This window comes from Gorilla gorilla, chromosome 19, assembly GCF_029281585.2.
Source record: "Gorilla gorilla gorilla isolate KB3781 chromosome 19, NHGRI_mGorGor1-v2.1_pri, whole genome shotgun sequence".
NCBI lineage: Eukaryota > Metazoa > Chordata > Mammalia > Primates > Hominidae > Gorilla > Gorilla gorilla.
The window spans coordinates 37,052,819-37,122,346 of NC_073243.2; the positions used below are offsets into that span (position 1 = coordinate 37,052,819).

Here is a 69,528-nt window from a genome sequence, read left to right on the forward strand (position 1 = left end):
TAGTGTTTTAATATTCACTGAATTATCCAGGAGTGGGATTACTGTGTAAATTGAGGGACAGCTACTTTTTTTAAACTTTAGCAAGAATTGATCATTTTGTAAAAATTACTTTAAAAAATTATTGATGTAATGTGAGTCATGGTACTTGAAGGGCCAATAGAGTACCCAGTTTCAGTCTGCATTTGTAGAAGCGTATTCACAATGACTCTGCATGTGTGTGTAACCACCTGACTCTTTTTATAATGCCTCCTACTGCAGTCAAGCTAGAGCATTCACATATTTGAGTGCATATAATTTTATTATACTTTTCTATTGGGTCCTCCTTTACATTACAGTTAAGAAATGTTAAAGTTTTTTGAAGTTATATTCAATAGAGTCTATTATCTATAAATTCCATTTCAGTAAAGCAAAGAGGGCATTAAAAATGACTGGTATATAAAGGGATATGCGTCACTAGTATAGATGTGTGTAGTCGCCCAAGAGGGAGGCTTTTCCCCCTTGCTCCTTATGGGATGGGCCTGGGACTGCAGTGAGACAAGACTGAGTAGCCACCTTATTGGAGCTCAGAGAGGGTGATGATTATCTCCGAGCTGGTGCTGTGGGCAGATATGGGAGGACCAGATGAGCCTCTATCCCTGACTTTTGGCTCCTCAAGAACACTTTGGAACTTGGACACAATCCTGGGGGTAGTGGGGGCAAGGGAGGGAATCCCTTACATGACTCAAATGAAGTTTCCACCAAACTAGCAGATTAGTGTCTTATGGTAAAAAGTTCTGTTCTAGAAAAATTAAGTTACATTTTCTTATGGTCTGTTTGTCCTAACTATACCCAACTATGAGGACTCTTTTGAATGTAAAAAATTTTGCAAAACATCCCAACACATGGGAGTGGCTGCAATTTTCATACCATTGATTAAGAAAATATATGAAGGCAAAAGGCTACTGTGTATTCAGGAGTTGCTTGCTTGCTGGACACGTGGGCCAGGAGGCCCACACACTAGGAGAGCACAGTTCTGAAAAAGAAAGCGAGGGGTCTGGATTCTGCCATTTAATAACTGGATTCTTGGACAAGTTCAAATGCATCATTGCCCCTGTTTCCTCATGAGCAAAATGGAGATAATGATAGTATCTACCTCCTGGGATTGTTGAGAGGTAAACCACTGTGACTCTAAATGGACATTAATTATTATTTATGGATGATCCATGCATATGTATTACCTACTCACATAAAAGAGTTCATCATTTTAATTTCCACGTAGACATCTCATGCCAGAGTTGAGTATTAGACCAAGCAAAAGAATGCAGTGTCTGACTTTTTAGACACGTCCTAGTTTGTCTGGCATAAGAGTAGTTTTACATAGAGCTGGCAAATAGAATTACCTACCTGACCACAGGCCAGGAGGATTTGTGCTGGCATGTTCAAATTAATAACCCATTACTTATTGTGAACCTGGAGATATGCTCTGGCTTTCCATTACCTAAGTCTTATCATTTCTAGCACCAAGGCATACAGACCAATTAATCATCCAGGAGCAGAAATGAATTACCTCGGCCTTTGGGTGACTTGCTGTTTGGGTGATTTAACACTTCTTATCATGAGAGGAAAAGCACAGAGATGTTGGTTAGTTTATCCATAGAAAGGTTCATGCTTCAAAAGAGACCTCGGTTATTTGTACAGGTTTATTCATCATATGTCAATGATTGTCCTTGCTTGGAGATTTGGGGGAATCCTACTTTAAGTGATGTCCCTGAATGTGGTCCTATTTCTTGAGGCATCCAATGAAACTGATTAAGCAAAATATTCTGGAAATGAAGCTTTCTAGATAGCATAAGGCAAATCATTTGGGGTTAGTCCAAGGTGAAAATTTATTTGAAATGTTTTGTTAGACTTTCTTGCCTTAGCAAGTATAGAGCAAAGGGTATAATTTTGATATTTCTTTGTGAAGTACTAGGAAGAGCCATTCATTCATTTGTTAAACGTATCAAATTTATTCATGCTATAAATAGTTACGTTACTACTGTGTGCTGCGCTAAGGGTTAGACACACGGTGGTGAAAAGACAGAGGTAGTCTAATGGAGGCCAAGAGAACCCATGTTTAGGCTGAAATGCCACCACTTAGCAAATATGTGATCCTGGGCAAAGTATTTATTCTCTCAGACTCACTTTCTCATCAGTAAAATGGGGCCCAATAATTATAATACCCACCTTGCAGGGATACCTGAGCATCACAAAGCATAAAAGCATTCTGAAACTGAAGATCTCTATGAATGGTCATATTACTGAATGGCTGAGAAACTTGCTTTATGAAAATTATCCCAAATCATCCAAACATTACATCATTGTAAGAGATGAAGCCATTTCTTCTAACTATTGTATTAAAAAACATTTATTTTTGCAGTTGCCTTTTTTTTTTTTGAGACAGAGTCTCACACTGTTGCCCAGGCTGGAGTGCAGTGGCGTGATCTCAGCTCACTGCAAGCTCTGCCTCCCAGGTTCACGCTATTCTCTCCCTCAGCCTCCCGAGTAGCTGGGACTACAGGTGCCCACCACCACGCCCGGCTAATTATTTTTTTTTGTATTTTTAGTAGAGACGGGACTTCACCGTGTTAGCCCAGATGGTCTCGATCTCCTGACCCCGTGATCCACCCGCCTTGGCCTCCCAAAGTGCTGGGATGACAGGCGTGAGCCACCGCACCTGGCCTGCAGTTGACTTTTAAAACTTCCTCATATTCGGCAAAGTAGTAACTACACATGGAGGCACACTCAGTACCGAGGGACAAGAGGAAAGGCAGCAGCCCCCTGACACCTCCAACCCCCTTCTCCAGCCCAATCTGCGGAGGGGGCCATGAAACAGTTGCTATTTTCTGTTCTTCAGCTTTACCCCATAATAATATTGCCCTTATACTGTTAGCTCCTGTTTATCAAATAAATCTTACCAATTTGTTGCTTAGGTAAACATCATTTGCTTTTAAAAGAATGCTCCAACAGGGATATGTTTCTGTGTGTTTAGCATCTGTCCTCTAAAAGTTCAGTGTAGGAAAAATGTTTTATTAATCATTCTAGTGGGTTGGCTTCTAGACGATTGAGGTTTTACTGTGTTTGGCTTCTTCAAGAAGTGAAAGGCACTGTAACATGCTCGAGGAAGTTCCGTGCCCACTCACTGACAGCATGCTTTGCATCTGTAAACCATTGTCCTATATAAAGACTTCAAACTTCAGCTGAATCTGTGCATCGTGGGTTTTTAAACATAATGTCACAGTTGCTGCCTACAGCCAAGAAGTTAAACACTTCCTTCATTTTCCATTGCATTTTTGCTCCAGATCCTTCCAGGAGGATACCCAGAGCTTGCCTGGACATTTGGATTACAGATTTCAAAGTGGGAAAAAGATGCTTCTCTCAATATTTGGGATTTGATCATAGTTGGGGATACAGTGCTTCATTCCATAGTTAAGGAACAATGTCTGATCTAAATTTAAAAGAGCAATTTGATTAGGACATTGCTTTGCTTGTGAACTGATGTAACAATCTCTTATGGGTACTGTGTGCCAGAATGAAAGAATGATCTGGTAAGACATTCAATCAACTATGGTAAAAGAGTAAAAGTGGATTAAAAAAACACAACTATACAATTTTAGTCAATTGATTCCAGCTTCTCATTTGTCACACCTTTATCAGGCCTGTCACCATGGAGCAAAGTAAACCAAGAAAATCATTTCTTAGAAATCCACTGGATAGTGCCAGGTGTTCAAGGCTGGCATTCCAGAGAACAGAAAAGAATGGGCCTTAGATAATCAGGAAAATAGAGGAGGCAATGTAGTTCAGTGGTTAAGCACTCAGCTCTTGGCTTCACCGAAGTGAGACATTATTCTTTCAGGGTTGCTGTGGGGATTAAAGGAAATAAGCATAGAAAGTGCCTAGCACACAAGACCATATAAATGTTAGGGATTCTAGTCATTGTTACTAGCTCCAAGACCATCCCGTTGGACAAATGAGTCCCTGTCCACGGGCCCTCAGGACAACTTATATTATTATTGTGCACAGAGGGGGCAGTGGCACTGGGTTGGCTAGTTGGAAATTGCTCAGTCTCTGCTGAGAAAATAGATGACCCAGCTGTGCTCTCTGCTAGCCAGTCTAAGGAACACAGGAGCTCACGGCATTGTTGCAGGCTGGCCGGACCCCAGATTACATTTGGCATTGCTCATTTGAATGCAGAAACTTTAGGGCTATGACGGCAAGAGTGGCTGCTCAAACGGATCCACAAGGGTCTACACACAATGTTCATTGTTTTCTTTTTCGGTAGGGTTGGTTTTGAATATCGTCAGACCCTTCTGTAATTGGTTTTTCATTGTAGCCAGAAGAGGGCACTATTGCTTTACCCAAATTCTGTGCTGTGGTCTGTGGAAACCCGCATTTGTGTTCTGTGCTACAGTGTTCCATTCCTGGTTTTGTTGAGGGTGGCAGTTTCATTCTTAGGTGACTAGCACAAGAAACACACAAACAAGCAAAAAAAGCAAAACAAACTTTTGTCCATAATAACACACATGCAAAAAACTGGGATGTGGAAAGTTGTTTATATTTTATTAAACCATAGAAAATTATGTATGGAATTTAAAAAATGAACATGTATGCCGATGAAATTGATCAAGGTTCTGCCTGGAAAACCACTGTTTGAAAAATTAGAATGTACCTAGGTGTTCCTGTTCACTTTCAACAAGTGTCCCAGAAGAGGTGTAGAAGAAATTGGTGCAGTTTTGGAAAACCCCGGGATGTTTCCTCCCACTATTAAGACAGTATAAGGGCAATATAACTGTGGGGTAAAGCTGAAGAACAGAAAATAGGAATGGTTGCATGGTTCTTTCTGCAGATTGGGCTGGAGAAGGGGATTGGAGGTGTCAGGGGACTGCACCTTTCCTCTTGTCCTTCGGTACTATTTGAGTGTGCCTCCATGTGTGTTTACTACTTTGACTAATATTAAGAATTTTAAAAAGCCAACTACAAAAGTAAATATGTTTTTTAATACAATAGTCAGAAGAAATGGTTTCATCTCTTACAATAATCTAATGCTTGGACCATTTGGGATAATTTTCTTAAGGCAATGCAAGTTTCTCAGGCATTAAATAAAAGACCATTCACAGAGATCTTCAGTTTCAGAGTGCTTTTATGCTCTATAATCCTCAAGTATCCCTGAAAACTGGATATTATAATTATTAGGCCCCATTTTACTGATGAGAAACTGAGTCTGAGAGAATAAATACTTTGCCCAGGATCACATATTTGCTAAATGGTGGCATTTCAGCCCAAACATGGGTTCTCTTGGCCTCCATTAGACTACCTCTGTCTTTCAGAGTTGAAAGGAGATACCTTCCAAATGCAAATGCAAGTACACTGATGGCAGGCCAAGCCTAGACACTGTAAGATAACAATGAAAGGCCGGGAGAGAAGCCTAGTGAAACTGGGATATTCCTTAGCACGATGCCTGTAAATAAATATTTGTTGAATGAATGACTGATTGGCTAAATGAATGAAACCACAATTTCTCAGATAACTGTGGGTATGAAAACTGACATAACTATTTGAATATACATACTTTAAAAAAGTTACCATTTCCTCCTGATATGTCAATATTTCCAAATATCCTCAGATAAAGAAATTGCAAGTCTTCCAACTTTATTTGGGATCTTATAGTGAATGTTTTCTAAAATTACTTATGAGGCTAAGAGAAATTTGCGGATGCTTGTATATATCCTTGTTCATGTCGTCTTTTCAAAATCATGAGGAGAAACACTTATGGGAACTTTCTTTCTGACAACACGTGCATCAGTGTCTCTATCTCTTTCTTCATTCTTTGTTCATTCTGCTAATGTTAACTTGCAGCTTCCTGATTTCAGACTCCTGCCCAAGCTGAGCTGTAAGCAGTGAGTAGCATCTGTGCTTGCAGAGTACCATAAAATCCTTTTAATATTCATTCAAAGGTGCAAGCCCTTGGACCACAAAGGTCCCTTCTTCTAGTCCCTTCTTCATGCCCAGACATGCTTAGAGACTTGGCATCGTGCCCTAGAAGCAGAGCATATAGGCCAAACAAAACCTTCATTTTCATTGCTTCAAACAACGGTCAATTGTTGAATGTAATTACTTAGAACAAATTAAGAGTTTGGATCCAGGAGCCTTGGGGTACTCAAAAGAAAAACAGGGAGAAAAATGGTTCAGGATTCCCCTGGGTTGTGCAAAGCCACACCCCACAGAGGCCTTGTGTGATTCTGATAGACCTGAGTGAGCTTTTACCAAGCACACTCTCCAAGCTCTTCAGGGCAGGAAAAAGTAGGCATCTATATTCCATGTATGATGTGTTTTGGCAGGGCTACCTTCTTCTAAATATAGCTAGCTATTTCTTTTTAAAACATGTGATTTCTTAAATTCTTTTCCCTTTGCAGCAGCTTAGTTTTTTAAAGTAATGGAGAATGAAGAATGAATTGTTGCCGGGCGTGGTGGCTCACGCCTGTAATCCCAGCACTTTGGGAGGCTGAGGTGGGTGTATCACGAAGTCAGGAGTTCAAGACCAGCCTGGCCAAGATGGTGAAACCTCATCTCTACTAAAAACACAAAAAATTAGCTGGGCGCGGTGGCAGACGCCTATAATCCCAGCTACTCGGGAGGCTGAGGCAGGAGAATCGCTTGAACTCGGAGGGCAGAGGTTGCAGTGAGCCGAGATCATGCCACTGCACTCCAGCCTGGGTGACAGAGTGAGACTCTGTCTCAAAAAAAAAAAAAAAAAAAAAAAAAGAATGAATTGTTTGTTCATTGTCAACTTAAGACCAGTGGTCCCAGTACAAAACAGGAAGACAGTATCAATAAGAGATGGGAAAAGGCAAAGGCAGACTCCATGAATCTGAGCTTTTGTTGCAAAAGCTGTCTGCTTCTTGGGTGTGCAAGAAGAGCAGAGCCTCAAGTAAACACTCTAAGAGATCTGTGAACTCATTCAAGACACCAGTGTGTCCCTTAACCCAGTGCTACTGAGCAGATGTGGAAATAAGAATTTGATAAAGATCCAAGTCACTTTTATTTAGGAGAGTTACTCGGAAGGAAATATCTACAGGTTTCAGGAATATCATTCTCCTTAAGCAGTTTACTAAGGAATCATTATAAAAGCCAGCATTATATAGCCCTTCCCACATGCCAAGCACTGTTCTATGTACTTTACACATACTAATTTATTTAATTCCACAAAACAACTTTCCAGCCAGGTACTGTTACTATACCATACTACAGATTAGGAAATGAAGGCACCGAGATATTACCATACTTGCCCCTCAAACACCCAGCTACTAAATATAAAAGCAGGGATCCAAGTTTGGTTCTAGAATCTCTACTCTTAATCACATAACTGTTAAAAATAAAATAGTATGTGGACATAGGAAGACTGGAACTTAAATGGAGATTAATGAGTGTCATTATCTCCAAGTGATAGGTTTGCGGCTCTTCTTTTGCTTTTCTGTGTTTTCTATATTTCTACCATACATTGTTCTGAGAAAATAATAAGTGCTGTTTTAAATCCTGACCCTAAAATCTATAACCTACAATAGGCTGTGAAGATAATTGTCTTGAAAGGCCCTGGAGTAGAAACAACATAAGCAGTCTAGATCACTTGATTTCCTAATGACCAAACTTTATAGAGTAATACAAGGAAAGTGACTCAAATATGTCTCTCTCCAGTCCTGTAAGCAGCCAATAAACTGTCTACTCCTTGAAATGTCACTTGGGGCTGTATAAGGTGAAGGAGTCTCAAAGGAAGAATGAATTTCCCATCTATAACAAGCCCCTAATAGAGGAGCTCAACACGAACAGTGGCGCTTAGTACTTACTGGACAAAGACAGACTTTCACACAACATTTTCCATTAAACATCATAATACAAAAGTCAATTGTATTTATATGTAGCAGTAGTGAACAATCGGAATTTGAAGTTAAAAATCATACTATATGGAGCCAGGTACCATGGCACCCGCTGGCAGTCCCAGCTACTCAGGAGGAAGAGGCAGGAGGATGGCTTGAGCCTAGGAGTTACAGGCTGCAGCGAACCATGTTGGCCTGTGAATAGCCACTGCACTCCAGCCTGGCAACTTAGCACAGGCCCACCTCTAAAAACAATCATACTATATAACCCAGCTTAATTCACAAAATACACATAAGGTGACACACATAACGGATGTAGGAAGCAACTGAAATGTTAAAATATGAGCAAACCAATTTGGATGCAATCTTAAGAATACTCCTAAGGAGGCTAGGAGTGGTGGCTCACACCTGTATCCCAGCACTTTGGGAGGCTGGCATGGGTGGATCACCTGAGGTCAGGAGTTCGAGACCAGCTTGGTCAACATGATGGAACCCTGTCTGTACTAAAAATACAAAAATTAGCCAGATGTGGTGGCAGGCGCCTGTAATCCCATTTACTTGAGAGGCTGAGGCAGGAGAATTGCTTGAATCTGAGAGGGGGAGGTTGTAGTGAGCCGAGATTGCGCCACTGCACTCCAGCCTGGGCAACAGAGTGAGACTCTGTCTCAAAAAAAAAAAAAAGGAAAAAAAAGAGGAAGAATACTCTCAAGGTTTATCATGACAGATATTTAACATAAACATAAGTTTTTTTAACGCACAAAGATAGAAGATGGCAAAACAAAATTTAGAAAACTATCGATTTAGACCCTTTGTCCTCCCCAGACAAAAAAGTGATAACTGATTTATAAAATGCTGATAATTTCTTGTATCGATTACCTGTGTTTTTCCTTATTCTCATCTCTTTAATAAACAGCCAGACTTTCCTCTCTCTCTCTTTTTAAAAATAAGAGGATTGCTGATGGAAGCTGAGGTCTCATTTTCCTAGGTTTATATATCTGTATTCTCACTGTTCTGAGGTCTTCAGATCCTCCTTTGGGAATGGAGGGCTTATTCCTCCAGCCTCTGTGTGTGCTGGCAGCTCCCTCAGCAAAAGAGCACCACCTTGCCCAAAGCCATGGTCCCTTCCCTGGGCAAGCTGCATTCAGCAACTGGGTGATGTAGCCCTATAAAAGCCTTCTTGCCTTAAATGCGGACAAGCTGTGAGGCCATTTCAGCTCCAGAGGTCCCCATGGTGTCAGCCAAGGCTTGGCTGGACCACATCCCAGATCAGCATCTCCATCTGTCCACCCTGCTTCCCTCCCTTCCCCTTGAGGGATGTTGATCGCAACATATGTGCTACTGGGAGGTGTGGTCCCTGGCTGGGCGTCCACTTCCCAACACGAACTTGACACTATGGAACGGGAGCACAAATCTTTGGTGGGCAGTTGGCCCCTCTGCCACACTGTGTCTCCAGGACACAGCCTTGAAGTCCATCTAGCAAATAACTCGGGGAAGGAAAGCTGTGCTATCTTCCTTGCACAGATTCAGAAAGTGTCCTCATAAAACAAAGAGGGCGCTTTTGGAATACCAGCAGGGAACATGTCTGAATTTGGGTGGGGCTTCAGGAGACCACCGGAGGCAGGATGGCAGCTGCTTAGCCTACTGTTTGGTCTAATTCCCTGAGCTGTCCTGTCCCTGGTACCATGATCGCACTGTGTTAATTAAATCATTCTCATTAATTCAGCCCAAGTGTAAATTAGGAAGGAATGAAGATAAATTAGGTTTGAAGGCAGCTAATACATTTAACCCCATGCTGCTTATTTTGCGGCCTAACAAAATAACATTGTTAGGGGAGATAACAAGCCCAAAGCCTTGGGCACAGCTTCTTAATAGCATTAAAAAATGAGACTTTGGTTTGATGTCACAAGACAGAGGCAAAGACCTGCTCCCAAGGGCCTACAGGACTGGCCTAATGTCTTGTGTGAAGTGTTGGCTATTGTGTAATGCGGATACAGTGTAAGCAGCATTTCCTGACTTGTTTGTGACTCAGATATCTGCTATGTCTATGGTCATCCAGTTTTGATGACAGCCCTGTTTAGAAGTTTCTTCTTGTACAAAATGAAGACTTGCTCAGCTTTTCTTTGTGTGAGTGGGGTGATAAGAGTTACCTTTAGGATTGGCTGAGAGATGCTGTGGGATTACACAGTTTGAATTGCTATGATCATAAATTTGCTAACTTGCAAATCATTTTCAGCTGAGATAAACATTAAAAGCTGCCCAACTGCCCGAAAACTAGTCATAGATTGGCTCAAGCAAACCAGAGTACAGTTTTTAGGAGGTCATCAGTAGCACACATGATTTCTAAACTTGCAGGTTTAGTTCTTGTGACTTTCAGCAGGAAAATGTTTTCCAGTTTTTAGGACTTACATAAGCTAATTTCTTTTCTCTTGTATTGCTTATCTCCCCGAGGCAGATGAAGCGAATGTATACGGTCACTGAATGCATTTCAAGATTTTCCAGTCTACAGCTTTTTTTCCCTTTCTTCTATTGAAGCATAGAAAGTGGCAACATTAGGTAGAAAAGATACAGGAAAGTGGCACCAGTGGATGGTGACACAATGGCCAGAGGATTTCTTTCCTTTCTCAGCCCTGCCTGCTTAGCAAAGTTCTTTGCAAAGAGATCTGAACTTTGCTGTTCCCTTGGTTAAGGACATCCCGCAGTTTCTAGGTGGTAAAGATACATACCTGTCCCTAGTTCTGTCGCTTCCTGTGGCAAAATCCCCAACCAACCAGCTGAGCTATGTACATAGTCCATTTCTAGGCAAGGTCATCTAGGTGCCGTCTTAGGTAGATTTGACTCACAAAGGAAGCAGACAGAGTGGGTCTAGGAGGTGTCTAAAAGGTGCGTTGGCGGCTGCCTTGATGAGCTCCCCCACACCTTGCCACAGGCTACAGAAACATGTTTTAAAAAGACATATGTGCAATAGTTACACATTTCCGCCTCCCATCTTTTCAGCACCTATCTCTGGAGTCTACAGAGTTTCCATCTGTCTGGTCTTTGCTTCAGAACCTGGGTGCTGCTTGCCAGCCCTCTCCTAACCTCGCAGCCCCCCTGGCTCTCCATACGTGGTTCTTGACATGAATTGATCCGGGCTATCTCTGTGAATCAGCCTCAAGCCGAGACTCTGCATTAAAAAATACATATATTGAAAGGTTCGTGGTGAGGCTGCCGAGTTAATGCTAACAAAGGACTTCAGAGGGCACTGTCTTTCTTTGTTTGCAAGGAGCGAAATTTCTCGGCGCAAATACTAGGAAGGAACAAGGATAAAGGAAAATGAAATTAGAATGAAGAACTGACAGTCTTGGTTTCAGCAGTCTGGACTCTGGAAGCGCCATGTGGGGCCTCCTTAGCCAGTTTAAACCGCTCCTGCGCCTAGTGTTTTAAAGCAAGCTGGGAGGCGAAGCGCGGGCGCTTGGGGACGCGGGGACCCGGGGACGGAATAAACTCTGTCGTGGGGCCCTCACTCTCGAGCTGCAGAGCTGGGACATTGTTGCTAAGTGACTACGAGCCAGGCAATTCACATCTCCCTGGGCCTCGGTTCCCCACCTGTAAAACAAGGGGACTGGACCGGTCATCTATCCCTTTCATTTATAGACTTAGCTCCAAATACCGAATAAAAGATATTTTAACTCCCAGTGGAAAGACAAGCCTCTAGTTGCAAAGATAAATGGGATTCGTAAAAGTGATCACCACGCGAGATTATTTTTCGAATCGCCTTCCTTTCTCCTGACACGCGGGACTATTAAACGTGTGTGTGTGCTGGGCCATTTCTTCACTGAACTCCAAACTAACACCACCGAGCGATAAAAAACAGGAGAGGGTGATGGAGGCTTAATCGCTAGGAGAGGAGGCGGCGTGGCTGCTGCTTTGAGGAGTTCACTTTGAATCAAGCGGCCGCGGCGATTGGCTGAAAAGCACGTGGTGCGCGCCCCGCAGGACTGCGCCCCGGCTGCCCCTGCAGTCGCCTGGCTTAGGGCAGAGTCCAGCCGGGGGTGCCGCACCCACTGGGGAGTGGGGAGGGAGGACACACAGGAAATGCCTGGGGCTGGAGTCTCTTTGGCTCTCTGCCAGCAAGAAACTTAAACGTCTTGGCTTGCTCAACCCGAGTGTCCCTAAACTGTCCAGACTTTTGCCCGTCCATTGCCACTACCTCTCCCCACTCTGGGTGTCCTACCCAAGGCGCTGTCTATGCGTGCCCAGGGCCTGTCCTGCGGATACCCAGCTCGCCCCTTGCAGCCCTTTTTAGAGCATCTCGCGGGCTCTGGCATCACCAAGCGCACAGCCCCGGGCTGCGCTCCCCAAAGGTGGGTCCCTCAGATCCGGGGCTGTCCATTAACCAGGCTGGCCCAAAGAAGCGCAGACACTCGAACCCGGGAAAACTTATTTTATTCTCGGTTCCCGGGGTTGCAGCTGCCAGCGGCTGAGACAGCGCGTCCGCTTTGTCTCTCTGCACTCCCCGCAGCCCCCCTCTCCCGCTTCCTCTCCCGATTAACTCCCCCGACACGCTCTTCTCTAGCTCCTCTCCTCCTCCCACTCCTTCTCCTCCTCTTCCTCCTCCTACACCACGGGCCGCGCTAATGCGCTTCCTCCCTCCCCCGGTGTCGGTCTCTTTGCATACGCGCCCCCTCCCCTCCCCGCCGCGCCACTTATAGCGGGGCGCACGGCGGCGGGGCGCAGACTGCTCTGGCAGCCGGAGAGGAGGCGGTGCGGCGGTGGCGCTGCGGAGACCCGGTCCAGACGCCTGGCGGCCGCCGGCGCACAAGGCGCTTTCTAGCTCCCTCCCCCGAGCGCACAGCCCGCCTCCTTCCGCGGCGCCTGCAGTGGCAGGCTTGCTCTCCCCTACCGTGACGCGCTCCGGGAGACGCTCTGCGGGTCCTGGACACCGGGTCCGCGGCGTGGGGACGAGAGACGGAGGCGAACGCCAGCGGTAGCCGGTCCGTGAGCCATCGTTCGGGGCGCAGTCCTCTCCCCGGCTGGCCCTCCTTTCTCCGGGGCATTCGCCACCGCTTCCCTGGGCTGAGACGACCGGTTCGTCGCCTCCTTGCCCGTGACCGTCGCTAGAACTCAGTTGTGCGTTGCGGCCAGTCGCCACTGCTGTAAGTTTCCCCCACTGCCCCGGACCTGTTGCAGGCGCTGCGGGCTTCAGGGGCTACTTCGGCTGCAGGGGTGTGTTCGCGAGGGGTGAGCGTGCTCCGGGCACTCGGGAGCTTCGACTAGAGGGCAAGGGGAGCTCTTCTCGGTGCGGAGATCACGGTGCCCGCCGTTGCCCTCCCACAGCAGGCAGAAGCCGGGCATCGCCGGAGAGGTCGACCGGCCTCCCTTCCGCGGTGCAATGTCCGGGGCGAGCCGCTGGGGAAGCGAGGAGCCGAGCTAAGGATACAGTCAGCCTCTCTCCTCTGCGGAAAGCAGCGCTTTCCTGGGGGTGAATGTCGCGCTGCGTCGCTCCCCGCAGCCTCCAGGGCCGAGCGCGCGGGATCGTTGGCCCACGTTGCATCCTCCCCGGCTTGGAGGAAAGTTGGGGCAATGCACAGACACCCTGAGTGCGGGCATGTGCACTGCGGCGGAAATGTCTATAGAGAATGAATGAAAACTGCTCTCTGAAAAACTAGTTTCTTGATCTGTTGTGTTAACATTATTAGTTACAAAGGATAGGAATTGGTGGGCGGGGAGATGAAACACTGAATTTATCCACATGTGGTTTGGTGTCACACAAGCATGGCCAGCTTGTTAAATAGCGTTGCAAGTGTTAATAAAAAGACTCTGGCAAGAAGCTCCTTTTGTTAACAAGATCTTTATAATGTTCTATTGTTACCGGTAATGTAAATGCCCAGAAAAAAATCTGCCTAGTTTCTCTTTTGATTGGATTGAGATCAGGTTCAAAACCTGGAGAAGGGTGCGGGACGCTAAGCATTGGAGGCAGAGAGCCTGAATTAGGAGCATGAAGTGAACTGAAGTTACTGTAACTGAAGCCCTTTTGATGTTCACAGTAATAGCAGCCCTTTCTCTGTCTTCTTTGTAGACGTAGGTTAAGTACATGTGTGCATTTTCTTGGCCACTTACTTGGTAGGCAAATGTGATTTCTCTGGGGGCTTAAAAATGCTCGAAAGATGATTCATTTTATGTTGAAGGTGTGTTCAGTGACTTGTATACATGGTTTCTGCTGATATTTTGAGGTTTGCACAGTTTTAAACCAGAAAGCAAGTATTTCCTCTTGGGTTTCCAAGTTTACTTTTTATTTTAATCAAACATTGTTGCAAGAATGTTGATTGTGATTTTGACTGTGACGTGCTTTTCCATCTGGATGGTATCCAAGATGACAGGCTAGGCTCTTCCTTCTGGCTTGTTGGGCCAACCTGGAACATACAGGAGCATAAACACAGGATGCGGAGAGATGTAGATCCTATATCCTAAGGTCTTCTAAACAAATTGTTTTCTTAGGTGTAAGTCTGGTTGTGAATGTTGTTTTGCACCATCCTGAATTTAATGTTCAAGGAAATGTGTTCTGGGCCTAGCATGATTCCAGCTCAATGTGTAAGCATTTTGGTGCCTGTGCACCTCGTTTCAGGGAGCCTCATTCTTCCTTCACTCAGGGCAGCATTTGCTCTGAGAGAGGCGGCAGCTTCACAAGAGTAAGTAGACAGTCTATTGAGGTTTAGGTTTAAAGTCTTCCTCCAGATACTCCAGATTGAATGTACTAATTAAAATAACAACTACAGTGGTGGAGCATTGAGAATGCTAATGAATGTTTTAACCCTTTGGAAACCTGATGCATTCCCATAGGTTCATATGGTCATTCTCCAAAACACTGGGCATTGGTTAGAATGGAGTAGACAGTAGATGCTTAGCTTGAGGTGGGAGTGAGGCTGGCTCCTCACCATTTTTTATATCTCAAGTCACTGTGGAAATCACTGGGTGCTTTGTAAAGTCTTCCTAACACTGGAGCTCTAGGACTTTGTTGCTTCCTTTCTTCCACTAAGCCATGTTTACTCATCATAAAAAATTACATTCCAAAAAGGAAAGAAAACTAGCTGCATCACCTAATGGTATGAGGTATATGTGTCATGCCCCTGCCTTTGTGGTTTTCTGTGCAGTCTTACAGTGGGGCTCACATCTGGTTGGGGAGGTGCAGATTAGTATTTTAGCCCATGAATCTGTGGCAAATCATTCATTTGCATTTATTAATAATTCTTAGAATATACATTTAAAAATATCTGAATGGTTAAAGGAAACAGAGTTTCAGCTGTGCTTTCGGGACTGGCTGTTATGTGTCTGGAACAGATACTGCAACCAGCCACACAGTTTACCCTCTGGGGATAAACAGCGGGATAAACAGCTTCCTTAGGAATCCTTGGACAGGCAGGTTCTTGAGGACTTCATTCCTTTGAAGTAACAGAGGGGTGGTGTAAAAGAAAAGGATGAAGGCATGTGATTCAGTTTTTGAAGATGGGTGACAAGCATTTCCTATGTCTCTACCCTACTGTTTTCTTACTGAAGAAAACCAAAAGATAGCATTAGATTCTACTATAATTTCAATGTAGATACCAAGGAAAGCACTGTAGTCAGCAAATAAATTCTGGGGTGGCCCTAAATTAACAACAGCTGGCAAAATACACACACACACACACACACACACACACACACACACACACACACACACATTTTTTGATTTAAATAAAGCAGTGTTTGCATTTTGAACTCCTTCTATGAAGGTGTCAGCATTTGCAGGTATACAGGAACAGTCCTAGTGATGCACTATTTAATCAAAAGATGGGCGGATCTTTTGTTCTTGCAGCTGGTTTTCCAAGAATTGATATAAAGCGGGAAGAACAGAAAACAGCAGTCATAAGTATGCTACTCAAAATATTCTTCTTTTTATGTGCCAAATCCTCACATTGGAAGCTGTCCTGAGCAAGACAGGTAGTTGGTGATTATGGCCAGAATTTATTCCGTGCTTTGACTAAAGGCTTGCTGATCAATATATGGTTAATGTTGAAATTGGGGTGCTTTTAGGACTCTTCAGTGGTAGAGCTGTCTGGTTAGAAATTAATCTTTAAGTTGGGATGCCGAGGTGGGAGGATCAGGTGAGGCCAGGAGTTTGAGACCCTGTATCTACAAAAAATACAAAAAATTATCTGGGTTTGGTGGTGCACACCTTTAATGCCAGCTACTCGGAAGGCCAAGGCAGGAGGATCACTTAAGTCCAGGAGTTCGAGGCTGCAGTGAACTGTGATTGCACCACTGCACTCAAGCCAGGGTGACAGAGCGAGACTTGGTCTCAAAAATATAAATAAAATGAAATACATTATCTGTAACATTTAAATAAAGGTCTGATCATTGCAGAAGTTGGCCTTACATTTCCCATTTACTGTATGTGCTGGGAGATTGGATCTTACCAAAGGAATTCTTAATAGAATTAATTATTGGGTGTTTGTTTTATGCATGGCTTTATGTTGCATGGGGCATGAAAGCCAGTGCCCATCCTGGCATTATGAGAGCAGGAGACCTGGCATTTTAAGTGGCCCACAGTGAATGAGCTGGACTGGGACAGGGAGCTGTGGGAATGAGACTCACTCCTCTTGGCTTTTGCTGACTTATATTCTAAAAGACTTCAATGGCCTGAAAGTTGGCAATCAGGTTTTCCAAGATGAACCTGCTTTTTATGCAGTGATTTTTTTTTTTTTTAAACAGTGCAGAGTTCAAATAGCTCAACAGTATTAGCAGTGAATATCCTTCCTTCCGGGTAGTTGTCTCTGGCTTTGTCCTGGAATGGCCATACACTATTCTAGAATAGTAGGTGGCATGGTCGACAACAAAGTGTTCTGTTTTTTGCCCAAAACCATTGTTGCTTTCGTTCTGCTGTTCTGAACATCAGGAGCATCATTTTCAATTTATTATTATTATTATTATTTTTAGGAGTGGAAACAAAATGTCAGTCAGCGTGCATGAGAACCGCAAATCCAGGGCCAGCAGCGGCTCTATTAACATCTATCTGTTTCACAAGTCCTCCTACGCTGACAGCGTCCTCACTCACCTGAATCTTTTACGCCAGCAGCGTCTCTTCACTGACGTCCTTCTCCATGCCGGAAATAGGACCTTCCCTTGCCACCGGGCAGTGCTGGCTGCATGCAGTCGCTACTTTGAGGCCATGTTCAGTGGTGGCCTGAAAGAGAGCCAGGACAGTGAGGTCAACTTTGACAATTCCATCCACCCAGAAGTCTTGGAGCTGCTGCTTGACTATGCGTACTCCTCCCGGGTCATCATCAATGAAGAAAATGCAGAATCGCTCCTGGAAGCTGGTGACATGCTGGAGTTTCAAGACATCCGGGATGCATGTGCAGAGTTCCTGGAAAAGAACCTGCATCCCACCAACTGCCTGGGCATGCTGCTGCTGTCTGACGCACACCAGTGCACCAAGCTGTACGAACTATCTTGGAGAATGTGTCTCAGCAACTTCCAAACCATCAGGAAGAATGAAGATTTCCTCCAGCTGCCCCAGGACATGGTAGTGCAACTCTTGTCCAGTGAAGAGCTGGAGACAGAAGATGAAAGGCTTGTGTACGAGTCTGCAATTAACTGGATCAGCTATGACCTGAAGAAGCGCTATTGCTACCTCCCAGAACTGTTGCAGACAGTAAGGCTGGCACTTCTGCCAGCCATCTATCTCATGGAGAATGTGGCCATGGAGGAACTCATCACTAAGCAGAGAAAGAGTAAGGAAATTGTGGAAGAGGCCATCAGGTGCAAACTGAAAATCCTGCAGAATGACGGTGTGGTAACTAGCCTCTGTGCCCGACCTCGGAAAACCGGCCATGCCCTCTTCCTTCTGGGAGGACAGACTTTCATGTGTGACAAGTTGTATCTGGTAGACCAGAAGGCCAAAGAAATCATTCCCAAGGCTGACATTCCCAGCCCAAGAAAAGAGTTTAGTGCATGTGCGATTGGCTGCAAAGTGTACATTACTGGGGGGCGGGGGTCTGAAAATGGGGTCTCGAAAGATGTCTGGGTTTATGATACCCTGCACGAGGAGTGGTCCAAGGCTGCCCCCATGCTGGTGGCCAGGTTTGGCCATGGCTCTGCTGAACTGAAGCACTGCCTGTATGTGGTTGGGGGGCACACGGCCGCAACTGGCTGCCTCCCGGCCTCCCCCTCAGTCTCTCTAAAGCAGGTAGAACATTATGACCCCACAACCAACAAATGGACCATGGTGGCCCCACTCCGAGAAGGCGTTAGCAACGCCGCAGTAGTGAGTGCCAAACTCAAGTTGTTTGCTTTTGGAGGTACCAGTGTCAGTCATGACAAGCTCCCCAAAGTTCAGTGTTACGATCAGTGTGAAAACAGGTGGACTGTACCGGCCACCTGTCCCCAGCCCTGGCGTTACACAGCAGCAGCTGTGCTGGGGAACCAGATTTTTATTATGGGTGGTGATACAGAATTCTCTGCCTGCTCTGCTTATAAATTCAACAGTGAGACTTACCAGTGGACCAAGGTGGGAGATGTGACAGCAAAGCGCATGAGCTGCCATGCTGTGGCCTCCGGAAACAAACTCTATGTGGTTGGAGGATACTTTGGCATTCAGCGATGCAAGACTTTGGACTGCTACGATCCAACATTAGACGTGTGGAACAGCATCACCACTGTCCCGTACTCGCTGATTCCTACTGCATTTGTCAGCACCTGGAAACATCTGCCTTCTTAAATGCAGTACATTCTAAAGAGAGTGAGCATGAGGTAAGAAGTTTAGCTATAGGTATAAGTATGCATATGATTAGGCTATTGTGTAAGTTCAGTACATGGGGTGAGATCTGATCCACAGAGACTGTACTGCAGAAGTACTACCAAAGCTGTAAAAATAAGAGAGCTGGTGCCCCTAGAACTTACCCACTTGTGTTGACCACAGCCTCAGCCCCCACCATGGCATTAGCCAGTGGTTCTCAGCTTTTACTGAGCCTCAGAATCTCCTGAAGAGCTTTTTTATTTATTTGATTATTATTATTATTATTTGAGACAGAGTCTCGCTCTGTCACCCAGGCTAGAGTGCAGTGGCATGGTCTTGGCTCACTGCAAGCTCCGCCTCCCGGGTTCACACCATTCTCCTGCCTCAGCCTCCCGAGTAGCTAGGATACAGACGCCCGCCACCAGGCCCGGCTAATTTTTTGTATTTTTAGTAGAGACGGGGTTTCACCATGTTGGCCAGGATGGTCTTGATCTCCTGACCTCATGATCTGCCCGCCTCGGCCTCACAAAGTGCTGGGATTACAGGCATGAGCCACCGCACCCGGCCCTGAAGAGCTTTTTTAAAAACTGCCCATCCCAGAGACTTAGTTTCATTTGGTCTGGGGTAGGGTCCAAGCATCAGTATTTTTAGAAAGTTTCCGGATGATTCCAATGAATAACCAGGTTGAGAACCCCTGACCTCTGTTAAGTATGCCAGCTAATGTTTATTGAGCCCTCACTGTGTGCTTGCAGCGGTGCCACGTGTTTCCCACGGATCATCTCATTCTATCCTCACAACAACCCCGTGGGGAATTATTACTAGCTTCATTTTATAGATGAAAAAACCTTCATGCATTACGGAGGCTAAGCTGCCCGAGTTAGCAGAGCTTAGTAAGAGGTGGAGCTGGTTAGGAAGTCAATGCAGGGGGTCTGGCTCTAGGGCATCAGCACTGGAGCATCGTGTTGCACTGCCACCGAATAAACTTGAGCTTCACATCCATGACACCAGTGTCATCCCAGGTGATACTTCATTTATATTCAAATTTTGCTTCCTCAAACCCTTTGTAGAATGATTAGGGTTTAAAAATGTATTGCTCAAATTCATTCCTAGTTAATTCTCTCCAAAATTATTAGCTTATTTGAAATGTTTTACTTAAAAAGTAGCCCCCTTTAAGGCGTTTATTACCTTTAAAGATAAATCTATATCTGTCTTTGTAAAAGGTTGCACTTACATAGCAGAAATTTGTGCAGATAACATGGAGCCACCTAAACTTCCCAAACTATGGCCTTTCAGAGTTAATCAGTCAGGCCGAACCTATTGTCAAGGCTAACAAAAGTTGTGTTTCTGCGTCATATATCTGAGTACATAATAGTTGTCTGTGTATTTAAGAGTATAGAATACTCTTGGCTCAAATAATTAATAGGCCTACACAGTTCAGAGTTCGCAAAGCTCACGGCTGCTTTGCCGCTAAGCATTCTTAGGATTGGCCCCAGGAATCGCTTAGGCATGTGTAAGTATAGCCCAGCGCACACAGGATGTGTTGACTTGTTTTGGTGATTCATGGGCTTATTACTAATAATAAGAGAAGAAAGTAACTGCTTTGGAGGAACTACAATGAAAACAAACTCATTTACTTGGGAACTTTTGGCTCTGTTTTCCCTAGTGTGTTTCACACCTTTGAAGGGGACTTCAAAGGGAGAAAAGGAGATCTAGGCCTAGTGGCAAGCTAAGCACAGAGGGGTTTCATCTCATTGGTCTTTTCTTTCCCCGTCCCTTACAGCTCATTTAGAAACATCATTAAACTTGGCCTCACTCTCACATTTCAGCTTGCTATTTTATTTTCTTTTTGAGACAGAGTCTTATTCCATTTCCCAGGCTGGGGTGCAATGGCGCTATCTCAGCTCGCTGCAACCTCCGCCTCCTGGGTTCAAGCGATTCTCCTGCCTCAGCCTTCCAAGTAGCAGGGATTACAGTGCCCGCAACCACGTCCGGCTTTTTGGTATTTTTAGTAGAGATGGGGTTTCACCATGTTGGTAAAGCTGGTCTTGAACTCCTGACCTCAAGTGATCCACCCACCTCAGCCTTCCAAAGTGCTGGGATTACAGGCGTGAGCCACCGCACTTGGCCTCCAGCTTGCTATTTTTTTTACTTCTTCAGTTATCTCTTCCCGCCTTCGTACAGTTATCAGAGTTCTGAGTTATGTCATGCTTTCCTGGAATGAAACTCCTTCAAAACAGCAGGAACAATCAGACACCTCCTCTGGGGAGCAACTGGGCTAATAGTGTCTCACACCAAACTGGTTTTTTGTAGCCTTGCTGGCATCTCAGTAATCTTGAATAAACAAATGCTCTGAAAGTGGTTATTTCATTTGAGATATGAATGCATGACTCACCTCTAAAGCAGGTTTAAAGAACCTCCTAGGCGAAAGCATCGATTAACAGCACACTTAGTTGGGTGTTAGTCCGGAACTGACTATATTTGCACAGAAGAGCCATAAAAATTGCTACCAGGGTGGTGGTACATAAAAAACGACAATGGGCAGGCTGGCTGGAATCCTTGGAACAAGGTAAGGAAATTGAGGCAGAAAGAGGAGAGAAGCCACATGTGTATTCTGGCCCTAGTTTTAAGTTCTAGACCTTCCTGAGTTTTAGATTGCTTCTCTGTCAAATGAGTGGTTTGATCCATAATCCCCTGTGATCTGTCCCAACTCAGACTTGGGTCAATTGATAGGGGAGTTAAAAGAGGCGAAAATACCTAGCCCAGTGCTTGACATGTAGTAACTTACTGTGAGATAATGGCAGTGGAATTAGCTTTCTGTGTGGTGGGAAAATGAGGTTTCTTTGACCATTATCTGCTTGTTATCTTTAGACTTCATTTTTGGTTCCTCCTTTTTCAGCCCAGAGTGAACATGTTGGCAAACACTTGACTTCACCCTACCCTGGGTGTTTGAACTGAATCATACCCTTCCGGTCGCTGGGAAACAGAGCAAGTAAAGTGTTAAGTTATATGTGAAATAACATCCTCTTCACCCTTGGCGCTACCAGTGAGAGAGTCAAGCACATAAAAACTAAATTTGACAGGGCCAAGTTTGCTGCTTTTAAAGGGCAGCGTAAGCGCCCGATCAAAGCCACTCTTTGAATTTCCGACAGGGAGAATGTTGGTTAAAATTTCTAAAGTTTACTACACAAGATAGTGCTAAAACATTTAAGAGGGGGTTGGAGTGCCTTAAAGTGCTGGGTAGGTAGGTCTCAGTCCCAAACTGCAAATTCCTCTGCCCTCCAAATGTAGGTGCTAACTGAATTAATACAGTGTTTAACAGAAAGTTTCCCTAGGTCTTAAAGCTCATCCACCTAGGAGGTTTTATCTGCCTCCTGCTGCTCTGTCAGTGGGTGGGAAGGGCAGAAAGGAAATTACTTTGATTATCCTCTGTTTTCATGGTGCCGTGTGGCCTCAACCTAACTTAGGCTTTGATTTGCTTTGTTTCTTCTCTAGATTTTGTTGTTGTTGTTGTTGTTGTGTGTCCTTTTTTTTTATTATTGTTCCTGTTTGAATATGCAATTTTTGGGGGGGAGGGTGTGTGTATTCCTTTTTTCCTGTTTGAATATGCATTGTCTTGAAATTTTATATTATTATAAGATGCATTCTTTTGGCCTAATGTTGACATACAGGTTACAAGGAGGTGGAGGTGGGGCAATGACACCGTAGTCTTAAGGAATGCCTTGAAATCTTGAATCACTGTTAGGAAACAGCCAAAAGAAACAACTCATGAAATGAATCAGGCTTCTGAACACACAAAAGCAAAGAATTCAGTGCAAGTCATGAGTGGCTCCTCCAGAATTCCCTTTGTCTGTACTTAGACTTACAGCAATAGGGATACAAAAGCCCTCTGCACAATTTCCCCAGATGAAATGAGAAATAAATAAATGGGAAGAGTAAGCAGTGTGAGGAAATGCAAGCTCTATGAAATGTGCAGGCTTTGTGGTTACGGCACTTTGAATTGATATTCACACTTGATGTACGTAGATTCTGTAGCACTGGCATGCTGTAGCTGCTGGCACCTACGTGTGGACTAACGAACTTTCAGAATAAACTCCAACCTTGGGCTGTTGAGGCCTGATACATCGTCATGTGAAAGGAATCGAGACTGATTTCTGCCATAATGGATAACAGAGATGCATTTAAATAAGAGGATTAGTATGTCTGCCTCCTAGATGGTAAAGTTAATTTGGAATCTTTCATGGTACATGGGCCAAGGAGGGTTTGCACAGGAATCTCCCTTCTTTTCACCCCTTAGTGATCACTTTACAGTCGCTCTGTTTAACCACAGAAAGAAATTTTATGAATGTTGGAAGCAGAAGATGGCAACTCCTAATAGCATCTAGACATATAGGTTTGGATTTGAACGTGTGTATGCTTAGGAAAGAAGTGAAGGTCCTTCTTTAGACACCACTGTTTTTGTCAGGCCAGCCATCTGCATGGATGTGTACGTGCACACGTGTGTGCATTTAAGGCAAGTACTTTAAATATCTTTGCACAGTTCCTACTGAACATGTAAGACCTTTGGACGCAATATTGTCCAGCTCCATACCAAGTTTAATTTTTAAAAAAATTTTGTGGCTAATAAGAAAAAATCTTAAAACTATGGCATCACACAAATCCTTCATGCTTTTTTGTTTTGTTTTTTTTTCTCTTCCTTCTATTTCAGCTCACTCCATCACTTGATAATATGAGATTTCTACTTCGGAGAGGCCAAGTCTAATGAAGAGAGAAAAAGGAAAAGAAGTTGCAAGACTCGAATAAAATCTGCTGCACCTTGTAAATGCTCTAACTGGACATGAAGGAAAGGGGCGAGGGAGGGGGGTGGGATTTTTGGTGCAAGTAGCACATGGTTTAAATATGAATGAACAAACCTGTGATCTAGTCCTTGTCTTGTAATTGTGGATTAATGTCAATGTTAATTAGCCCCTCAAAGGGAGAGAAAAGCTGGACCTTTTCCCTTGCTGTACCATATTCAGCATTTGATTTCCATGGGCCCCACCATTTATGTGTAAAATTTGAAATGGTTGTCACCTCTCTCTGAGGAGAGAGCTTGAAGCCTCCACACCAGCTGCTGCTGGAGATTCAAAGCCCAACTGTGGGTCCAAGAGGGAAGCTGGCTGGGCTGGCTGAAGAATGAAGACCACTGGACTCTCTGTTAATCTCTAAGGGGTCTGCTCCCCAGGAACGTTTCTGAACAATGGGGACTTTGTTGGTAGCCATTTGGTAGATGTTCTTTTCTATTTATAAGTGACTTTAAACTTTCCCTTGGCTGTTAAGAAGTTTGTTATAGATTTAGCTATTTATTGTTCGATGCCTGCATGCTGAAACAATGCCTACAGCTGTCTTCACATGTATGGACGTGTGTGAATGGTTGTACGTTTTGCACATTTTGTGGCTGTTGAGATGTGCTTTGCTGCACAAACATGAAAATTTTTGAGTTACAATTTGGAGCATAACTGGAGGGTGGGTTGGGGAGGGGTGGATTTTTAAAATGTCAAGACAGGGAAGGATGACAAAATGGAAATTTAAATAACATCCTAGAGGTAGAGAAACCGTGGAGATCACTTTTCTCAGACTCACCAACTTTTAATGGGATTTCATGGGGTTTGGTTGTGCTGATGGGGTAAGGGGAGGCTGCTTTCTGCCCTTCTCCCCACTCCCAACTGATTTACCTAATTCAGTCTCAGCTGCTGAAATTTGGAAAGGACCAAATTGCTTTACAGTTTTTTTCTTTGTGTAGTATCTTGAAATCCTGGAAATTTCTATGGAATAGTTCTGTATATAGGGCACAAGTAAAGGCATTGTCCAAAGTTTATTTATTTATTTATTACCCTAAGAATGCTTTGCCATAACCACATTTAATGGGAAAAACGGAAGTATCACAGATGTAAATTAACTCACCAGATTTACTGGGCCTGAACTCATTCTCTTCTTGCTATATGATTTAGCAAGTTCTAGAAGGTCTCCAAGACAATAATTACATTGGCACAATGTATACTTCAGTGCTCACCCTTAGGCAAATCTCTTTTTAAAAAACTCTTTGGTGCACAAGTAACACATTTGGCCACAAAACACCAAAGAATTGTAAGCAGTGGCCCCTACTGAGAAGTTTTCCGGTAGAGTTGGAAATCAGTTGTGAATACATTCTTTGCTAGTTGGAGTGCTTGTTTACTAAGCATGTGCCGTCGTAGGTATTAGTGCTAGTCTCAAATAGGTGCTTCCCCTGAGGTGCGGGGGGAAGACCAAAGTTTGCAACTCGAACTGCTTTCGTCCATGTTTCTCACATTGCTGTATTTTAGAAAATAGGGGTTAAGACTGATAACAACCTTTTACATTGTGACTGTGTTTGCATTGTCTAATGACAGATAAATCCTTAACATTTCTCTCCACCTTAGTACTTTAGACTAATTGTGTTTGTCCGTCCATGCCATGAATGAGTGGGCTGTAGTTGGGCCAAAATAAATGAGCTGTTGGAAGAAAAGAATCACAGTACTTTCCAGCAGTCAGTCCCTGGTTCCTAGATGTGTTCTAAGCAATGCAAATGTCTAATTGTCCCCCAGTGGGCATAGTCAGTGTCGTTTATATTGTAGCAGTTACAGCTCTGTAGTTTATGATGCAAATCTGCCAAGAGAGATGTATGTGTCACTGCATGGCTTCTGAAAGCAGGATGAATTTTCTGCAGCTGTTTCAAAGTTGGGGTCTGTCCTTGAATCCTCTATTAATTACTGTGTGTGAGCCAGAGGGAGCCGTGGTAAGGGTTGGGCCCCCAGCCTGTAGGGAACTTTCTGGACTCCCACTCTTTGAATTGATATAGGCATTTGGTCTCACTACTTGACCATTCTCACCCTGTGAAACGTCCCACACTTTGAAGCAAATACAATTCACAGCACAGTACACACAAAAACCTTGGCATAAGACAGAGAAGGTTCTTCTTATTTTGTGGGCTGGTTGCTGTAGAAACACATAACAAAGGGCAGCCCTCCACTTCTGGTATAATTGTGTAGCCCCTTTTCTTTGGGCTTGACACCTGTCTTGAATAAGAGTGATTAGAGCTGCATAATGTCCCTCTCTTGGCTATTGACCATGTGGTTCACGTACAAAACTCTGTATAAGTTGAAGGAAAATGTTCATGTTCATATGTACTTGTTTGCTATGACTACATTTTGAGGTTTTGTAAAACTGTTATTTTTTTTTTCACAATGTGAAACTGAAGGTCAATAAATTATTAGAGATTTTCTCTTCATTATGTGTGTGGGTCTTTATTTGAATAAGACACAATTTGAGGCATTGTAAACTTGTGCCTTTTCTCGTTTATCCAAAGAAGGATCGTTTCAGATATTCCGAACGTATTTTATTTCACCATTTAGTGATATTTACAAAGGTAATTTTGCATATTAAATAAAACTTGCTGACCATTAGAGTATCTCTTTAAGCAAGACAAAATTCCTCATTTATGGGTTATTCATAGCTGGGAATATAACAAGTCACACACCATGCGATATTAAGACAGCATACTTTATATTGGAATGAATTTAGTTTTTTGAAATCCTCACGTGGGTTATATTTTGACAGAAAGCTGCTAGAGAAGGAGCTGGAGTTCAATCCTCTTTTCATCTGCTGACATCTGCTTTAGAAATCATTTAAAGTGGAAATATATGCATATTATTTCTGTACTGCCACAGAAAAGCACAAGTTTAACCCCTCAGGGATACTTAGTTTGTTCCAAGCTGATGGCTATCCTAGCTGGCTCTGCATAAGGCCAGTTGAAGCCTCCTGCCCCTACCTCATGATGGCTTCATGTCACACTGAGATGCTCCTTTATCACTTGGGTTGGAACCCTTATTGTTTCAGTGTGCAGAGCAAGGTTGGGCATAACCTTTTCTGGGTAGAAAATAAATATTACCTAATTGGGAACTCTAGGAGAGCTCACAAGTAGGCATAATGCAATTACAGCCTTTGGACTTTGACCAAGATGCCAGAGCAGATGCCTTGGGTTTGACAGGAGGATCATTCGGTTCTGTGCTGTGTGAGGCTGGTCTACAGCCAAGCCTTTGGGGACCAGTGTCAGCCTTCAGATTCCAAGTGCATGATGTTGAAGACCCGTGGAAACCCTGTTGATGACACCATATGGATGACACCAAATGACAGGGAAGAACGAGGGGTTAGTTAGGAGTTGACGGATGGGATTTAGACTCAGGAAAAAGTCTTGATGTTAATCCCTAGAGGGGTTGAGAATGGTTCCTGTAGAAATGATTGTGAACAGATCTTTCATTCTCTGGAGTTGTTTCTCTTTATCATCTCAGTCGGAACATGTAGACAGATTAAAAAGATACTTCAAATTCTTAATTTTCATTCATTTGGAAATTTCATTTCATTTAGATAGATCACACCAAACAGTAGCTATGGTAATAAAAATCTGGCCACAGTAGGCAAACGGGTTGGAGGTCGGCAGTCCAGGGCCGGGACAGCACCCCCATGAGGCCATCAGGCCTCATGCTTGCAGGATGGCAGCTGCATCTCATGGCATCACATCTGCTTTCCAGGCAGCAAAAGTGGGGCAGACAAAGGGGAAAGGGCTCAGGCCAGAGGACATTCTCCCTTTTACTTTGAATAGTAATAGTTTACTGAAAAGGCTCACCGGGAGACTTACACTTACCTCTCAGTGGCCAGAACTGGGACATGTGAACTTCCCAAGATATAAGAGAGCTTGGGGAGGGCAGTACTTCTATCTGGCACACTGCCACCCCACAGCAATGTGATTTAATTAGTAAGGAACAAAGGGAGAGCAGACGTTGGAGGGGGAAATACACAGATTATTCTCTGCAGTTGGTAGGCTTATCTACTACAGCAATGGTTCCCAGCCTTTTTTGACACCAGGAACTGGTGTTGTGGAAGACAGCTTTTCCATGGATGGGGACTGGGCCTGGAGGCGGCAGGGATGTTTTTGGGATAAAACTGTTTCACCTCAGATCATCAGGCATCAGATCAATCTTGTCCAACCTGTGGCCCAGGATGACTTTGAATGCAGCCCAACACAAATTCATAAACTTAAATTATTTGTGATTTTTTTTTAGCTCATTAGCTATTATTAGTGTCTTTTATGTGTGGCCCAAGACAATTCTTCTTCTAATGTGGCCCAGGGAAACCAAAAGATTGGACATTCCTACACTAGATTTTCATAAGGAGTACAAAATCTAGATCCCTCACATCTGCTGTTCACAATAGGGTTCGAGCTCCTATGAGAATCTACTGCCCCCTCTTCCCTGGCTCTGCTGATCTGATAGGAGGTGGAGCTCAGGCAGTAATGCTCACTAGCCAAAGGCTTACCTCCTGCTGTGCCGCCCACTTCCTAACAGACCACGGGCACTGGGCCATGGCCCAGGGGCTAAGGACCCCTGTACTACAGGGAATCATCAAAGAGTCATTGTAAACTATAGCCCCATTCATTAAGTGATGAGCTGAGATTGTGCTAAGGACCTGCTTTACAGTCATCTCATTTAATCCTCATGACAAATTGAGGTAAATATAGCGAGATTTCTTAACATCTCTGAGCCATAGATACTCGATCTGTAAAATAAGCATGACTAACATTCTTTCTAATAGAAAAATTTAATAATATAAGAAATTTAAGAGTAAATACCAGGCTCAGTGCCTGGCACATAGTAGGTCCTCAGTAATTTTTAGTTGCCATTTTGAAACATTATGGGGAGAGATACATACATAAAAATCTGAGTGCTTACTCTATGCCAGGGACTGCTTTAAGGGTTTGCAAGCCTCTCACCTTGCTCATCCCCCCTGGCAACGCTGTGAGAGCAGGTGCTATTATTACTCTCATTTTGGAGATGAAGAAACAGGTCTTAAGAGATTATATAACTTGCCCAAGGGAGTGGTGGAGGTGGATTTCAAGGCACACTCTGACCTGCTCCTCCAGGTCCAGGAATGTAGAGGAAGGTGATTCACAGGGCTGAGCCAGACTGTGAGAAACCCAGGGCTGCCCTGCATTCCATCGTGCCTGGAACACACGACTCTGTAAGGTGGTCCGAGGAGACGTGCCGCTGGTGAGCCTTGCCCTGGACATGAGGACTGAAGAAGCCAATGGAAAGAGTTGATTGAGACTCAAAATGTTCCTTGACAGCCAGTTTCAGAAGATAAGTTGTAGAGAATTTAAAACTGAACGGGGGCTCTGGGTGGTTGTTACACTTGATCATTCATTGAGCTGTACACGGATGCTTTTTGTGCTATTCTGTTTGTAAAATGTTTATTGACTAAATGATTGAATATACCCATGGATAATGGCCAGACCACGTATAAAAATGGAACTCTGACCCACAATCTGCAGCAACCAGCCCAGGAAGCAAACACATTGTCTATGGTGATCAGCCCAGGAAGCCAGCCTGCTCTCCGTAAGTCAGACCTGTAGGAAGTTAGACCACTATCTCTGGCAACTGGTTTAGAAAGCCAGATCATAATGCCTGTATTATTCACAGTCAGCCCCAAATGGCCAGGACTTGACCAATAACTGACTACTTCCCTGATTTTTGTCCTTGCTTCTAACTAAGGACCAGCCAGAGAAAGCCAAATATGCACCCCTACTCAGACACCACAGGATGCCCACTTCTGGTTGGCCAACTTGCAGCTTCCCCATGCCAACGGCCTCCAATCAAACCTGAAGACATCCCTTTTTTTCCCCACAATGAAACTTTCCCTTTTCTCTGTCTTCCTTTGAGTCTCTGCCAAAATGCAAGTGACAGTGGCTGACTCCCTTGCTATATAGCAAGCTCTGAATAAATAGCTTTTGCTTGTTCACATTTGGCTGGTCATTGTTTATTTCCACAGACAAATGTTTGCTCGATAAAATAATTAAATGTTTCAATAAAAAGGTTCACAAAAATGAAGTGGGGACCAACATTGTGGGTTCTAGGCAAGCTGGGTTTTCAGAAGGTTGCTGTTATCCTCCTGACTGTCTGAGTAAATAAAATGTACACAGTGCATATAGCACGAGAAAAATGGATTTTGAGTTAATGGGGTTGAGATTAGGGAGTCTGGTTTGCAAAAGGAGAACAGTTGCTTTGTTTGGGAATATTTTGAATAAAGTGAGAACACTTAAATAAGTTTTACAGCCATATTCATGGTGCACATGAATGTATGAATAAAAGCAAAAACTTAGCAGTTAATTCCTGGTCTTGCCTGTCACAAATCTTAAGTGCTTTGCCTGTCTGACACATACTCAGACTAAGCCATCTGTCCTGCATTTGAATTTAATCGTAGACAATGAATTTTAAAGCTCTGTTATATGTCAGACATTGGACAACTAGGTGCAAGACCTAACTTTCAGAGGGAAAAAAATGTATATTGAGGCATGACGATGAATTAAAAGCAATTTGACTAAGTAAATTATAAATCTACTATAATCTTGTCCAGCTCTGCTTACAGCCCAGCTCTCTTTGTGAGTCCTGGGGAAACCAAATGAGACAAAGTTTCTGTCTTTCTCTCTCTGGTCCTGTTTCCTTGGCAACCATAATCTTTATCTCTGCAAAGATGGGGGACTGCAGCAAGAAAAGGCAGTTGGAATTTCAGCAAAGACTCTCACTAACCTTTTGCTTGTGTTATCAGATGATTTGTTTTGTTATGAAAAGTTATTTTACACCTGCTTTTTAGATAACATGGAGAGTGTTTATTGGATATTCTAGAAAGGCTGTGAGGATTTTTTTGTCCATGAGATATGCTAATATTGTATCCGCAAAGAAGATGAAATCAGCCCTTTGGTAGACACAAACTAGGCACCTGCAAAGTGGGAACTAAAATCTCTCTCTCTCTCTCTCTGTCTCTCCGAGGCTCTAACGAACACATGTGAAAGCTCTAAATTGCAAATACACCTGCCCCACTCACCCACCCACATACATTCTGGCCAAGGCATTGCTGCCAGAAGAACTATTTGCAGAGAACAAATTTTGTAATTTTGAAATAATTTCTATACTCTGAGGAGAAGGAAAGGAGAAAGGAAAAGCAGAAGACAACCTTGCCGGAATGTTTCTGGTAGTGGTGGCCTCTTCACAGCCCTTTCTGGTACTTCCAGAGGGTCCACCTATTCAAGAGATGGGGGGGCCAATCAGCAGCCTTTTTCAAAACGGGAATACCTAAACTGCATTTTGAGGGCTGTTAGTCTTTCACACATTCATATGAATCAGGTCCGTCTGAAGGGTGGGTGGGGGGTTGGGAGTGGGGCTCGGACCTAGGGGAACACCAGGAATTAGGAGGCTTGGAGGTGTGGGAGAAGAATGAGAAAGGCAAATTTTTACTTCAAAGTGTTATGGCTAGAGAGGGGAAGAAATGAATAGGCAGAGCATAGAGGATTTTTAGGGCAGTGAAACTATTTTTACGATACTATAATGAGTAATGCCTGCCATTAAACATTTGTCAAAACCCACAGAATGTGCAACACCAAGACTGAACCCTAATTAAATTGCAGACTTTGGGTGATAATGATGTGTCAGTAGGAGCCTAAGAAATGCAGGTTGTAACAAATGTACCACTCTGGGCTGGGATGTTGATAGGAGAGGGAGGTTGTGCCTGTCTGGAGCTTTGAGGTATTTGGGAACTCTGCACTTTTTGCTCAATTTTGCTGTGAACCTAAAATTACTCTTAAAAATTAAAGCCTATAATGCTCTCCTCTCCCCAAAACACCCTACAAAAACGTTAGAAACAAAAGGAGTCTTTTAGGGTTGTCAGATAAATTGTTTAATAAAGCATAGAGTATATTTTTTTTAATGTTACCTTGAATGAACATCAGGTACTGGAAAGAGAGAAAACTCTTTCTCTCTGCAATATTGTCAAATATACATTTGGTCCCCTTCTTACATACAGCTCCTAAAATCCTTGGAATTGCCAGAGCGATGGGTGTCTTTTGTATGCTAATAAGATGACTGGTGGCCGGGGGCCCCTAGGTAGCTTCAAGGTGAGAGCTGCATAGGCATGATTAGAGGACTGAGATTTTTAGCTCCTCCAACTCTGTGGGATGCCAGGACTGAAAGTTACGTTGATCACCAATGATTAAGGATGTAATCAATCATGCTTATGTAGTGAAGCTTCCATAAAAACCCAAAAAGGGCTGGGCTTGAGAGCTTCTGGATAGCTGACCACATGGAGGTTTCTGGAGGGTGATGCATCCAGGGAGGGGATGGAAGCTCCTTGTCTCTTCCCATATATCTCACCCTATGCTTCTCTTCATCTGTATCCTTCCTACTGTACTTATAATAAACCAGTAAACATAAGTAAAGTGTTTCTGTGTTCTGTGGGCAGCTGTAAGTAACAAAGTACCAAACTCAATTAGGAAGCTGTGGGAACCCTACAGCTGGTCAGTTGGACAGTGGTGACAGGCATCTGAAGCAAGGGCAGTCTTGTGGGACTACACTCTCAGCCTTTGGGATCTGACACTACTGGTATGGACAGGAGATAGAAATACTGGGTAGAAGAGGGCAGTTGCCCGACAAAGGCCCCACCCTGAAGCCTGGAAACCTGTGGCCCTAAATGAAAGCAGGCATTCCTCTTTTTGCGCAGAAATGTTGCCTTTTGGCCTGCCGCACCCCCCTATCCTGTACCCATATACACTCCAAATCCCAGGCTCCACAAACACATGAGCAGATGAACAGAAGAGCAGAGGAGCAGAAGAGCAGCATGGCAGAGAAGGAGAGAAGAGAAAGAACGCCTGAATGTCGAGAGGAGATTGGCTGGGGACAGTTGGAGAGGAGATCAGCCACAGGATGGCTGAATTCCAGGGGAAGATCATCTTCCTACTCCATCCTCTTTCCAGCTCCCCATCCATCCCGCTGAGAGCCAACTCCATCACTCACTAAAATCCCCCGCATTTAACATCCTTCAATTTGTCCGTGTGACCGGATTCTTCCTGGACACCAGACAAGATTCCAGCTACCAACAGGGCACTGAGCTAGTTAACACTTAAGCTGTCTGTGGATGGCAGAACTAAAACAGCACTGTAGCATGCCCACTAGGGCTTTGGGAGTTGCAGGCTCTCACCTCCAGATGCTACTTTGGGGCTGGAGCCCAAAAGCACTTGCCCCAGCTCCTGCACCTGCCCATCTGCATGCTACCCCTCCTTTAAGGGATTTGAGCACTTGGCGGCCTGCTGAACAGATGAGCCATACCCCTGTCGCACATCCTGCTGGGAGCGGTGGGGGGAGTTGGGGGGCAGGGGGAGTGGTCAGGCAACTCACCTGTCTCACTATCTCCATGTAGCTTGTGTCAGATTGAATTGTATTAGCGGACATCCCACTGGTGTCTGCTGCAGAATCTGCAAAATTGCTTGGTTGATGTGTCGGAACCCCTACCCCTACTCCACATCTCGTGTTGAAAGTATTGAGTGACTGAGTTAGTGTGGGGAAAAGCCCATTCAGTTTTTTTGCTGTCTCTAACATTTTCATTCCTGCATTCCTTGTTCCAGGACCCAGAATCAGGCCAGCACCAGTGGAAACTCAGAGAATGGAGTCCTGAAGGCTGACCCAGAACCCAGCTACCAGTTATAACATCACTTCTAGGAGGATATGAGTCCCACATTCTCAGCAACCAACTCACAACTCACTAATAAGTTAATGCTAGTCTGTATTTTGGCAAATACCTATCCATAGATATCTGCACTCCCAGTATAAATACTGAATCAGAAATTTTTATTTCTGTAATATTTTACTTCTTAGAATACTTAGTGTTCAAAATTTAATTACTGCAGTATATTTTTATTTTCCTTTTCAGGTGTTTCCTTGGGGCAGAAAGTTAAATGTCCATATGACTAGAAATTTATTTCTTCATTCATTTATTTCTGGGGAAAAAAACAACCATGAAAAGGGTAGTAATCACTGACAGAAATGTGGAAATGTTCAAAGAGATAAACCAAACCATTTGGGAAGAACAATGGCCTTTTCAAAGAGTTCCACTAGAGCTGATAGGAGATAGCTGGAGGGAGACAGAGCCTTCCTCTTGCATGGCAGTAGGTTGGCCTTGCTGGCCTGGGCTAGGGCAGGGTTCCTGGAACTTCCTGTGAAGAGGCAGCCTTGGGACCCCTGGGGTAGAGAAGGCATGGGGTGGGGCGCAGAGGCACGATGAGGTTGTGTAGATGCTGCTGGGTGCCCTTTGAACCCAGCAAACTGGAGAGAAGGCTGTGAGGAGGAGGAGTCTAGGGCAGTGACTGCTGGCATAACCTCTGGAATGGCACTCACAGGTTCTCCTGCTTTCCAAGAACCAGGACCAAAGGCAGAGAACCCTGGAGTCCCAAGGTCCCTGGGTGGGCACTGCTTGTGGTTGGTCATATAACATTCAGTGAGTTACAGAAGGCTGGGTGGTGAGCTGTCATTAGCAGATGTCTTCCTACCTCTGAGAACAAGGGATAGGCATGACTCCTCCCTTTGTCTCTAAGGATGCTGGTACATGCTGTCTCAGAACCAGAGGGGAGAGGAGCTGTCTTGGAAGGGGCTGCTGGAATTGCACCTGGACACCAGGGGCCAGGCATTAGCCCTCCAAGAGGAGCAGAAAGAAGGGGAGACAGAGAGAGGAGACCACCTGTCCTTCTTCCTCTCTCCAGGCTTAGCCTACATACACAAGCTCTAACTCACAGGGGGGCCTAGAAAGATATCAGAGTCTACAATGGGCATAGCATTAGTCTCTGTGAACTATGGTTACTGGGTAGAATCTACAAGAAAAGCAAAGTAAGATAGGTAAAGGAGAGGAAGAGCTTGTGCCCAGCACAGGATCCCCACTACCCACTACCAAATGGGAAACATCAGGGTTTAGAGAAAATGTTTTCTTGTTTTTTTCTTTTTTTTCTTTTTTTGAGACAGGGTCTCACTTTGTTACCCAGGCTGGAGTGCAGCAGTGTGATAGCGGTTCACTGCAGCCTCAATCTCCCCAGCTCAAGCAATCCTCCCACCTCAGACTCCCTATTAGCTGGGGCTATGGTAGTCACCACACCCAGCTAATTTGTGTGTGTGTGTGTGTGTGTGGTTTTTTTTTTTTTTTTGGTAGAGATGGTGGTTTCCCTATGTTGCCCAGGCTGGTCTCGAACTCCTGGGCTCAAGCGATCCACTGCCTCAGCCCCACAAAGTGCTGAGATTACAGGCGTGAACCACCACACCCAGTTTAGAGAAATGTTTGCTTTGGTTTACTTTGCTTTCCTTCACTGGGGTCTGGCCTGGGTTGTGATCTGGAAGTGCTCCCTACCTTCTCTGGCTCTCCCTGCTTCATTTCTTCACTAGAGTTTCTCCCTACAAATCTATTGCTCACTGAATCCTGCCTTGACATCTGCTTCTTGGAGGACTCAAACTAAACCAGGGGGGTTACAACTGCAGACAAGGATTGAAATCATTCCTACCTATCACTCATTCTTATGGCCCTGTGGTTGCCTGTGTGGGCAGGGCAGGTGTAGGGGCAGGTGAGGGGAAGACTTTAGAGGGGACGAGATTGCCCCAGTGACCCATCTTTGAGCAGCTCACTTCCAGAGGGATTCTTTCTTCCCTTTCTTTTTTATATTTGGGGAGATGACTAAATGGTTTTGAAAACGTCTCAGTGTTTGGCACAATCTGCCCGAGCATAGTGATACGACTGCTCTGTTCACAACTACGCTGCAATTTTAGACAAAATTTTCAGAGCATCTCAGCACCTAACAACGCATAAAAACTTGGTGGTAATTTCAAGATACGTAACATCTGCTTATTTCATTTTATTACAAGTCACCTGGGCAAAAACTCTTCCTAACTCTGCCCCATAAATGAGCTAATATCCAATTAGAACATTCTGCTTAACAGCAGTAGCAATTATCCTGTGGCAATCTATTAAAAAAGCCTTAAAGGTATGTCGCTTCTCCAGGTTAACAAAACAAAACCATTATTTTTCTTTGTAGCTCGGATGGGCTATTTGCTCTTTGTAGCTCAGATGGGCTATTTGCTAATGTCTTACCAGCTCTAACAGCTTATTCTCTGAGAAGGAAATAGTCGTGGTTTCTTTGAGAAAAACTAGCCCTCCTATCTTGGGGTTTTAAATAAAAGGATTTGGGAACCATTTAAGGTGCATTGTAAAATAATGTGGTTCTACAATAGCATTATGGCCCCCGCACTTTCCAATCATTTTAAAAGCATGCCTGCCTATTACATCTATTCAAGATTTTCCAGTGGAGACCTTTGAGCATTGTTATGAAATAGATACCAAGGACACTGAGTTCCACAGCGATTTCTCCTCTCATTATTTTTTTTCAAACTGCTAGAATGTAATTCAGGAAAAAGATAGGTTGATTAAATACATCTGCAAGAACCTTCTGGCTTTGGAAGCAGGAGAAGCCCACACTGGTCACCTTCAGTTTATTATATATCCTGACCCCTCTTCGGCACGTGTCTTTCTTCAGGTCAGTTTTCTGTTTCTTCTGTATAGTTTTGGAAGATGCCTAAAGAAAAATGCCTTGGAAAAGACTACAAGTTGACATCACTATTGTAAGGTATATGGGTGTACTTTGGTCAAGAATTAGGCTGAGGCTGACATCCAGGCCTGCCTGTCAGTGGGATTGTTGCGCAGGTGCACACCTCCACTTGTTATATAACCTGTTTATGTAAGCTCATTCTTGGCTCGGAATTTACTTACTATGGTCTGTAAAAGGTATAACTGCCCTGCTGACACTGTACAGGTACTCCTGGGCTCAGCTTGACATGGCTTGGGGGTGCACTGGCGCCCAGAGAAAGAGAACCAGAGCTGTCTGTCTTGCAGATGGACAGAGGGGAGCCAGGGCACGGCACAGCTCGACATGGCTGGCGCTGGTGGCCAGAGGGAAAGAGTTAAGCTGTTGACCTTGAAGACAAGGGACAGCCTGCCATGCAGCTGTGTGTGGGAGCAGCCGAGCCGCAGAGCCGGCTGCTGAGAGGAGCTGCGGAGCCGCAGCAGACCGCCGAGATAAAGGCGGACAGTGTAATAGAGCTGCCGGTGAGAGAGCTGTTGAATAAAACTACATTTCACCTGCTTAGAGCTCCCCGAGTGTTCTTTCAGCTATTCGCCTATCCACCCACTCCCCTCGGACCTCAGTATGGGCCCGAACCTGACCCTGGACCTGACAATTGGCGTAGTTGTGGACCTAACAACTATCTTGATGCCATCTGCCAGGACCTGAGAAGAGTCTGGGCCTCTTAGTGGGGCAAGCATTGCAGGCTGTAATCCTCATCTAGCATCCCTTGGCCAAACTCTAAGAGTGTAGGAAATGACTGATAGTAGTCTGAATGGGTAGAATCCTGTCTGTAGCAACTTAGCTTTCTGTGTTCCAAGCAGGTTTTCTCTGAACCCTCTCCCTACCCCAAAGACAAAGCTCTCACATCAGCATGGGATCAGAACTGGTTACCAGTCTGGGGTTTACAGCTGATCTTGAATCCTGATTCTCAGCCTATGCTTAATTTTCTGTGGTGACAATTAAAGCTCATTAAAAAGCTGACACATTGTTTCCAGCTTGTCTGTGATTTAATTAAAAGTCTTAAGGAAGGAGGAGCAGAAACCGTATTAGTCACAGAAAAAAAAAGTCTGGGGCCTCCCTTTTTATCTCATGAAATTATTTATAATTTGAGAGTTATTCAGTGACTTCCACGAAGAGCCCCTTCTGTTGAAATGTTAAAAGAAGATGAAGTTAAACCTAATCAGTATGTTGTCCTTCATCCAGAGGAAATATTGACGAGCTGAAATAGAATCACTGACAGCCACCTGCCTTCTTGTAAATTCGTCTTAGAATTTAAACTGAAGGAGAAATGACAGATAATGAAGAACAAGTTTTTTCAATGCAGAAAAAGTTGACTGGAGACTTTTTATATTTCAGCCTGATAAATATAATTTCAATCTTCTTTTTACCCAAATTAAAATATCTAAGTAACTCAGGCTGTTGCTTTTATAGTGTGGTGCATAAAACTGTATTGATTTAAACAGTAATAAGTACTCAACTTGTTATTTAACCTTATTGTCATAGTTCCTGATAGGAATATCTTCCAGGGAATTAGAAGAAACAGTTTTGGAAGTGAGGTTTGGGTCTTTACGTCCCACCTATTTTGGGATGGTGCCCAAAAGTGCACCAAGAGCCCAAATGAAAAAAGTTGACATATTAGCTTGCTATTGGAAGGTAATTTTTAAAAATAACCCAGCTTTTGAAAAATTAAGAATCAAGGTAAATCCTTGGCTAAGCCTTTATAACTAATGAATTTTTGAAAGACTGTATACTCATGAGAAGTACTAAATGTATTTAACTGCTTGAAAAGATTAATTAGCTCATTGCTATAGGAAACACCCTGTTCCATTTTGTATCCATGAGGGCCATGGGTCAGCAACCAATAGCAGGCTAATGGGGCTAGACCAGATTGGTTACCTGTTTAACCAGTGGTTCTCAATACCTGAAGGTGCTCAACCTTTCAGTGTCTATTAGACTCACCCAAAAGACTTTGAAAACTAATGGCCGGGCACTGTGGCTCATGCCATTACATAATCCTAGCACTTTGGGAGGCCAAGGCAGGTGGATTGCCTGAGCTCAGGAGTTTGAGACCAGCCTGGGCAGCATGGTGAAACCCTGTCTCTACTAAAAATACACACACACACACAAAAAGAAAAATTAGCCAGGCCTCGTGGTGTTCCTGCAGTCCCAGTTACTCAGGAGGCTGAGGCACGAGAATGATTGAACCCAGGAGGCGGAGGTTGCTGATCTTGCGGAGCTGAGATTGCGCCACTGCACTCTAGCCTGGGGGGACAGAGCGAGACTCCATCCAAAAAAATAAAGCTATTTATGACCAATTTCAGTCCTGGTGCCCCCGCCCCAGGTCCTGACTTAATTGGTCTGGGATCAGGTGCATGCTTCTGTAAGCTTTTGAAGCTTCTTCGGTGAATCTAAGTGCTTTATCCCAAAGCAGTTCAAGCAGGTGGTGCCAGAATCACAAAGTGAGGAGAGAGAATTTCTCCGACTCAAACTTACTTTTGGCAATTACACTGCCATTGCCCTGAGTTTATGTGTGGAAAGTTCAAGTTTTGTGCACATGAGTGTGTGTGTATGTGTATTTGTGTGGGGGTGTGTGTGTGTGGCAGCGAAGGGTACAAAAATTGTTTAAAATTTAGACTCTTTTCTCTGATAGTCGGGGTTGGGGAGGTCCCTATTTTTGTCCCTCTCTATACCATACCACACAGGGACTGGCTTTTTGGATTAGTTATCCATGGCTCAAAGGCTGTGGAGTCCCAATTTCAGTAAGTTTTTAAGGAGAGCTTTTCAGAAATGATATTCCATACCCCAATTCTCCCTTATTTTGGACCAGGATAGAACCAGGCTTTTTAGTTTTAACTAGTTTTAAAAAGTCTTATTTATTTTTTTACTCTGGGGAAATAAAATGTATTCCTCATTACTAATAAATGCCTCATCTAGCATGGGGCTGGATTTGTAAGTGGGATGTATGCTTAATGTAGCTGTGAATGTAATTTTACAATTAGAGTTGGTGCCTACCTTTAAGATTGGCTTATATTTAAAAGCTGATAAGTAAGAACTGATCGTTTGAAATCTGGGGCACATCTTTCTCCAGAGAGGATGTCATCTTTGATGGGTGAAATTTCTATAATGGCTTTCAAAGTTTTGTGGTCCAAATGTAGCTGATCCCTAATACTATACTTGTTTGGTTGCTGAGCACAGGTGAATTTGGTCATGGATGGAGCAGGGAGGATCAATCATCCTGTACTTATTAATTTGCAACTTGCCTTTTTCTCTTAATATGATATTGAGTTTGTTCAATGTGAGCATTTTTCTCATTTTGTTTTCTTTTTCCCTGAAAGGGGGTTAGACATGTAAAACATTAGGAATAAAGTAGGCACCTTGGCTAAGCTTGTATTTCCACTCAATTACCAGATACATCCAACCAGAAAGAGTCTTTGTTCTTGTTTCACATTCTTTCGCCTCCTCAATTCAAGCTGCGTAATAAACACTTGTACTTCACTTCTAACTTCCTTCTTTGGTTCCCCTATCAGTTTAGACCAGGGAGTCCAAGCATGTTCGAATGGATGGAATCAGTAGTGTATTCTCAGTGGCTTGGCGAGGGACAGAATTTCTCAATCTTCCATAGCATTATTTTACAGAAGTGGTCTGTTGGCAAACAGCTCAGACTGGCCAACCACTTTTTTTTGACAATGTCTTGATCTGTCAACCAGGCTGGAGTGCAGTGGCATGGTCATAGCTCACTGCAGCCCCAAACTCCTAGGCTCAGGTGATCCTCCCACCTCAGCCTCCCAAGTAGCTCAGACTATAGGTGTGCACCACCATGCCTGGCTAATTAAAAAAGTTTTTTTAGAAACAGGGTCTCACTTTGTTGCCCAAGCTGGTCTTGAACTCCTGGCCTCAAGCAATCCTCCTGCCTCGGCCTCCCAAAGTGATGGGATTACAGGTGTAAGCCACCACACCCAGCCTTTCAAACCACTTTTCTTATTATCTTTGCAATGCATTTAATATTCCCATTGTGGTTGGTAGGCTTGGCATGGCTGAACTCCTCACAGTGATGTGCCAGGATCTACAGTAATCAACACTGTCTTGGGATGTAAGAGCTGATGCATTGAGCAGCAGAGCAGGTGCGTGACAGGATATTACGCTAATTATATGTGGGAGAGAAGGTGACCTGTTTATCTCAGGAAGAAAATGAACATGCAAAGCATTTACTCAGGTTGACTGGGGTACCTTATACAGCCTTCCTGTCTTTAAAAGCAAAAGTAATATCTTTATAAAAGCTCTCTCTGAAGTACAAATGACATGATGAAGTAGTAAATGTACCATTTATTATTAACTCGACTTTTAGCCTTGAACTGACTGTGGAATAGAATTGTACATATTTGTGTATTAATGAAATGAAAGTTCAGTGAATGAGAGCATTTCTTTCTTAAACCAATATCCTCTTTCTTGGGAATTAGTGCTTTTTAAAAAAAATGTTGAGGCAGGCGCCACATCCTGAAAGTAAGGCAAACAGTATCGCGGCTGCGGTAGGAACACCTGGTCTAACTTTATTTTCCTAGCTTGCAATTACATAAACTTATGTCATTGGAAGCAGAATGCATTAGGTTACGTAGTGTCTTTAATCTGGAATAGCTCTGTACTTGAAAAACATTATTGCTTTAATCATCCCCACACCCCTAAGAAGAATTAAAGGTGGGAACTCTGACCAGCATCCCAGTATTACAGGTAAATGAATTAAGAAAGAGATGCTGAATGACTGAACAGCCTCTGCAACACACGGACAGCCTGGGGGCAGCAGGCTAGTGCTGAGGAGGTGGGGCCAAGCTTTCAGACTCTGATCTGTGTTGAATGTCAGATGACCAAGAAAGTTGATGACCTAGTGGCACACTGAAGACTTAGATTAACAACTGATTTGAAAGGAGTCACAGTACCAGGTAAATAGCCCTCATTCTGCTTGATCGAGTATAAAATAACACTTTCCTGGAATGAGAGGAAACTAAGTGCTTTCAAGGGGTTTTGCATCCTTGGTTTGGGGCAGCCTGGTCAGAAAGTAAGAACTTAGTATTTATTGGTCTCACTTTTGGATTCTCCTCCCCTACTGTCCCTTAGGACAGCAAGCACCCGCTCACACACAGACACACAGAGCATACGCATACACACATACCACACACACATTCAAACACATGCACACATGCTCCTCAGCTGCACTCTGGCTCTGTGAATCTTTTTTAGTTGATGGTTCAAAGAGAATTACAACATTGGGATATTAAGAATAAAATTAAAACTCTATGTCATCTAAAAAATTTCAAAGAGCAGGCTAGACATGGCGGCTCACGCCTGTAATCCCAGCACTTTGGGAGGCCGAGGCGGGTTTGAGAGCAGCCTGACCAACATGGAGAAACCCCATCTCTCCTAAAAATACAGCAATTAGCCGGGCGTGGAGTGGCGCATGCCTGTAATCCCAGCTACTCAGGAGGCTGAGGCAGGAGAATAGCTTGAATCCGGGAGGCGGAAGTTGCAGTGAGCCGAGATCGCGCCACTGCACTCCAGCCTGGGCAACAAGAGTGAAACTCTGTTTCAAAAAAAAAAAATTTTTTTTTCAAAGAGCAAAGTGCCTGATGTTATTGAGCCGGATTGTTATCCTGTTGGAAACCTAGTGTCTCTCTCTCAGAGAGAGCTAAATATACCCACGGCCACTTTGCTGTGAGGCCTGAGTAATGCAGTCTATGGCATAGACACACTGCTCTGCTGGCACACACGCCTTGGGCTTTGCTGGCTGCATCACATATAGCAATTACTCCCCCAGGGATACATCGCATGGTGGGTGGATAATCTAGAAAAAAAGTGCTGATGTGCAATGATGCTGTACAGGACCACTTATTTTATTCAAGTGGGTGCAAAACAGTTACATAAAGTATTATTTTGAGTCTTGGTTAATTTCAGGCTCTAGAAAAAGCAGCGTTCCTACCCAAAAGGGGAAGATCTTAAGGTAGAGGGACTCTGAAGAGATCACCTAGTCCAGTGGTTCTCAACCCCATGAAATCTGGTACCTCTCATTTATTGCAAATATTTTTTCCTTTCCCCCTTTACTATCCCAAATTAAAATTGCTATGTAATGTAATGCCCAATGTCCAAAACCAATTATAATGCTTTCACTGTGCCACAGGTCAGGTTCCCCAGGAAAAAGAACTTGAGATGGTGTTTGGGGACATACTCTCGGGATCAACACCTGTGAGAGGGAGATGGAAGCAGGCTTGGGCAGAGGGAAAAGTTGGGTCACGCTGCCATGCAATTCCACACGACCCAGCAGATCCCACAGGGAGCTCTGGAGCAGATTGCTCTGGTAGAATTGTGCCTAATTGGGGCCTTATTATCCCCCAGTGACCAGTAAGTGGATGAGGGCTCCTCCTATGGAGGAGTCATGGGGCAGGACCTTGGAAGAGGCAGCCTTTTTCAGACAGGAGCAATTGTGGGGAGTTGGTGGTGACCCTAAGCCCTGGCTGCTCACGGTCAGTGCTCTCAGCTGCTGGGGAGGTCCTGAAGTGGGGATCTCAGTGGGGCCCGCAGGGTCCAGCACAAACTAATAAAAAGGAAAAATAAAAGGAAAGTAATTTATAATAAAAGTGTGCATATTTTTGGCATGGCCAAACGAAAAGACAGTTCTAAGTCCGATACAACTATTTGTAATGAATTAGTTTGAGCTTCACAGAAGTAAGACAATACTCAACTGAATATTGTCAACACTTTTTCTTTATATTTGACATTTTGAAATAAAGGCAAGGTAAGTACATTTGTATCAATATACAAAATGTGACAGTTACATATGCAGACCCATGCCTTGTTCTCAGAGATTTACTGAAAGGCTGGTCAATTTCAAACAAAACAAAGTATTTACACACAATGGTTGCGTTCTTGAAAAAGTCAATGTGTATTAAAACTGTTAAAAATACCTTGTGTGTATATGTTAAATGGAGTTAGATATATGGCTCAGATAATTATGTCGTGTGTTTTTTCACTTGCGTGATTGGACATTTTAAATTTGGGCAGAAGTTAGGGAAATTTGTCATGGGGACCATATCCCACACGTTGCAGGGTGTTTACTGCCTCTGGCCCCACCCACTAAATGCTAGTGGTGCCTCCCCATCAGTGTGACAATCAAATACTCCCACAAATTTCCATATGGCTCCAGGGGTATACCTTTTCATTTGAGAATTGAGTTAGTCAATCCTCTGCTTCTCAAGAATTTTTAAAGCAAAGTTTTTTAGGCAACCTCCATAGGTCTCCATTTCAACAAAGTGGTCCAGAGTAAGGAGGCTACACGGTGGCCACATGACCACATAGTGGAGACCAAAGTCACACCTGAGTTCCTGCAGTCTTGAGTTCTGGCTTCTCTGGCCCTCCCGTAAGTCCTGGGGATGTAGCTCTCAAGTGTTTGAGCCCCAACTACGTTATCAAATTCACTATCAGATTCATCAATGACTGCCTCATTCACTGACTAACATTTGGGAACAGCTGTGTGCATCTTGAGATCCTTTACTCGGTAGGGTTTTTCTTGTCCACTATGTCTGCCCTCTTGCTTCTTGCTGTGATAAAGCTTACTCGGCTTACTCTTGCTGAGAATTTGCATTTAGAAGAGATGGATGTATTTTATCTGTGCAGCTGAATAACATACAGACAAATGAGTCACACATGGTCAAATTTCAGGAGAACACAGAGGACTCCTGGGGGAAATAAATCTATCATACCTGTGTAAATATAAGCAGGGAAAATGGTTTCTCGTGAGCTTGATTTGAACCACATTAGTTGGGCAAATTCCATATTTTCTTTCCCCCCACCCCAATCTCTGTGGGCTCCAGCAAATACAGCAGATGTAACCCACCTGACAGGAATGATGAGGAATGTCAGACTGAGAACGAAGCAAACGAATTAGAGAAGGGGAAAGATTTCTAAACTGATTTAAAATACAAGACAATAGCAATGCCAGTTCAAAAATTGACAGAGAGGCTCTAATGTGAATGATTTTTATACAGAATGTTTTATGCTAATTCAGAGGTTAGGATTTCATCTTAAAGTGCTTATGCAGGCAAAACTGACACCAATGATGGTTCAGACTGCATAAGGGATTTCAAGACTCTGGAAATGACTGCCTGAGCCTTAGAGTCATTTGCATTCAGAAGAGTCACTGAAGATGGATGTGCTTTATCTCTGCACCTGAATAACATACAGACAAGTATTAGTCTTTGTTTATGAATATTTTCCATTACCCCTCATTTTCCAACATATGGCAAACATTTCTTATTGTTTTGCTCCATCCCCTCTTCAACACTGTGCCAGAAACAGCTGGCACATATCTTTTAATGTTTTTACTGATGACTTTTCTGATGCTTTGGATTTCTTCTTGTGATTGGAGTGAAAAAATTATTGATCTACCAAAGACATTAGTTCATGGTTGCTGAGATGCCCGAGTGTTTTTTAAATGAATAGTCAATCACATTGCTGATTTCACCTCAGAAAATGGGCATCGTAGGAATTTTCAGAATTAATATTGACATAAGCACCATTCTATACTCAAAGGATCGCCACATGATAATGTTCTAAATTGTGGTATTATACATTTGTAGACTTCACTAATTCATATTTCATCAGAAAATGTGGTGCTCAAAATTGTGGGTACACAGATCATTTAACAAAACCTTGTTAAATCTGATATAGTGAAGTCTTACTAATAAAGGAGTGAAGGATATGCCATCCCAAAATATGCTGCATTGTTATATTCATTATTTTGAGTTGAAAATGTTGGAGAAATTATAGTTTCAGAAAGGGCTGGCTGACCTGTCTGTTCTTGCATGCAGCCAGCCATAAAGATTACTCCAGGAGGGGGGCCTTTCCTATACCAGAGCAAGAAAATAGACCTTATCACCAGAAGACTGGGAATTAGGGCTGCAATGGACCCAAATAAGTAAACTTCCCAAAGTAACCCTTATCATCTACTGCTTTTATACTCTGCCATATATCTCCTAGGGACTCCCCTAGAATTTATGTCCCTGGCCAGTTCCCCTTTGTCCTGTCATTTCTTCACAAATTTATTGTTCTTTGTCTAAAAAGTATAAAAGCATCTTGCTTTGGCCATTTCTTCGGACTTCACTCTTAAAGTGGAGACCCCCGGTACATGTAAAACGAATGAAACTTGGCTGGTTGTGGCTGGCTCATGCCTGTAATCCCAGCTACTTGTGAGGCTAAGACAGGAGGATTGTTAGATTGTAGGAGTTTGAGACCAGCCTGGGCAATATAGTGAGACCCTAAAAACAAAGACAAACAATCAAAAAGTCCCCGCAAAACAAAAACCTATATGCTTTTCTCTTGCTCATCTGTCTTATGTCAGTTTGGTTCCTAGACACAGCCAAAGAGCTCACATGAGAGCTAAGAGAGTGGGGGTGATGGACGTGGAGGTGATCTCTCTCTCTCTCCTACACTAATTTCAGTTTAATTTTGATTTTACACAACTTTTCTGAGTTTCTGGAAAATAAAAGCAAATCTGAGTAAGGACTCAAGATTTTCAGGGATTTTTCAAGTGCACATTCAAGAAGCAGGGCCATCACATTTGGTGGTACAGGTTATGCATGGTACACTTGCTGACGTGATGGAGAGGCCCACTGAAACCAACATATGCAGATGAACCTGGACTCCTTGGAAGTCAGCACCTTCAGATGTCTTATATTCGTATTCTAAAACCTCCTATTGGCTGGGCACGGTGGATCATGCCTGTAATCCCAGCACTTTGGGAGGCCGAGGTGAGTGGATCACCTGATGTCGGGAGTTCAAGATCAGCCTGACCAACATGGTGAAACCCCGTCTGCACTAAAAATACAAAATTAGTCTGGCATGATGGCTCATGCCTGTAATCCCAGCTACTCAGGAGGCTGAGGGAGAAGAATTGCTTGAACCAAGGAGGCAGAAGTTGCAGTAAGCTGAGATAGCGCCATTGCACTCCAGCCTGGGCAACAAGAGTGAAACTATGTCTCAATAAATAAATAAATAAATAAATAAATAAATAAATAAATAAATAAAACCTCCTCCCAACCTCTGTTAGATTCTCAGGAATATGTACTAATATGGACAGATACATTGTGGCAATTCTCTAGTACTTCACATGAGAGAAACTTTACTATTGGAATCCTCCCAAAGTAGGTTAAATCAAAATAAATGAATAAAAATCATAGTCAACCAGAGTAATATCATTTGGAATAAAAGTAAAGGAGACTCAGAAACTAATTTTGAAGGTAATTGCAAATGAGGACTCTAAGAAAATGTTTTCAGTGAAATCAATGTACAACCTTCCAAGTAGTTATTTTAAAAAAACCCAAATGTCTGCTTTTTTTTCTTTTTTTTTTTTTCTTTGAGATGGAGTTTTGTCCTTGTTGCCCAGGTTGGAGTGCAATGGCGCGTCTAAGCTCATTGCAACCTCTGCCTCCCGGGTTCAAGCTATTCTCTTGCCTCAGCCTCCCAAGTAGCTGGGGTTACAGGCATGTGCCACCATGCCCAGCTAATTTTTTTGTATTTTTAGTAGAGACAGGGTTTTACCATGTTGGTCAGGCTGGTCTTGAACTCCTGACCTCAGGTGATCCACCCGCCTCAGCCTCCCAAAGGGCTGGGATTACAGGCGTGAGCCACCACACCCGGCCCCATGACTGCTTTTTTTTTTTTTAAATAAAATGTTCTCATTACTTTTTTTATTTTACATTCAGTTTTTAATTTTCTATGCTTCTATGGACAAGAATATTTGACATCTATATGTATAATTGACACCTATAACTTAGTCAAATACTTTCTTGGGCTGGTGACTAAATCAAAGGGAATAAATTCAATTTTATCTCCTCTTTTTGCCTCTGCTTGCACATTGTGTATGCATGTATGTGCACATAGGTACACATACATATATATACACACACACATGTATGTCTCCTTTATATACATGTGTATGAATAGGAGTATATACACAAAAGTATATACATGTGTATTATGATTGTATGTGTACTTTTATATATGCAGTCATGCATCACTTATTTCTGAGAAATGTGTTGCTGAGCGATTTTGTCATTGTGCAAACATCATAGAGACTATTTGCGCAAATCTGAATGGTATACCCTACTACATAGCTGGGGTGTATGGTATAGCCTATTGCTCCTAGGCTACAAGCCTGTATAGCATGTTACTGTAGGCAAAATTGTAACACAATTTGCGTGTCTAAACATAAAAAAAGGTATAGTAAAAATACAGTGTTACAATCTTATACTACCACCATTGTATATGCGGTCTGTTGCTGACTGAAACATCAATATGCAGTGTATGACTGTACATAAAAAACATACATATAGAAAAGAAAAGAGGCAAGCTATAAGAACATAAGCAAGGAAAGACTATATGTCCAGTAAAAGGGTACATTGTGGTCAGTTTTAGAGTGGTTGAGTTAATTTGAGATAAAAATGAGTTGTATTTAAATAAGTATCTCAAATGAAAGTTGTATTATTTGTGTGATGGTCACAGGTCAGAATTAACATAAATGGTTCTATATGTTAAAACATTTTAAAGCAAAAACTGAGTTTTTCTTCTTTTTCTTTTTGAGATGGAGTTTCGCTCTTGTCATCCATGTTGGAATGCAATGGCACGATCTCAGCTCACTGCAACCTCTGCCTCCTGGGTTCATGTAATTCTCCTGCCTCAGCCTCCCAAATAGCTGGGAATCCAGGCGTGCGCCACCACTCCTGGCTAATTTTTATATTTTTAATAGAAATGGGGTTTTGCTATGTTTGCCAGGTTGGTCTCGAACTTCTGACCTCGAGTGATTTACCCTCCTCAGCCTCCCAAAGTGCTGGGATTACAGGCGTGAACCACTGCGCCTGGCTGAAAAATTTTTTTAAATGATAACAGTGGGCTACTTGAAAATAAAAAGGAACATGAATATTAAAGAGAAAATCAATCTAATGAAACACATGAAAATTGTCAATTTCACAGAAATGCAAATTAAAATACTATCGTTTTTAGTTTTTTATTTTTGAAACATTTTCTTTTTTTTTTCTTTCTCCTTTTTTTTTTGAGCTGGAGTTTTGCTCTTGTTGCCTAGGCTGGAATGCAATGGTGCTGTCTCGGCTCACTGCAATATCCACCTCCCTGGTTCAAGTGATTCTTCTGCCTCAGCCTCCTGAGTAGCTGGGATTACAAGTGCCCGCCACCACGCCTGGCCATTTTTTTTTTTTGTATTTTTAGTAGAGATGGAGTCTCACCATGTTGACCACGCTGGTCTCAAATTTCTGACCTCAGGTGATCCGCCCGCTTCAGCCTCCCAAATTGTTGGCATTGCAAGTGTGAGCCATCGTGCCCAGCCCTGTTTTGTTTTTAATTGACACATTATAATTGCGCATATTTTTGGGGTACATTGTGGTATTTTGATGCATATATACACTGTTATGACAATCAGGGTAATTAGCATATCCGTTATCTCAAATATTTATTATTTCTTTCTGGTGGGAACATTCAAAATCCTCTCTTCTAGGTATTTTGAAAATATGCAATCATTGTTATTTACTATAGTCACCCTACTGTGCAATATCACACCAGAACTTATTTCTCATATCTAACTGTAACTTTGTACCTCTTCACCAACCTCACCTCATCTCCCTTCTTTTTTTCCTCTGGTAACCACTATTCTACTCTCTACCTTTTTTTTTTGAGACAGAATCTCTGTCACCCAGGCTGGAGTGCAATGGTGCAATCTCGTCTCACTGCAATTCCACCTCTTGGGTTCAAATGATTTTCGTGCCTCAGCCTCCCCTGTAGCTGGGATTACAGGCGCCTGCCACCATGCCTGGCTAATTTTTGTATTTTTAGTTGAGACGGGGTTTCACCATGTTCGCCAGGCTGGTCTGGAACTCTTGACCTCAGGTGATCCACCTGCCTCGGCCTCCCAAATTGCTGGGATTACATGCGTGAGCCACCGCGCCCAGCCTCTACTCCCTACTTCTATGAGATCAACTTTTTAAGATTCCACATAAGTGAAATCATGTGGTATTTGTTCTTCTGTGCTTGGCTTATTTTACTTAATGTCTTCTACATTTATGCATGTTGTCTCAAATAAAGGATTTCATTCTTTTTACAGCTGAATAGTATTCTGTTGTGCATATATACCACAATTTTTTAATACATTCATCCATCGATGGACACTTAGGGTGATTCCATATCTTGGCTATTGTGATTAGTGCTGCAATAAACATGGGAATGCAGATACCTCTTCCACACACTGATTTCCTTTCCTTTGGATATACACCCAGTGGTGGGATTGTTGGTTCATATGGTAGTTTTATTGTTAACTTATTGAGGAACTCCATACCGTTGTCTGTAATGGCTATACAAATTTACATTCCCACCACAGTGTACGAGTTCCCCTTTATCCACATCCTTGTAACATTTGTTTATTTTTTGTCTTTTTGATAGTAGCCATTCTAACTGGGGTGAGATGATATCTCATTGTGGTTTTGGTTTGCATTTCCCCAATACTTAGTGATATTGAGTACTTTTTCATAACTTGTTGGCCATTTGTATAACTTCTTTTGAGAAATGTCAGTCTTTTGTCCATTTTAAAGTCAGATTTTTTTTTTTTTTTTTTTTTGCTATTGAGTTTTTTGACTTTCTTACATATTCTGGATAGTAATCCCTTGTTAGGTGCATAGTTTGTGAATATTTTCTCCCATTCTGTTGGTTGCCTCTCCACTCTGTGGATTGTTTCCTTTGCTGTGCAGAAGCTTTTCAGTTTGATGTAATCCTGCTTGTCTATTTCACTTTTGTCACCTGTGCTTTTGAGGTCTGATTTAAAAAATTATTGCCCAGACCAATGTCATGAAGTATTTCCCCTATGTTTTCTTTTAGTAGTTTCATAGTTTGGGGTCTTATATTTAAGTCTTTAGTCTGTTTTGATTTGGTTTTTGTAAGTGGTAAGAAATTGGGGTCTAGTTTCATTCTTCTGCATGTGGAGATCCAGTTTTCCCAGCACCATTTATTGGAGACACTTCCTTTCCTCAGTGTGTTTTCTTGGTGCCTTTGTCAAAGCTCAGATAGCTTTAAATGCATGAATTTATTTCTGGATCCTCTGTTTTGTTGCATTGGTCTGTGTCTGTTTTTCTGCCAGTACCATGCTGTTTTGCCTAGTACTGTTTTGTAGTATATTTTAAAGTCAGTTCAGGGTGGTGCCTTCAGCTATGTTGTTTTGCTCAAGAACGCTTTGGCTGTTTGGGATATTTTGTGGTTCCATACAAATTTTAGGATAGTTTTTTCTATTTCAGTGAAAAATGTCCTTGGTGTTTTGATAGAGATTGCATTAAATTGGTAGACAGTTTTGGGTAGTTTGGATATTTTAACATCATTAATTCTTCTACTCAATGAACTCAGGATAGCTTTCCATTTATTAATGTCCTGTTCAATTTTTTAAAATCAGTGTTTTATAGTTTTCATTGTAGAAAAATTAGACAACTTTCTTGGTTAAATTTATTCCTATGCATTTTATTGTTTTTGTAGTTTTTATAAATGGGATTGCTTTCTTGATTTCTTTTACAGATAGTTTGCTGTTGGCATATTAAAATGCTACTAATTTTTTCCTGTTCTCCTTGCTTCTCAACAGATGCCACAGAATTTTAACATAAACATAATATTTATAAAAGCTATGTCACAATGGGGAAAATGTTTTTGATGGGATGTTACATAAAAATAAAATAGCACTAGGAGTTGTATGTCGAGTGTTATTCTGCAACTTTACTAAATTCATTTATTAGTTCTAATAGGCTTTTGGTGGAGTCTTCAGGGTTTTCTATATATAAAATCATGTTGCCTGCAAACAGGAATAATTTGACTTCCTCCTTTTCAATTTGGATGCCCCTTATTTTTTTCTCTTGCCTAATTTCTCTGGCTAAGACGTCTAGTACTGTGTTAAATAGAAGTGGTGAAAGTGGACATCCATGTCTTGCTCCTGATCTTTGAGGAAAAGCTTTCAACTTTTCTTCACTCAGTATGATGTTAGCTATGGGTTTGTCGCATATGTGTTTATTGTGTTGAGATATGTTCCTTCTACATATATTTAGGGTTTTTATCATGAAGCGATGTTGAATTTTATTAAACACTTTTTCTGCATTTATTGACATAATCATATGGGTTTAAAACCTATCCAATAATAACATACTAAGTAGGCTAAGATAAGTGAATGGTGCAGCTCCTATTCTGGTGTCAGATGAAAAATCCTACCTTTAAGGGAAATGGGTGAATTTTCCAAAAATTCTCGACATTGACATGGTTTAAGCTGAGTCATTACAATTAAATATGAGGTATAAAATGGACAATTATCTAGTTGTGTTTGTCACTTTGTATCCTTTTTGGTTGCCTGAGATGGTTCTGTTTACCAACCACCAGTGAGCCGCCATTTACCCCATGTTGTGTGAGTAAGCCAGACTCCTGGATACCTGCACAGACTGGATTCTCAAGCCACTCCTGGACCATTCTGAGAATTAATTTCTAGAAACTCATTATTGCCTGTCTTCCTAAGGGCCCAATTTCATCAAATCTGATATTTCCTGTCCTCTTAAAATTATGCCTACAGCTATCAGTAACATCAGAAGTTACAGCTAGAAAAATTAAAGAGATCTTAGCTACAGTGAGCAAACTAGTCTGAGGATCTTCAAGGATGGGAGGAGAAAGGCGTTACCAGACAATAGTTTTGGAAACTCCTTTTGCATTGCTTGATTGGAGAAAGGCCTGGCTTTGCCCTTCTCTCTTTCTCCTGGCTAGTGCCTACTCATCCTTAGGTCAAATTATGCATTGTCAGTTTCTCATTGATGCTTTCCTTGACTCCCAAACCAGGATAGACCTTTACACTTTTCACAGCACCCTATTCTTCTTCTTCCTAGGACTTGTAATTAGTACTTATTTTATTTACTTATTTAGATGGGCTCTTGCTCTGTTGCCCAGGCTGGAGTGCAGTGGCTCAATCATGGCTCATTGTACCCTCGACCTCCTGGACTCAAGGGGTCCTTCCACTTCAGCCTCTGGAGTAGCTGGGACCACAGGCACATGCCACCACACCTGGCCCAATACTTAATTTTTAAACCTTTCTTCCTGCTGGACTCTGAGCTCAAAGAGAGCAGAGCTCTTAATCTATCTTTTTTTAAATCATGTCCCCAGTACCAAGAACAGGAGCCTGGTATGCCCTAGGTGCTGAATAAATATTTGTTCAATGAATGAATTTTCCGGTGTGAAGTCTACTAAAGAATTAGTAAGATCTACCAAAGAACTGTTGGCACAAAACAAAGTAGTGGTGGAGTTGGAACTATAACTACTAAAAGCTTTATTATTTTTCTTTCTTCTTTAACATTTTTATTGTTTTTATTCCACATACATGTGTGTGTGTGTGTGTGTGTGTGTGTGTGTGCATGTATTCATATTATTTCTCTGGCACTGAGTTGAAGAAGATTGGACTTGGCTTTTCGTGCTTTAGGTTGTTGGAAATATACTTTGGTGGTTTCCTCTACTATGAGAATAGCAGACATTTGGAACCCTTCCCAAAGTACAATCTAAATACTCCTTAGACAACTTCATCCACTTGAGCGGTGCTTTTATGTAAAATTTAGCACAACCTAAGAAATGCACATGAAGGCATTCTATGATTTGGCCTGTCTATGAATCCTGAGACCCCAAAGTCTCCCTTTCCTAAAGTTCACAATAAATCACTTCACTTAGCACATTTTTTATTCTGCCACCTCCACTTCCCTGCCTTTTTAGAAGCAAAATTCTTGGAATTTATCTTACAGGCACAAATCACCTTGTAATTCTTTGCACTTACTTAGTAGCTATTGAACATGTAACTACAGAGCTTAACAATTACGATATACTGTAATCATGCAAAGATTTTAATCTTTCAAATTAGATCTCACCTCCACACTGGGGAAGAAAAGGGAATTTACAGGATAATTGGCTCATGGGCTAGTTGGCTCTTCCAGTCATTGTCAGGAAGTCCTCTGCATGAACGGTCTTAAGGTACCATTATTTTTTATTAAGTGCCATTTGTTAAAACTACTTTTCATGCTTCAAATGAAAGAAACTGGAGCAAACGCTTTTCACAAGCTGAGCAGCCTTTTTCCTGTAATGAACATTGGGCAGTGGTGGATAAATAATTGATCCTCCACATATAACAAGAGGCACAAGTCAAAATGTAAAAGTAATGGCTGGACATGGTGGCTCATGCCTGTAATCCCAGCGCTTTGGAAGGCCAAGGTGGGAGGATAGCTCGCGGCCAGGAGTTTGAGACAAGCGCGGGCAAAAACATAGCGAGACCCAATATTTGATTAAAAAAAAAAAAACCATGAAAAATTAACCAGGCATAGTGGTGCATGCCTGTAAGTTGTAGCTACTCAGGAGGCTGAGGCATGAGGATTGCTTGAGGCTAGGAGTTCCAGGCTGCAGTGAGCTGTGATTGCACCACTGCACTCCAGCCTGGGCAACAGAACAAGACCATTCCTGAAAAAAAAAATTAAAGTAAGATGCCCCACTGCACTCTGCTGTGCCCCCTACACCCACCGAAAGAAGACAGATTTGTATGTATTCTTTATGAATTGGTTTCACAGAGCTCTGGGGAAAGAGAGTTTTGAGTTGCAGAGCTACCTACCCTTACTCCAAACCAGAGGCACTCCACCCTGCTGACAGGAGTGGATTGTGCACATTTCACTCCGCATTCAGTGACCATGTTTGTAACTTGAAATTGGCCATGGTCGGGTGCAGTGGCTCATGCCTGTGATCTCAACACTTTGGGAGGCCAAAGTGGGCAGATCACTTGAGGTCAGGAGTTCGAGACCAGCCTAGGTGATATGGCACAACCCCATATCTACAAAAAGTACAAACATTAGCCAGGTGTGATGGCATGTGCCACTCCAGAGTGAAACCCCATCTTGAAGAAAAAAAAAAAGAAATTAGCCACGGCGGCACTAATTACACCATGAAAATCTGGCTTGTTATACATTTCCAGCACATCAATCTTAAACCAGTTCCAAAGTTACTTTTAGCAGAGAGAAGGAGAGAGAGGAAAGTACAAAAAGAGTAATAAAGCGAGGAGAGAGATAGTTGGGAAGACACACACACAGACACACACACACACACATCCAGTAAAACAACCTAACAGAGGAGTCCCTGGCCCAGAGCAGAGGCTTAACAAATGTGAATTTCTCCTTTTCTTTGGCAGTAGAGACAAGGAATGAGGACTAAGGGGCTAGTACAGCTGTGAGTGGCTGTGGGGGGTCTTTATGCCTTTTGAGTCAATTGTCTCTGATAAATGTGGCATTTCCAGGGTTTGACCTACAAAAGTGAGGAGGCCGAGAGGAATGTGGTCAGGAAAGGTGGGCGAGTTAAAAAGAGAGGTGGTGCTGTTCTGCATCGGCTCCCATGGCAGGAGACTAGCCAGAGCAGGGAAATATGCAGGAAATTCAGCTGTAAGTGCACAGGGATTGCTGGGGACTGTGTTCAGGGCTTTGGGAAGGCTCAGAGCAACTCTTTCCTAGAGATATAATTGAACTTAGTGATTTTTCAACTTTGCAATCTTATTGGAAGCCATAAACCACTCTTTATTCACTATGATAAAGAGAATCATCAGGATGAAATTTTATCACCAATCAAAAAGTATTCTTGTGAGCTTATTATGTGACTTGTCCTCAAGCTGGTACTGCAGAGTGCAAGAGTAAGATAGAGTCTTTCTGAGCTTCCATGTTTGCTAATGCATTTCTTTATATTATTATGAGTTCCATTGCCATCATCAGTAAAAGTAGAGTACTGCTAATAGAGATCCATAATAATAAATTCTCTGCTATGGTTTTACACTTATTCATCCTTAGAGCTGGACTTCATAGGTCTTGTTTCCATGGGTCTCATCAGGGGCAAAGATAATCCACAGGAAATGGTAAGAGAACAATTAATCGCTGGGCAGTTTGATAGTCACGAAAAAATCCAGTGTGATTTAGAGAAGGGAGGTAGCACTGTGGGGAGGTAATTTTTTTTTTTTCTTGACGGAGTCTTGCTCTGTCGCCCAGTCTGGAGTGCAGTGGCACAGTCTTGGCTCACTGCAAGATCCGCCTCCCTGGTTCACACCATTCTCCTGCCTCAGCCTTCCAAGTAGCTGGGACTACAGGCGCCTGCCACCAGGCCTGGCTGATTTTTTGTATTTTTAGTAGAGACGGGGTTTCACCGTGTTAGCCAGGATGGTCTCGATCTCCTGACCTCGTGATCCGCCCGCCTCGGCCTCCCAAAGTGCTGGGATTACAGGCAAGAGCCACCACGCCTGGCCAGGTAATTCTTATTTTAAAATTAATTATTAATTTATTATTATTATTGTACAAATAGAGTCTTGCTATGTTCCCCGGGCTGGTCTTGAATTCCTGGCCTCAAGGAATCCTCCCATCTTAGCCTCCCAAAGTGCTGAGATTATAGGTGTGAGCCACTGAACCCAGCCCAGGTAATTCTTAAAGACTATGTAATAGAGTCTTTCTGAGCTTCCATGTTTGCTAATGCATTTCTTTATATTATTATGAGCTCCCTTACCATCATCACTAAAGTGATAGTACTGCTAATAGAGATCTATAATAATAAATTCTTTGCTATGGTTTTAGACTCATTCATTCTTAGAGCTGCACTCCAAAGCAGGACATATGCCAAGTGTTTTATATCCCTGCTTTCTACTCACTGAGTCAAGTTCAATACCTTGTCTCCAACTTTTTATCCTGTGAGTAGCAGAGCTAGTGGAAAAACAAAACAAAATAAAACACAAGCTTCTACATGTGATCACTGGCTCAAATGAAATAATTTGAAGACCAATATCAGATTTGAGGATAGAAGTTAGCCCAGGAAAGTTCCAAAATGCCAGAGGAGAAGAGAACAACCAAGAAAGTAATATATATATATATATACTTCTTGATGTGGAACAGATTTCCTCTGTGGACCTTCAGACAATAGGGAGGTATGAGGACCATATATGGAAAAATTGGAAGTCAAGATAAGTTGAGATTAAGGTGAGCACATGGGTTTCGGTCTCAGCAAAGAGCAATTCTAGGAATGTTTTAGAGATAGCGCCAGGCAGGCCAGCTGAGGAAGTGGCTATGGGAACTCAGCATAAGTTCAAGGGTCAAAGACAGCTTTTAGACTCGAGGTCTTGGGAACAAATTAGAGGAAAGAAATAAAGGAATCAAAAAAGATATTTTTATTTTCCAAAGAAGAAATTTAACTGGAACAATATCAGAAAATATAGACAGAAAGGATTAGTGTGTTTTAAAAGTGGCAGAGAAGATGAACAGGGGAGAAATGTAAATTTAAAAGCAGTCATCATCATCAGAAAAATGAAGTATTTAGTATTTTGGAAAGTAGGAAACTTAAATATCAAAGTATAAAAGAAAATCTAAACCTGGAATAGCTCCAAAATTGAATGGGCAATACGTTTTAGTCAAACTATTCAGAGAATATAGGGCAGAGCAGATTTCTAAGACAGAGATATGTCAGTTGTTTCCTGTTACACTGTTGTGCAGACAGGTCATAGCAACTAGTTTGACCAAAAGATACTGTTAAGATGGTTCTTGGATTGACCAGATCACTGTGTCCAGGAGAAGATAGGGATTCAAGTCCTGAATCCATTCATTCCATTTTTCATTCACTCATTTAACAAATACTTACTGACTGCCTACTTCAAGTCCGTCTCTGTGCCATTGGGGATATGAAGATAAGACACACGCAATCCTTGCCCTTGGAGGGCTCTCTGTCAAGCAGACAAAACAGATGGCTTGGAAAATATGTAATTACAAAATAATGTAATGATGTGTTATAATTAAAGAAAGTTAATAGGCAATTGCATTGCCTTTTAAAAAGAGACTCCCATTTCATTTCTGAAATTATATGTTGCTTACCCTACATAAGAGAATTACCCAATTCCTTTACGTTGCTCTGTGGGGACTCTGAGGGCAAAGGAAGGCTATGTTAGAATCACTCGTCATCACGCAGAGAAAGCACAGATGTGACGGGGAGATACAAAGCTTCCCTCTGAAGGACATTTTTTGTTGGAGAAGCTTTCATTTTTATAGCATTCAACATAGTTCAATATTGAGCATCAGTGCTGTAAGAATACCAGCATTCTTCTTTATCTAGCAGAGCAGTTCTTGCCAGATGGCCTTTCCATTTCGCACAATGACATATGTCATTGGCAAACACAAAGGCAAAATGCTCAGTTGAAAAGTCAAAGATTCAGTCAATCAATAGGTCATCTTGTTAAATTGAAATCAAATGAGAAATTTTATTAATTTTGGAATTGAAAAGACATCTTTTGTTTTTCCAGAGAATTAATTAAATGAGAGGTGTTTTAGGGGTATTATATGGACAACAAGCATACTTTTAGAATCTTGTTCAAGAAGGGTAAAGACAATACTTGTAAGCATTCTGGGTTGCGTTGGGGAGGTATACCATGTGGTATATACATGGGGGATAGGATTTGATCTGTAGCATGAATTGATGATACAGGAAGTTCTTTATCACAGGGTTTGTCTCAACTTCTGCCTCATGCCTTTAGCCTACTGGCTTCTTTCTACACAATTATGGTGTGAAGAATATGCCATTTGTAAAGCCCAAGTCAGAAATGATCTATGAACAGAAGCTGTATGTATTCATACAAAATGATATTGAGAAACGGCCGGGCACGGTGGCTCATGCCTGTAATCCCAGCACTTTGGGAGGCTGAGGTGGGCAGATCACAATGTCAGGAGTTCAAGACCAGGCTGGCCAACACAGTGAAACCCGTCTCTACTAAAAATACAAAAAATTAGCTGGGCATGGTGGCACACAGCTGTAATCTCAGCTACCCGGGAGGCTGAGGCACAAGAATCGCATGAATCTGGGAGGCGGAGGTTGCAGTGAGCCGAGATGGTGCCATGGCACTCCAGCCTGGGTGACAGAGTGACTGCATCTCAAACAAATAAACAAAAAAGAAATGTTGCTTCAGGCTGGGTGAAGTGGCTCACACCTGTAATCCCAGCACTTTGGAGGCTGAGGCAGGTGGATCACCTGAGGTCAGGAGTTTGAGACCGGCTGGCCAACATGGGGAAACCCTGTCTCTACTAAAAATACAAAAACTGGCTGGGAGTGGTGGCGGTGGACCTGTAATCCCAGCTACTTGGGAGGCTGAGGCGTGAGAATCGCTTGAGCCCGGGAGGTGCATGTTGCAGTGAGGTGAGATAGTGCCAGTGCACTCCAGCCTGGGAGGCAGAGCAAGACTCCGTCTCAAAAAAAAAAAAAAAATGTTGCTCCAGAACGTTTTTCTGAAGAGACATTTGATTGTCAATTGTACCTAAATTGGTGTGAGTCTGTATGAGCAGGCTCCAGCACACACTGCTTGAAGCTCATGTTTATAGTAAGATTCTGTACTTAGTTTATTTTCATGGGGAGTGGTTGTAGCAAATGGAGATTACTGAGGGGAGGTATAAGACACTCTCAAGTTACCCCTTGGTGCTGCCCTTCTCCTAAGGTCAAAACTCAGGAGAAACTGAATACTATAAATCCCCCTCTTGAAAGAATCTTAATGTCCATGAGCATCTTAAGGGATCCAAGTTCTGTTCAACTTAAATGTAGCATTTCTCAAATTTAAGTTACCACCGAAACCTGCCCCATCACTCTTCTGCCATGTTGTTTCCCTACCAAAGTCCTACTGACATTCCAAGGAAATTGTGTTTCTTCAAACATGTTTGTGTGGGTACTCCCAAAAGAATTTTCAAAAACTACATGTTCCCTCGTGAATATTTAAGTTAACAACTAAAATTTTTCGTCATGGATTTAAAGATGTTCACTCTCTGTTAATAGAAGGTAGAAAACATTAACCATATTATAATTTGAAATAAGATTAGAGCTGACTATAGTGGAAATAAATATGATAGATTTGATAAAATAGATTTTAAGTATCTTTCTGAAACACCGAATCAGAATGAATTCAAATATAATTTTACCTGTGGGTTTTATTTTTAAAATGTTGATAATTGTAGGAAACATTCCAGGAACATTAAATAATCAATGCCACAAATCTGTATGGCAGTTGATTATTTTGAATTCATTACCTCCAAAAAAGATCAAGGCTCATCCTAACAGAAAGAGCCAAGATGATGGGGAAAGACAGGAAGTCTGTGGGGTTAAGGGACATTGATGAATCATTACCCTGCTACAGAAAGATATGGGATAGGTTAAGGGTATGACTTTTTTTTTTTTTCAAGTGTGATTACGGTTATTAGGCAGTTTTAGAAAAGACACTATATAGAAGTTGAGGGTCTAGACACTGATTCCCTTAGAATGATCCACTTAGCGTATGGCCCTCCGTAAGTCTGCGGACCGCGGGGATGTGAGTAGCTCTCTTTGAAGACGTCTGCCTTAGAGTTCACTTCTGGGTGCTGCTTCTGTCAGAGGCATGTGAAACAGAGCAACTCCATCTTGAATGGGTAAAATGAAGCTGAGACCTACTGGGCTGCATTCCCAGATGGTTAAGGCATTCTAAGTCACAGCATGAGACAGGAGGTCGGCACAAAATACAGGTTATAAAGACCTTGCTGATAAAACAGTTTGCAGTAAAGAAGCCGGCCAAAACCCACCAAAACCAAGATGGCGATGAGAGTGACCTCTGGTCGTCCTCACTGCTACACTCCCACCAGCACCCTGACAGTTTACAAATGCCATGGCAACATCAGGAAGTTCCCTATATGGTCTAAAAAGGGGCAGCATGAATAATCCACCCCTTGTTTAGCATATCGTTATGAAATAACCATAAAAATGGGCAACAAGCTGCCCTCGGGTTTGCTCTGTCTATGGAGTAGCCATTCTTTCATTCCTTTACTTTCTTTTTCTTTTTTTTTTTTAACCCATTTCGAATATAAGAGCACGACAGAGTCTTGCTCTGTCACCCAGGCTGGAGTGCAGTGGCATGACCTCAGCTCACTGCAACCTCTGCCTCCTGGGTTCAAGTGATTCTCCTGCCTCAGCCACCAGAGTAGCTGGGATTACAGGCATGCACCACCACACCCGGCTAATTTTTTACATTTTTGGTAGATATGGGGTTCCACCATGTTGGCCAGGCTGGTCTGGAACTCCTGACCTCAAATGATCCTCCTGCCTCAGCCTCCCAGAGTGCTGGGATTACAGGTGTGAGCCACCGTGCCCAGCCTATTCCTTTACTCTCTTAAAAAACTTGCTTTCAGTTTACTGTGCAGACTCGCCCCGAATTCCTTCTTGCACAAGATCCAAGAACCCTCTCTTGGGGTCCGGATTGGGACCCCTTTCCTATAACACAGCCACAGAATTGAGCAGTGACATCTGAATTGGTCTTTTGCCTAAGTCTCTTTTTGGTCCCCAACCATTTAGTTCCGTAGCTCCCAGACCTTTTCTCTGTACTATGAAGCAAACTTCACAGCTGGTGGGAAGGTCCCTCCACAACACGGCCTTTGCTGAACTCATGCTTTCTTCCCCTCTGCTCAACCCCTTTCCCCAGGAGCCCTTCGCTCCAGCTTCAGGCATCTATAGACTCTTGCCACTGTGCCTTTGTTCTCTGTCTGGGAATATTATTCTGCAGCTATCTGCTTCTTCTACCTATTGAACAGTTTGACTCACCCCTCTGGCAGGGCTTCTTGTTCAGAGTCTCTCTCCCTGTCCCCCTGTCCTTTGTTTCTGCTTCCAGTGTATCTTCTATATCTGTGTGCCTTGAATTAGCATTGCCTGAACATGTATTGTCTCCTTCATTAGGTTCACGTCCAGAGCAGCAAGGACTATACTGTATTCACCTGTGTGCCCTCCTAGCACCTAGCACAGTGCTGGATAAATGTTGGTTGGTCGACCTCACCTAGTTTAAAACCATTTGGAATACGAGAGGCACATGGATCTCCAGGAGGAATGTTGCTCATCCTTGTACCTGGGGGACCTCTGCCTAAGGTGTTCGGCTCTTTGGCACTACCCATAGCTTGGGAAACCAAAGGAATAAAACATCTGTTTTCCCAACCTACCCTAACTAAAATGGCAGTGGTATGTGGGTGACTTGCAAGCTGGCTTATATTTATGGAATAGCTGTGAAATTTGCAGGGCTACCCTCAGCAATACAAAAGCAAATGAGTATCTCCTTTTATTAAGAGAGGAAAAAAAGTCTTCATGCCCAAAGCATTGTAAGGAAAAGAAGACCTTAGTTTCCCCTAAAGGGTTTAACAAAGAATTTCCGTTTCTGTTGTTTGTAGTATCTGTGTGGCAGGTCCCTAATCTTTTCTTTTTAAAATTTCTCTCAAAGGATGGTTAAAGAGTCTTTAATTAACTATTAAAACGAATGTTCTAACATGGAGGACAAGATTTAGAAAATCCCTTTAATTACTGGAACCAGATTTTCTCCTGATTTGTAAATGCCAGTTTACTCCCCAACCAAATTTGGCTTTAATTAAACTGGTGGGAGGCTGAGGGGGCGTGAGTGCTGGAAAGTGCCTTAATTTGCATCGGCCCCAGTTTCAATGACCCTACGGTTTACTGTTTAAACTGGAAAAACAAGCAAAATGAGATTTGCTTTCCAAACCAGGAACTCATAGAAATGAGACACACCCTTGCCACCTCCAATTTATTCAAATACCACTGCTGCAGGATTACCAGAGGGTCCTTCAGTGGTATGAGTTTATGAAGGAGCCATGCTTATTTATTCATTTTTTTAAAATCTCTCTAGATACATTAATGAGGCAAAACTAGGCTTATGGTTCTAATGACAAAGAAAGAAAAACCAGAGTTTGCTCTACCCCTCTCTCAATTTAATGTTTAACATCCAATGCGGTGCACAGTTTGTTGAGAAAATAAGGTACATGTTTTGTCATTCCCCTTACGGATTTCAGTCAACACATGGAGGTGTTTGAAATGATCTGCTAATCCAGTTTTCTTTCCTTGAACCATCTGGTTCAAATTCTGTCTACCTGCTTGGGGTGCACCAGTCTCGTCTGCATGTACATATAAGGAAGTCACAACTCATTAACAGTTTAGGGAAAATCCCTGTGGAAATATACAACTTTACTATTGTGGTAGGTTTCCTCTTGGGAGCAAATTAGATAGGACTTTGATATAAACCAAAGAAACTTGAGGGTTTTTGGAAGACATGAGTGGTCCTGAAAAAAAAAATTAAACTAATTTAAAAGCTTTTATTTTAAATGGTAACAAAGTTGTTGCCTAAAGTTATTGCTTAACATTAACTCACTCACACCATAGCTCAGCTGTACATGGTCGAGTGCAGTGAGTGATGTACAGAATGTGGCCTTACTAATTTCATCATGGGGCCCCGACCTAATTTCAGGGATGATCATCCCAAAATAATAATTCCGTGGCAGACATTTATTATTGACCAAGCCATCAGACCTACACAATCTTCTTGTTGCCTCCATTTTACAGGCTGGAAAAGCACAATACCCTCTTTTTCAGCCTCCCTTGAAGCCAGGCATATCCACGTCACATGATTTTGGCCAAAGAATTACAAGTCAAAGCTTGCCGGAGGCTTCTGAAAAATATTTTTATTTCCTAATAAAAAGGAAAGGCAACACTGGATCTACCCTCCCCTTCTTAAGCCCAAGGAGAAAATTCAATGTAGACGTGATGTCTACAGCTGAGATAATCATCTTATCGCTGAAACGGAAAAGCTATAGAAGTTGCAGGCATCAGTCTGCCTTTGGCGAGGTACTGAACAGAAACCAGCCTCCTTCTAGATTTCTTCCTATTTATTTAAGTCACTTTATTGGTTAATTGCAGCTGAACGCAATCCTAACTGATATAAACCCTTTACACTTGTATGTGTGCCTTGAGAAAGAGCTTCCTGAGCATAATAACTTGTCAGCTTTCCTTCTTCCACTGGGACACCTCCAGTGGTTGGGTTATCTATACAGTCCTGGGAAAAGGCATTTGGGCCTGAGCACTTGCTGGATGATATGGGAGAAGTTGAATGAACAAGTCAAAGACCTCAGAAGAAAGATTAAGGATTATTCCCTGCCTCCACTATACCTATGCAAGAAGTGATCCAATTAGAATGTTCCAGTCTCACTACTTTGTATGTTATGAGTGAAAATGAAGAGTCAGTTATTCATATAATGACACCCTTCTCCTCCATCACAGGCCCAGTCTCTGATTCACTGACACACTTCTCTCCCCCTACTTCTCTCTGCCTACTTCTCCAGCTGTTAGAAATCTCCTAATGAGGTCCATGCAATGGTTGATTTGCTTATTTATTTATTTGTTTGTCATAGGTGAAGCTCGATGCCAGTCAACACTCACTTCCTCCTTCCCTCCTCCTTCCCATTTTTCCTAAGCACTTTGCCTCAGCACCACAGGTCTCATCTTACAGAGTTACTTCAAAGGTGCAACATCATCATCGGAAGTTATAGTGCATGCAGATTTATAGTGTCTGACATGCTAGCTAAAAAAGAAAATCTTTGGTGATGAGGAAATAAAAAGAGAATCCTTAAGAGCAGATGCAGATGTTGTATTTCCTGATATAAAATAGGATAGAATATCTCAAAGAAATATGCTGTCATAAACATTTTTACTTTTCCTGAATGGGATTTTGCTGGGGGGAAGGAAAAAGAAAAAGTACTTCCTATTGACCTTACAGAGTAGAATGGAAAATAAGGCTACAAAAATCTGACTGTGTTCATTTTGGGGTTTTCCCTAGAGGTGCACTGCTCAAGGACAAAGAATCTTTTCTAAGAGGAGGTTTTCCTCTGCCCGGGAAAAAAAATCCCAAAGACAGACCCCCAATTCAGCAGGTCAAAGGTCCACTCCACCAAAACCTCCTTTGGGCCCAGAGGCGCTGCTTGGGCAGGAAATGGTAGATTTCCTCTTCAACAGGAAAACTGAGCAGGTTTGGGGAAGGGAGGCAGCTGTTTTTGACCACTCAAATTCAGAATTTAAACTGGGAGAGATAGCCTAGAGCTGAGATCCCATCCCCAGGTCTGTGGGGAAGGGTTAATGTGCCGCCTCTTTTTACAAATACCACATTAGCCCAACTAGAAATGCCTAGTGGGAGGCGCTGGTAACATTCTGCAGAGCTTAGTGGCCGAATGCCCTGGGGACAGTGTTCCCCAAAATGCATTTTGGTGTTGCATAAGACCTTAATAAGAACTCCATGAAAAGACGTTTCCTTAGCCAAATAAATGTGGGGGAAACACCGACTTAAAGGTAAACAAGTTCCTTCACTATTGTGATCCTCTGAGTGGATTTAGTATCCAACATTCTCCAAACTTACTTGATGACAAACTTACTTTTTTTGCTTTTCTTTTTCGTGAGTAGCAAAATGCTCTTCAAACAGTAGCAAACAGTTCTGACAGACAATGAAGGGAAATGACGCAGTGAGAAATCTGTTGCCAGCATCCATCTTCCCTCCCCTCCTCAATCTTCATCAGCTATGTAAGTAATAACAGCTAACTGTATTTGGTCACTTGTACCTCATATGTTCCTAACCCAGTTCTTCCGGGTAGATAGGAGTAACCATTCATTGAATGTCCGAAATTTCTTGTAAAGAACATGGTCTTACCCAGAAAGAATTTGGAGGCTGAGTATATTGTTCTGCCCCTACTTATTGGCAATGCAAAGTTTACCTTTTTGAAGGGGGAAAAGCTTCAGAGAATATGGTACTGTTTACACAGGCACAAGAAATTATTGGCAAAACTGCAGCTGTATTTTTCAGAGCCTCATGAATTACCCATTGCATTCATGGAGAAAGCCGATTGCTTTCCCCTTTTTGTTTGGTCTTGAAACAAAACCTTGGCTAATTCCTTTGTTGGGAGAGAAAATAATTTGAAAATGATTGTTCATTTTTTAAAAAGAAATTACTTTTTTCTTCTCCTTTTTTGCCAGCTGGGATGATTCACGGTTAAGATCTCTATTCTTTTTAATATCCCTACAATAGTACATACGCTGACAGCTAGAAAATCCACCTCCCCACCCCAGAACTTTTTTCTGAGCTCCAAACCAATTGATACAACCTATTGAACAGCCATTTCAGGATGTTCCAGAGGCCCCACAAATTGATCGCTGTTCATTCAGACCTTGCTCTACTCTTTCAGCAATTTCTACCCTGACTAATTTCCATGACCCCAGCCCCAAACCTGGGAGTCATCCTTATCTTTCTCTCTCCCTGTCTGACTTTTTGCATCCAATTGTCAAGTCTACTTCAAAATAACTCTCGAAAATGTCTCCTTGTCTCCGTTTCTTTGGCTTAATTTGGTCAGTCTTTGCTTTGCTTGCCCTGAGCTAGGCATCTTCCTCACTAAGTCCCTAACTTCTCTGTATACCAACCTCCAAACCAGCCTTTCCATGTTAATTACCAGAGCAACCTTTTAAAAACAAATTAGGCCAGGCACAGTGGTTCACTCCTGTAATCCCAGCACTTTGGGAAGACGAGGTGGGATGATCATTTGGGGCCAGGAATTTGAGACCAGCCAGGGTAATCTTGAATAGGAGCTGGGTAAAATGAGGCTGAGACCTACTGGGCTGCATTCCCAGATGGTTAAGGCATTCTGAATCACAGGATGAGATGGGAGGTCAGCACAAAATACAGATCATAAAGACCTTGCTGATAAAACAGGTTGCAGTAAAGAAGCTGGCCAAACACCACTGAAACCAAGATGGCGATGAGAGTGACCTCTGGTTGTCCTCACTGCTACACTCCCACCAGCACCACAACAGTTAGTTTACAAATGCCATGGCAATGTCAGGAAGTTACCCTATATGGTCTAGAAAGGGGAGGCATGAATAATCCACCGCTTGTTTAGCATAGCATCAAGAAATAACAATAAAAATGGGCAACCAGCAGCCCTCAGGGCTGCTCTGTCTATGAAGTAGTCATTCTTTTATCCTTTACTTTCCTAATAAACTTGCTTTCACTTTACAGATTCATCCTGAATTCTTTCTTGTGTGAGATTCAAGAACCCTCTCTTGGTGTCTGGATTGGGACCCCTTTCCTATAACATATAGTCCCAACTACTCAGGAGACTCAGGCAGGAGGATAACTTGAGCCCAGGAGTTTGAGACTGCAGTAAGCTCTGAAAGCACCATTGCACTCCAGCCTGGGTCATGGAGCAAGACCCATCTCAAAACAAAAACAAAAACAAACACACACACACACACACACACACACACACACACACACACACACAAATACAAAACAAAACAGAAACCCCAAAATTAGATTCATTGGCTCCCTTGCTTAAAATCCTTCACCAGTTCCCTACTGCAGATGGGATAGAGTTCAGGTTTGTCTGTATAGCCTACCATCCTTCAAGATCTGATGACAACCTTTCCGTTGTCATCTCCTGTTGGCCCCCACCTCACCCTAGGCTCTACTCATGCTGGTTTCCTGGGCATTTATCAATGCTGTTGTTTCACATTGCTCTGCATGTTACGTACTATTTCTTTTTCTTCAATCACCTTGGTTCTTTTTTTTGCCTGATGAACTTCTTTTTTTTCTTTGAGATGCTTGGCTCACTGCAACTTCTGCCTCCTGTGTTCAGGTGATTCTCCTGCCTCAGGTGAATCTCCTGCTGAGATTACAGGCGTGCGCCACCGTGCCCAGCTGCTTGATGAACTTCTATCCCACATCTGAAGCCATCATCAATTGCTTCTCTTTTGAGAGCCTTCTCCAGGCTCTTTGTGCAGAAACAGCCACTCTGGTGCATTTTTGGGTCACCACTATTCCTTCATCAGAATCCTTGATTTTTACCTGGGTATACAAAAGTGTGAGAAATAATACATATTTGTTGTTTTGGCGGTGGATCATTATGTATCAAATTGATACAATCTGGCATATAGTGGTGCTTAAGAAATGTTCAGTGAATAAGCAAGTTGTTCATCCCTGAGGGTACTTTATTTTCCTGGACAAGATGATAAGATTTGGTGATTAACTGGCCTAACTTAGGAGTTGCCTAATGGAGGAGAGACCTATCGGGGGAATGCCAAAGATAAATTCTTTTCTCTTTGCCATCCTAGAACTCTCAGTGGGCAGATGGCAGTGGGCTGCATGCTCTTGTTCCTTCAGCACAAGTATTTTGGATGCCCTGAACTCCAGCCTCACAGAACTGGGATCAGATGTCACCAGGCTGGTGTCTTACTTCCTGTAGCCAGCTAAGCATCTGAGACTTTTAAATGACCAAATAAGCATCTTGCCTTGCCATTTTTCAAAAAAGCAAAAATACAAACCTAAACTTTTTTCTCAAAACTCTGGGTTTTTGAGGATTTTAGGTTAGTGAAACTATTCTATATGATTCTATAATGATGGCTACATGTCATTATGCATTTGTTCAAACCCATAGAATGTATGATACCAAGAGTGAGCTCTGACGTAAACTGTTGACTTTGGCTGATAATTATGTGTCATTGTAGGCTCATCAATGATAACAAGTGCATCACTCTGGTGGGAGTAGGGGATATTGATAGGGGAGGCTATGCATGTGTGGGGACAAGGGATATATAAGAAATCTCTATAACTTTCAATCAGTTTTGCTGTGAACCTAAAACTGCTCTAAAAAAATCAAGTCTAGGCCAGGTGTGGTGGCTCATGCCTGTAATCCCTGCACTTTGAGATACCAAGACGGATTACCTGAGTTCAGGAGTTCAAGACCAGCCTGGTCAACATGGTGAAACCCTGTCTGTACTAAAAATACAAAAATTAGCTGGGTGCAAAAATTAGGTGGTGCATACCTGTAGTCCCAGCTACTTGGGAGGCTGAGGCAGGAGAATCGCTTGAACCTGGGAAGTGGAGGTTTCAGTGAGCTGGGATCACGCCACTGCACTCCAGCCTGGGTGACAGAGCGACTCTGTCTCAAAAAAAAAAAAAAAAAAAAGAAAAGCCTATTAAAAAAATATTTGTGCATAGGATGCAGGAAGAGGAAGGTTGGCCAGGTACAGGACGTTTTGTGTATATGTTCCTTCCCCTTTTTTTCTAAGGTAAATCATACCCCCAATCTCTACCATCCCTCTTTCTCTTGCATTCCCCAACCTCTCCCACTTCACTGGCTCCTGCCTCCTTACCTGTGATCAAACATAAGTTTGTCTCAACCTAAAGAATCTTCCTTGATTCTGCACCCATCAGTCAGGCTATGTCCACCAAGTGGCCTCTCGTGACGGCCTCCGACTCTCATTCCTGTTCTGGCTGTTGCAATCTGACTTCCATCCCAAATACTCCATTTCTCCTGCCAAGGTCAAATCTGACCTAGTTGCCGAATTGGATGGAAAGTTCAGCCCTTGTCTAATTTACCTCTCTGCTGCCATTGAAACTCTGTGAGTTCTCTCTGAGGCCCCACCTCCTCTTGGCTGCTGTGACACTGCTCTGTCCTGGTCCTCTTCCTACCTCTCTGACAGTGTGCTTTCGCATTGCTTTTTTTTTCTACCTACATATTGATGTGAAAGTCTTACCCATCCCTTGAAACCCAGTCCAATTTCTACTTCTACAAAATTGAACCTCATTTCTAGAATTACTGATCATAACTTCATTTTTCTAAGACTCAGTTTCTTCATCTGCAAAATCAAGATCATTAGAGAACCTACTTCATAAGACTTTTGTGAGGATTCAATGTAAGGAATTGAGCATAGTGCCTGCCATTTATGGAGCTCTTAGTATACGTTGGCCATTATGAATATTATTTCTAAGTGGAATAAATGCCTTTATTACAGTACTTATGAATGGATATTTCTCTCTGGATTGAGGGATCCTGAGGGTGGCTGGGGAATTGAAGAGGGGAGTCGGTTTCCTCATCTTTTTGTTTTATTTATTTTTTATTTTCTGAGACAGTGTCTCACTCTGTCGCCCAGGCTGGAGTGCAGTGCCATGATTACGGCTCACTGAAACCTCAACTTCCAGGGCTTAGATGAGCCTCCCACTTCAGCCTCCTGAGTAGCTGGGACTACAGGAGCATGCCACCACACCTGGCTAATTTTTGTATTTTTTGGAGAGACAGAGGTCTCACTATATTGTCCAGGCCAGTCTTGAACTCCTGGGCTCAAAAAATCCACCCACCTCAGCCTCTCAAAGTGCTGGGATTATAGGCGTCAGCTGCGGCGCCTCTTTTGATTTCTTTCCAGTCACTCAAATTTCCTGTAGTTTGTGTTGCTCTGACTCATGACAATGAATTCTGTATCATTCAGTACAATCCAGCTCAGTTCAACAAAGCCACATTAAGCTGTCTATTGAATATCAGACCTTGCACTAGGCTTTGAGATGCACAAATGAATGAAGATCAATCCTTGCTCTCCAGGAGTTCTAAGTTGGGCTAAGA

The 69,528-nt window shown here is 42.8% G+C and overlaps 1 protein-coding gene across 1 annotated transcript; it reads left to right on the plus strand.

The window, feature by feature from the left end:
• The first annotated feature begins 12,891 nt into the window (after window positions 1-12,891).
• Window positions 12,892-25,924, plus strand: ENC1 (ectodermal-neural cortex 1). The gene is made up of 3 exons (XM_004058698.4): window positions 12,892-13,024; window positions 16,842-18,656; window positions 23,348-25,924. Exon 2 carries the CDS (start codon window positions 16,855-16,857, stop codon window positions 18,622-18,624), a length of 1,770 nt encoding a protein of 589 aa, XP_004058746.1. The 5' UTR covers window positions 12,892-13,024; window positions 16,842-16,854; the 3' UTR covers window positions 18,625-18,656; window positions 23,348-25,924.
• Window positions 25,925-69,528: the final 43,604 nt, after the last annotated feature.

Coding starts and splice junctions, on each gene's coding strand:
- ENC1 (XM_004058698.4), top strand. CDS start 16,855: ATGTCAGTCAGCGTGCATGAGAACCGCAAATCCAGGGCCAGCAGCGGC.